The sequence below is a fragment of the Lampris incognitus genome, chromosome 7 (assembly GCF_029633865.1).
Source record: "Lampris incognitus isolate fLamInc1 chromosome 7, fLamInc1.hap2, whole genome shotgun sequence".
In the NCBI taxonomy this organism is placed as follows: domain Eukaryota; kingdom Metazoa; phylum Chordata; class Actinopteri; order Lampriformes; family Lampridae; genus Lampris; species Lampris incognitus.
The window spans coordinates 65510998-65563142 of record NC_079217.1 but is presented as its reverse complement, the minus strand read 5'-3'; the positions used below and the strand labels follow the sequence as shown (position 1 = coordinate 65563142).

Sequence of the window (52145 nt, the reverse complement as noted above, 5' to 3'; positions counted from 1 at the left end):
GTTAACGTTTGGCTGAAAGGTCACGTTGGACGGACTCTTAAGATGAAGGAGTTCCTCAACATTAAAACGGTTAAAGAGATTAGTAGGCAGCGTCTTCATCTGCCATTTTCAAGCACTCCAGTAACTCTGTCACAAGACACTTAACACAATTTACAGGAAGTGGTGGCAGAGGACTGGAGCGGTGTTTGTGGTGTTGTGTGAAAAGTTACTGCATGTTAAGATAATGCTTAAGACCTTGCTTGTGTGAACAACAGAAGCTGCTGCCTTTCATTTAATGTTAATGGATGTAGATGTGAAAGTGCCTTGAGCAACAAGACGACTGGATGTCACCCGTCCAACTTCTTTGTTGGGAGGACTGTAATGAAGTTAGCACAGCTAATCCAGTTAGCAGGGGGAAGTTAATGAAGCTAACTGAAGAAAGTTGGTCTGTGAACAGTTAACTTACACAAAGCCTTTCGCACAGCCAAAGGGCCCAAACGGCAGTTCAGAGGGCAGGCAGAGGGGCCGGCAGACCCCGCTGTAGTTTGAACAGCCCCATGGAAGAGCAACGGCCGCCGCCCCGACAGGAGCACCTGCAGAAACAACACACCCATTATTCTTTCCATATCTGTCTGAAATATTCCTCTTTATTTTGATGAAACCTTTCAGGAGTTTGACTGAGGGGAATGGTGCCTTTTCTCCGAAAGATCCCGTCAGTAGTACCACAAAATCCAGGCAGTCAAAAGAAACCACTGGAAAAGTAGAATTATTCACATGACTAAAAAAGTGTAAACACTGGTTCCTAACCCTAACCCTCTGTGATCCGAGAGATTTGTCCAACCACATCATCACCTTCCTTGATTAAACATGGGCCTAATGACAAACGGTGCTGCTGGGATTTCTGCCGGAAGTCTAGGCTGTGAAGGAAGCGCTTAATTCTCAGGTTATCTTTTAGATTGAAAGTATTCCACCTCAAAACCTCTATTCAGTACAGTTAAAGCACTATAACTAAACTGGGAAAGCGGGCTAGCTGAGGGGTGAGCGCTGGCTGCAGTGGTGGTGAAGTCCTCCGAGCATCTCACGTTGTGACTCTAGCCAGGCGCAGTACACACCCATTCTCATTCCCGCAAAGGGCAAAACGTAAATTACGATCTCTCAGAAACTGTAAAAGATTTCAAAAAGCTGTTTAGAAGTCATAAAGTACAAGGACATGGTTTGAACATTCTGTCCATAGACTTCCATAGTAAAAAAAAATAAAAAATTGCGAAAAATGTGAGAAAAATTAAAATACAAAAAATATATAAAAGGTATGAAAAAGCTGAAAAGTACAAAAAAATGTATGAAGGAAGCTGAACACTTTAAACGTTTCTAGCTGAAAGTGTGAAAGAGTAGAAAAAGTTTAAAAAAATGCTGAAATTCTAAGAATCTGTCCCATCCATTTCAATGGCAAAAAGCTGTAAATAAAGTCGAATATTTTAATAAGTATAAAAGATATCAAAAAGTTGTATCGAAGTAAGTTGTGTAGAAGCAAGTTGTATAGAAGTTGTAAAAGTTGTGTAGGAGGTAAGAAATAGTGGGAAGAACATAAGTGTGCTAGCTGGCTAGCTAGCTTCCAGCTAGCTCACTGATTATATCCGTTAAACAAAATGTTTTGAACAGCAGAATCTCAGTCACTTACATGCAACAGCCAGACAGGCCAGCAGCACCAGCACACACACGAAGGACTTCATCACCCCAACCTTTCTGACCGCCACAAGGAAATGTCTGCCGCTCCAGACACACCCTGCAGATGTAGCTCAATGAGAGGCACAGAGAGGCTGATTAGATTAAAGCAACTATTCCCTCAGTTCTCTCTCTGTCTCTCTCTCTCTCTGTCTCTCTCTCTGTCTCTCTGTCTCTCTCTCTCACATACACACAGCAGTTAATAAAATGCTCCCACATGATTAAAGCACATGCCTTCACTTAGAGAGGGACAAGTCCACAAAAATTATTTGAAAGAATAAAGGCGGACAGGAATCCACAGTAGACCTGGCTACATTATTATTATTATTATTATTATTGTGTCTCTACTGTAACAATTCAATAATTGCAGTAATTCATAGCAATGTGTGTGGGTATGAATTATGTGCACATGTGCCCTGACTGAGAGGAGACTCAGTTTGACTGTGTGGTGAACAGACACGCTGAGGCGAACGGGATGGGCTGAAAATATGAAATATAATCCCTTCTCTGGAGCTGTTTCAACATCTCATCAACGTTTTCTTAACAAGCCAAAATATCAAACTCAGGGTTTCACTTAGGGTGTTCCAATTCAAAAGACCTTCCACACTCCGGTCCACAAGGGGGCAGTAGCATATTCTTAATTGGCCAAGAAGAAAAATCTTTGGCCTAAGAAGAAGGGAATGACTGGTCGCCAGTGTTTTCGTGAGGGAAGGGCCAGGCTGACTGCTGGGATAGGCTCCAGCATCCCCTCGACCCTGAGAGCAGGATAAGCGGTTAGGAAAATGGATGGATGGAAGTCAAGAAGTCAAGCGTGGAATCAGGAATCAGCAGCACTTTATTCGTCATTTCACTTCTTGCACTCACGTACATGAAATGAAACGACATATCGTTTCCCCAGCCCACAGCAGCACAACACAATGACAAAAACACACCCAACAACTACAAGAACACACATCCCCAAACTAACACGCGTATCCACACTAAACAAAAAAATCACTGTCCAAGGGAAGGAAGGCCAGCCAGGAGGACTGTCTGAACCGCCGGTCTGCATGGGCTAGCAGTTAGCTTAGCCTGCCCCGCTTCCGCTTCCTGCCAGACCGCCCTCGGTGTTTCCTCCTCGGGCACAGCTCCAGGCAGGGCCGTGGTCCCACAGCGCAGCCATCAAACAAAGACAAAAACTGAGATGCAGACGCGGTACTGGGTGAGGCCGCCGCAAACGTGAATTCGCGCCGCCATCTTCCCACACCGGAAGCGGAGGAATCGTCATCACTGTTTTTCGTTAGGGACGCGAACTCGTAGCTCCCGCACCGCGGGAGCCATTGCTGATCGCTCGACTAAAGGGCCCGACCCGTTAGCCAAGGGCTGACGTGTCTACTTCTCCATGCACGTGACACTACCCCCCCCCCTCCTTCGGGAAGCGCGTCCGCGCGCGTCCCACTTCTGACACCAAAGTAGCGAATTAGGAGGGCAACCCTGGAACCGCCACAGCCAGGACACGAACCTGTAGGTGCGGGAGCCATCGCTAACCGCTCGACTAAAGGGTCCGACCCCTTAGCCAAGTGCTACCGAGCCCATTCATCCGTGATCATTACATTACCCCCCCCCCTCCTCCTTCGGGAAGCGCTGGTTAACGTTGTCGCCCGTGGTGCGGGAGCCACGGGTTCGTGTCCCGGCTGTGACGGTCCGGCCGGGCTGCCCCCTAAATTCGCTACGTTGGTGTCAGAAGTGGGATGCGCGCGGACGCGCTTCCCGAAGGAGGGGGGTAGTGTAACGTGCATGGAGAAGTATATCCGGGTCGGACCCTTTAGTCGAGCGGTTAGCGATGGGAGCTACGGGTTCGCGTCCCGGCTGCGGCGGCTCCTGCGGTTGCCCCCCCCCCCCCGAATTCGCTACAGTATTTAAGAAGCGGTGGGAAAACAAGTAGTTTAGCAGGGAAGAGTTAATATGCACACACATGAGACTGGATCATACTGGATCTATTGTTAATGATCCACATCCTAATAGGAGTCCCGGAAAAGCTGAATCAGTTCTGGACACGAGATTTACCTGCAGACATCTGACGTCACTCAGAAGCGATGAAACGTTTGATGAGATTTATGAACTTTTTGAGCGGTTCAAGTGAACGAATGAGTTTCAAAGAATGTTTTTAAAAATCATCTGACGAAGTGTGGTTTGAGTTCAGTTTTTAAGTTCAACGGAAGTGATACACAAGATATGACTTTCCTATATTCTATTTTATTTTCTAACTTTTGGAGAATTGTGTTAGGGCTGTGAGTTCTGTTGAGTTAATTCTATGTTGGAGGGTTTGGAGACAGTGGCACTGATGAAAAGACAGGAGGAGGGGCTGGAGGTGGCAGCGATGAAGATGATAAGATTTTCATTGGGAGTGATGAAGAAGGACAGGATTAGGAACGAGTATATCAGAGGGACAGCTCAGGTTGGACGGTTTGGAGACACAGCAAGAGAGACAAGATGGAGATGGTGTGGACATGTGTGGAGGAGAGATGCTGGGTATACTGGGAGAAGGATGCTGAATATGGAGCTGCCAGGGAAGAGGAGAAGAGGAAGGCCAAAGAGGAGGTTTATGGAGGTGGTGAGGGAGGACATGCAGGTGGCTGGTGTGACACAGGAAGATGCAGAGGACAGGAAGAGATGGAAACGGATGATCCGCTGTGGCGCCCCCTAACGGGAGCACCCAAAAGTAGTCGTAGTATTAGTATTAGTAGCAGTAATAGTAGCAGCAGTAGTAGTAGTAGCAGCAATAGTAATAGTAGTAGTAGTAGTAGTAGTTTTAGTAGTAGTAGTAGTAGTAGTAGAGTCTCCTGCTCAGTAGATGGCGATAATGCAACTTCAACTTGTTTAACAAACCGGCATAAAAAAGCCGAAGAAAAAAGAAGTCACGTGTTACCTGTTGCGCTCTGTAATAAATTGTGGCTTTGACTCTGGCTTTAACACCTGCAGGATGTGAGTCCCTGGGGTTACCTTTGACCCCGTCTCCATACAGACATGTTGCGGAGCAGAGCCGCTGTGGAGGTGGTCCATCTCGGCCGGATCTGTTTCGGGACCGCGGAGCGGCTGCAGGAGGTTTTCGTCAGACGTCACCGGGAGCGGAGCGACGCGCCGCAGCACGCGCTGCTTCTGTGCGAGCATCCGCCCGTCTTCACCATCGGCATCCGGCAGACCCCCTACCCGCCCGAGGAGGAGCGGAGACTCCGGCTGCTGGGGGCCGACTTCCGCCGCACCAACCGCGGCGGCCTCATCACCTTCCACGGGCCCGGCCAGCTGGTGGTCTACCCGGTGCTGAACCTGACCTCCTTCAGGAGGAGTGTCCGCTGGTACGTGCAGCAGCTGGAGGAGCTCGTCATCCGGCTCTGCGGCAGGTTCGGGATCCGCGCGTGCACGTCCCCTCACACGGGGGTCTGGGTGGGAGACAACAAGATATGTGCTATAGGTACAGTGGACACGTCTCTGTCCCCTCTGTCCTTTAAAACCTCTGGGCTCCAACCATCAGCCCATCTACTGGTTACCTTTATCACATGTTTAATGTAGCCCATCTACTGGTTACATTTATCACATGTGTAATGTAGCCAATCTACTGGTTACCTTTATCACATGTGTAATGTAGCCAATCTACTGGTTACATTTATCACATGTGTAATGTAGCCAATCTACTGGTTACATTTATCACATGTGTAATGTAGCCAATCTACTGGTTACATTTATCACATGTGTAATGTAGCCAATCTACTGGTTACATTTATCACATGTGTAGTCTGTGAAACGTTGTAATTAATAACAATAATAATATATTGACGTGCTCAGTAATCCAGGTAAGCAAATCCCAGAGAGTTGGATCAGACACAAAGTTTAATGGGAGACTTGGAGTCTCGATGAACTGATTGAACTTTCTGGGAATAATAATAATAGTAATAATATAATAATGGTAATGAAAGTGATAATAAAAGTAATAATAGTAGTAGTCATAATATAATAATGGTAATGATAGTAATATAACAATAATGATAATGGTAATATAATAATAATAATAATGGTAATGATAGTGATAATAATAAACTGATGTCTTGAAACATTTTAGTGTGCCAGCGAGTCATTTTATATTGAATCAGAGGAAGATAAACTGATAGTGGCATTAGTGAAGCTGTAACTAGTAAATATTTGGTATTTTCTTCCGATTTAAATCAGACATGGGCAACTGGTGGCCTGTGGGCCTCATTCGGCCCCTGTCCTCACTCAGTACGGCTCGCGGGTCAATTTCCAAATATCAATAAATTGTTGGTTTCACAGGTGGTGGAACCAAGCGGGCCATTTGACCACATTTGAACCGGACCCCAATTGTAATTATACTGGCCACTGATAGAGGGCGCTCCCTCAAAACACAAGCCGTACTCCATTGGGGCCCCTGCCAAGTACTGCTGAAGTGGGGCATGGGAGCGCTGGGTTGGTCCTTTCTGGGTGGTGCAGGAGTCACAGCAGTGTACGTGCAGCTACATGTCTCATCGACAGCCTGGCCAGTAGAACCACCCCTGGAGGCGGTGGAGGGTCTTGGCGTTCCCGTAGTGCCCCGCCCCCACTAAGCCATGGACCATCTAAAGAACCTGGAGACGGAGCACAAAGAGTACCAATAACTGCAAGAGGTCTCTCCCTCGTCCGGGGACTTGCCACTTCCTGTACGCCAACCCGTCGTGGAGCTCGAAGTTGCCCCATTGAGAGCCTTTACCTCGATCCCCATTGCTGACACCTCCGTCCACTCGGGGCGCCGCCTCGTCTCCAGCCAGCCGCTCACGAGTGCCAGGGTCACTTCTGCCTCCTGTTGCTGCCTCAGTTGCTAAGTGTCGTACAGCCAGAACTACTGCCAGCAGCTCGCATCGAGTGATGCAGTAGTTCTTTCCCACCCGACTCAGGGCGTGACTGAAGTAGGCCATGGCACGCTCCTGTTTCCTTCCTGCTGGGAGAGGACAGCGCCAATCCCCACATTACTGGCATCAGTGTCCATAATGAAGGATGGTTGGGCATCAGGGTAGGCCAAGACTGGGACTTTGGTGAGAGCCGCCTTGAGTCGGCCGAAGGCTGCAGCTCACGCGTCATCCCAGTCGAATGGCTGGCCCTTGTTGATCAAGCGTTGGAGTGGACTGGCGATGGTGGCGAAGTCACGGGCAAAATGGCAGTAGTATGACACCAGGCCCCGAAAACGTCACAGCTCGCCTACATTAGCAGGGGTTGGCCGGTCTCAGACGGCAGCCACCTTAGCTGGGTTGGTGGCTACGCCACACTTACTGACAATGTGGCCCAGGAACTTCGACTCCCTTTTCAGCAGGTGACACTTGACAGGGTTCAGCCGCAGCTCGCCAGATGGATGGCAGCAAGGACCTCACGCAGGTTGGTCAGGGCTCCGTTGAAATTTTTGCCGCGTACCAGCAGGTCGTCGAGGTACACGACGCAACGGTTCCGGGGTACATCCATCAGCACCCTCTCCATCAGCCGCTTGAACTTAGCTGGTGCGTTGCAGAGCCCGAACAGCATGACGTGGAACTGACATAGACCCTGCCCGATGGTGAAGGCGGTCTTCAGTCTCACATCGGCGGCCAGCTCCACCTGCCACTGCCTTTTGCGTGGATCAAGGGCGCTGAACCAGTTTGACCCCGTCATGTGGTCGAGGGCGTTATCATTTCGAAGGAGCAAGCGAGTCCTTTTTTGTGATGGTGTTAAGGCGTCGATCGTCCACACAGAACTGTCCCTCTTCCTCACTAAGATGGCCGAAGCCGCTCATGGACTGTCGGAGGGCTCGATCACCCTGGCAGCAGCCATCTTGCGGATTTTGTCTTCCCCCACCTGTTGCTTAATGAGGTCCCGCCGATGGGGCTGCAGACAGATGGGCTGGGCAGGGCCAGTTCAGTCTGTCTCCAGTCTTCATCTCTAGCAGCGAAGATGTCCGCATAGTGATCAAGGGGCCATTTTAACTGGTGGTGCTGCTGTGGGTCAAGGCCATTACTGCCATAAGTTGCTTATGGCCTCAGTCGTCTCAGCTGAGGATTGGACAGCAAGCTCAGCAGTCAGGGCTGAGGCAGGTTGGGGAGGTGCACTGCTACTCGTGGTGAGTGTGCTGGCAGGCGGCTTGAAGGGTAGTCTGGGCCGCTGGGGCGAAGAAACACAGGGGCTCTGTGCCTGCTGGGGGGCGGCTATTTGGTGACCGGATCGTGGGTCTTTGGGTTTGTTCCTCTCCCAACCAAACTGGAGCACCACAGTCTTTATGCTGAGGGTGATGGTTTCCCCTGACACATTAACATGGGTTCTCCAGTGAGTCAGCAGGTCCAGGCCGATTATGCACGGGTCCTGGATGTTGGTGAGCCAGAACTCATGTGTCAGCTCTTGGTCTCCAGCCTGGACTAGCAGAGACTTCGTCCCTCTCATGCCAGTCTTCTCCCCTGTCACCATCATCAGCTGGGTGTTGGTTGGTGACCATGCCACTGAGAGTGGGCCGGTGGTGCATAGGAGGACGCCAGGTCTTACCAGGGAAATGGTAGACCCCGTTTCTACCAGGGCCCAGCAAGATCAACCGTCGAGTTGGCAGTCTAAATACAGTCCTTTGGTGTGACGTAGGCGGCCAAGCAGCGTACATTGGCCTTGAAGGGGGGCTGACTCGAGTGGCAGTATCCTCACTAGGCCATTCCCCTGTTGTTTCCCGCTGGCCGGGTGACTCTGGCCTTCAGTGCTGGTGGTGGGCAGTTGTGGTGGTCGGAGAGCGGGGGCCTTCTGCTGGGTAAGCCACGTGGAGCCTTGCTGAGGGATTTGGGCATGGCGAGGCGGACATGCTGATGCAACTGCTTCGGCATGAGCCTCTGCAGGAAAGCGTGGAAGGCCAGCTCCTCTTGGGAGGCTGCGTTAAACTGCGGGTAACAATGTCAGGCGTGCAGCTGCACATCTGCGGTGAAGATGCCCAGGCTCTTTCCCTCTTGGCGGTAGTGGCTGGTTATCTACTCCCTGTTCTGGTCAGTGAAGGGTCGCTACCTGAATCGCCTCTTCAGTGCCATGGTCAGCGCTTGGAGGTCCCTCTGCTCCATTGGGGCTAGGTAGAGGAGCACCTGCAAAGCCGTTCCCTCCAACACCAGAGCCAGGTGGATGGCATCTTCCTCGTTGCTCCATCCACTGTGCCATGCCACCAATTGGACTTGCGAGAGGTACAGCTCTAGCTGCGTCATCCTGTTGTACTTGGGCAGCTTGGCTGGTGTTCTATGCGCAGCATCCCTGCTGGCCTCTAGGGGGCGGTCATTGGCGGTGGGCTGCAGGCGTTCCCCGGTGCTGGTCCTCCTGGCCTCGAGGGGGCGATCGGTAGCGGTGGGCAGCAGGCGTTCCCCAATGCGGGTCCTCCTGTCCACTTTTTTCCAGTAACAAAAGCTTACATTCTATATAGGTTTTCCAGAACAGTACAAACAAACAAACATCAAACAAACAAACAAACAAACAAACAAAACAGCTACCCGGATTCGGATAAGCGGCTTGGATAATGAATGAATGGGTGAAAACAAAACAGTAAATCCACTTTCTCTGTAATAAATCTATTTCCAGTCATTAACAAAACAGTTTTTACTCTCAAAACCAATACCGCTCTCCGTGGAAAACTGCTTGCTTCTTCTAAGTCAGCAACACCTGTGTCAAGTAACTCTGCCTAAATGACAGCGGCACTCCTCCCCCTAGTGGTGGGACGTTTACCAAACAAAACAAACATTAACCAAAATGGCTCTTACAATATTTTCAGAAGAAAAAGCTACTGAAAATAAACGTTTTAAGTGATCTCCACGATCACCTTTAATTTTTACACTTTGTTTCACATTTTTAAAATTGACTCGTCTTTTTTTGCATCAGCTGGCCTCTTTTGGATTTTACCTTTATAGTACATTACACATGGACTACACATGACACTGATCCAGCAGTTTACAGGTGTTTCTGTTTTCCATCCATCCATCCGTCATCCAAACCGCTTATCCTGCTTTCAGGGTCGCGGGGATGCTGGATGCTGGAGCCTATCCCAGCAGTCACTGGGCAACAGGCAGGGAGACACCCTGGACAGGCCGCCAGACCATCACAGGGCACACACACACATATTCTCACCTAGGGACATTTAGTACGGCTGATTCACCTGACCGGGCGGCACAGTGGCGCAGTGGTTAGCACGGTCACCTCACAGCAAGAAGGTCCTGGGTTCGAGGCCCGGGGTAGTCCAACCCTGGGGGTCATCCTCTGTGTGGAGTTTGCATGTTCTCCCCATGTCTACATGGGTTTCCTCCAGGTGCTCCGGTTTCCTCCCGCAGTCCAAAGACATGTAGGTCAGGTGAATCGCCCGTACTAAATTGTCCCTAGGTGTGAATATGTGTGTGTGTTTGTGTGTATTTTGGCCCCATGTGATGGCCTGGTAGCCTGTTCAGGGTGTCTCCCCGCCTGCCGTCCAATGACTGCTGGGATAGGCTCCAGCATCCCTGCGACCCTGAGAGCAGGATATAATGGATGGATGGCTGGCTGGCTGGAGTCAACTGACCTACAGGTCTTTGGACTGTGGGAAGAAATCAGAGCAACCGGAGGAAACCCACGCAGACACGGGGAGAACATGCAAACTCCACACAGGGGACGACCCCCAAGGTTGGACTACCCCGGGGCTCGAACCCAGGATCTTCTTGCTGTGAGGTGACCGTGCTAACTACTGCGCCACCGTGCCGCCCGTGTTTCTGTTCTCTTCTTGTGAAGATGTTTACCCCAGTGACTCCATATGAGCGCCCCCAGCTCCTGTAGACAGGTTTCTTTTTAAAGGTGATTCTGTGTGAGAAACAGTTTTGATTTGGTTTTGTTTCTGTGTTGCAGGAATCCATTGCGGGAGGTACATCACGTCTCACGGTCTGGCTCTGAACTGCAATACAGAACTGGACTGGTTTAAGCACATCGTTCCTTGTGGGATCGAAGGGAAAGGGGTGACGTCGCTCAGTTTGGAGCTTGGCAGGAACGTCACCACAGAGGAAACTATTCCCTACCTGCTGGAATCCTTCAGAGACCAGTTTGACTGTGACCTGTGGAGTGGAGATTAGTGGGCTGTGTATTTGGCGGGTATTTATTTGTTAAACCACTTCCAGACTGATGTTTGTGTCTCTTTGAGTCACGGCGGCCTTGGGTGGTCTTGTTTGGACGCCTAGTGAGGATCAGGAACCTGATGAAGATGTTTTCAGTTGTGTGCAATGAATTACAAAATGTGGCGGTTCAGGTTCCAAATAAAAGTATTCATTGAAATTTCCTGCAGCAGCTTTGTCCCGTCTAGAAAACGTTCCTATGGGTCAGTCATTCCATTCCATCATCCAACCCACTTATCCTGCTCTCAGGCTCACGAGGATGCTGGAGCCTATCCCAGCAGTCGCTGGGCGGCAGATGGGGAGACATTCTGGACAGGCCGCCAGGCCATCACAGCACTGGCACGCACACACACACACACACCTAGGGACAATTTAGTACGGTGATTCACCCGACCTCCATGTCTTTGGACTGTGGGAGGAAACCCACACAGACACGGGGAGAACATGCTAACTTCACACAGAGGACGACCCGGGACGACCCCCAAGGTTGGACTACCCCGGGGCTCGAACCCAGGACCTTCTTGCTGTGAGGTGACCATGCTAACCACTGTGCCGCCCTGGGTCAGTCATTTCCTGTTGGCTGGAGGAAGTCAGGAAGGTGACCTGAGAGAGCCGCAGATTTAATCAGACATTTCTCCACAAGTCTTTAACAGACTACAGACTAACATAGTACCACAGTACATACTGATACACGTGGTACACAGACAACAGTACCTCTAACAGTACTGTTGGTGCTAACAGCCTGCGAGTCCAGGCTGGAGACCAGGAACTGACACATGAGTTCTGGCTCGCCAACACCCAGAACCCCTGCATCATCAGCCTGGACCTGCTGACCCACTGGGGAGCCCATGTTAACATGTCGGAGGCAATTATCACCTTTGGCACGAAGACTGTGACACTCTGGTCTGGCCAAAGGAGGGGCGGACTCAGGGGCCGGCGAGCCAGTCGATGAGCTGCCACCGCTCAGCAGGCTTGGAGCCCCGGCGTGGCATCGGAGTGCTGCTGCTGACAACGGCAGGAGGAGCGAGGCCAGATGATGCCGACGGTGGCAGCCGTCCAGACCGCCAGCAACGAGGAGAGGTGGCTCACATTGACCACGCAGCAACTGAGGCAGCAGCAGGAGGCAGACATGGCACTTGCACTGGTGAGGGGCTGGCTGAAAACGGGGGGCCACTCCGAGTGGGCAGAAGTGTCAGCGTTGTGGCCCCAGGTAAAGACCTACCACTCTCAATGGGGCAACTTTGAGCTCTCCGACGAGTTAGCGTACTGGAGGTGGCAAGCTCCCGGATGAGGGAGCGGCCTCCTGCAGCTATTGGTGCCCCATGTGCTGCGTCCCCATTTTCTCCAGGTGGTCCGTGGCTAGGTGGGGGTGGGGCACTATGGGAAAGCCAAGACCCTCCACCACCTCCAGGAGCGGTTCTACTGGCCTGGCTGTTGACGAGACGTTGAGCTGCACGTTCACTGCTGCCACTCCTGCAGCCGCCGGGCCCGGGCCGGCTCCGGAGTGCGGCAGAAGAAGGCCTATGACACACGGTGCTTTGGGCTGTCTGTTCGCCAGCGGCAACACCCTGCCAGGGGTGGGCAATCTTATCCAGAAAGGGCCAGTGTGGGTGCAGGTTTTTGCTCCACCCAAGCAATTACACACCTGATCCCACTAATCAACCAGTAGGGACTCGATTAGGAGACACAGGTGTGTAATTGCTTGGTTGCAACAAAAACCTTCACCCACACTGGCCCTTTCTGGATAAGATTGCCCACCCCTGGGGCACTATGTGTTGGGTGATGGGGTCGGACGACTGACTCATCAGGTGGAGGCTATGTAGTGACCGGGGGAGGGGGTCGCTCCGACTTGCGTTTTAATGATGATGTTTTCATGTTGCAGTTATTGCTGTGTTGTTTGTTTGGGGGTTCGACTCGGACTAAGTAGACCACCGTTTACTGACTGACTGACTGTAGGACCGTGACTCACTGGTGTTGCCAGTTATGACATTGGGGGGAGGGGGGGGACACCCGGGGGGGACACCGTTGTATGTAGTCAGTTCTGCTCTGTTCTGGTCTGTGTGAAAATAAAAGCGCCCTCCCGGGGTCGTGCGGTGTACGGGGCAGGGACACGGGATCTGCCACTACTCTTTTGCCTCTCGACTCATTCTTCCACGCCGGATCGCCACAACGCCAGCCAGTCTACAAGTTAAAGCTTCTGGAGATTTGACTTGAAATAGTAACGGTGCATATATGACCTCAAAGCTGGGTGTCCCATTAAACATCCGCAAAAACCTGAGTGAAAATAAACGTTAACAGTATCAGAAAACCTGGTTCAAAAAACGGCTCCTTTCCGCTGTTTAGACCGTTTCTCAAAACGGCGTAGGCGTAGCAGATCGCGTTTTGATTGACACCGCCGTCGTTTTGATTGACGTATCCGTCGTTTTGATTGACATCTCCCTCTGCACGGGTCCCAAGATGGTGCATGTAAACAATCTCTTCTAGTCTGGACTACGATCCCGACCGGGCTCATGCGCCCCCCCCCTTCGGCGGCGCTACTAACGGCATCCGTTGTCGTGCGCTCCGAGGGCTAACGGAAAGCCGGGGGGGGGCTTCCGGGGGAGGGCTTCCGGGGGGGGCTTCCGGAGCTTTGTCTCAAACAAAATTCTCGGAATCATAAACATAAGTGCGTCGCGGGTCGCCTCGCACCGGCGTCCCCGCCCCGACTACCCGACGCGCCCGTCTCGTCTGGGAAGGCGGTGGCGGCGGGGGGAGGGGGGGGGTTGTGTTTAACACCACCACCTCCTCCTCCTCCTTCTGCTGCTGCTGCTTCCTCTAAGGTTCATACCGCCACCCACACCCCCACAGGAGTGCGTAACGTCACCCGTTTCTTAAACTCTACCCATCAACCTTGTGTCGCTCAGGAAAGTAAGGAGAGCCTTCCTGGTGGTTTAGTCCCCCGTCTCCCTCCTCTCCCAGTGTCCCCATCAGGGTCCGCTCCCGTCCCGCCTCTCGGCCTTTATGCTGCAACCTTTCTCTCCGCACACACGCTGCAGTGCAATAGCACGTGTCCAGCGGTTCCCGTTAACGCCGCCGTTCTCTCGCGTCTCTCCGCCCGTCCCCCGGTATATACTCCACCCAGCCGGTCTGGAGGCTGGGTGGAGACGACCGATGCTGAGTTGTTTTGACTGCTTCGCGGGATTTTTGTCATAAGTGTCCGAGCGTTGACAAACACTTAAATGACGATATTGCGAGTTTGGATGGACAGGAACTTATGACGCGTTTTAGAGGCGCACTGCCATGCACGTCAGATCTTACGCGACGCCGTTGAATCGCTGTTGCGGGTTTCCGACGTCTCCAAGTGCGCTGACAAGCTGCGCATGCGTACACCGTGCCGCTTGCACATTCGAGAGCGAGAGCGGTTTGGCAACGACGCCGGCGTGAAGTTTCTCATAGTCTTCCTCACTGGCTCGCGAGCTGCGGCGGTTGAGTGACGTGGTCGCCGCGCCAGGGCGGTTGAGTGACGTGGTCGCCGCGCCAGGGCGTTTAAATGGCGTCGCTTGCCGGCTGCCTCGCTCGCTGAAAGGCTGTTTCTGGCGTCGGCATGGCGGACGACATCGCGGTGAGCGGAGACCTGAACGCCAACGTGCGGTGCCCGACCAGCGGCGACCCGCAGGTGGACAAGGCGGCGCACCAGTGGCTGACATGGGACAGGGTGAGTCCCTCGCCTCTTATCGGACTCCAGAGGGAGCCGGGCGGTTCTGCGCCGGGCGGCGGGAGACCAAAACATCCGCCCGCCCGCCCGCCGCCCGCCCGCCCGCCGCCCGCCGCGTTACGTCCGGAGGGGAGGCGTCGTGCTCTGCGGGGCCGTCGGTCTGGCTGGCCGGACCCGGGAGGCCTCAGCCCGGCCGTCTTGCCTCAGACAGACCGGGGTCTGGAGCACGGAGGGTCGGGGTCGTCTCCGTTAATGAGTGATTATAATACCGGTAATGAGTGATTATAATACCGTTAATGAGCGATTATAGTACCGTAATGAGTGATTATAATACTGTTAATGAGTGATTAAAATACCGTAATGCGTGATTATAATACCGTAATGCGTGATTATAATACCGTAATGAGTGATTATAATACCGTAATGAGCGATTATAGTACCGTAATGCGTGATTATAATACCGTAATGAGTGATTATAATATTGTAATGAGTGATTATAATACCGTAACGAGTGATTGTAATACCATAATGAGTGATTATAATACCATAATGAGTGATTATAGTACCGTAATGCGTGATTATAATACCGTAAAGAGTGATTATAATACTGTAATGAGTGATTATAATACCGTAATGAGTGATTATAATACTGTTAATGAGTGATTATAATACCGTTAATGAGTGATTATAATACCGTAATGCGTGATTATAATACCGTAATGAGTGATTATAATACAGTAATGGGTGATTATAATACGGTAATGAGTGATTATAATACCGTAATGCGTGATTATAATACCGTAATGAGTGATTATAATACTGTTAATGAGTGATTATAATACCGTTAATGCGTGATTATAATACCGTAATGCGTGATTATAATACCGTAATGAGTGATTATAATACAGTAATGCGTGATTATAATACCGTAATGAGTGATTATAATACCGTAATGCGCGATTATAATACCGTAATGAGTGATTATAATACTGTTAATGAGTGATTATAATACCGTATTGAGTGATTATAATACCGTAATGCGTGATTATAATACCGTAATGAGTGATTATAATACCGTAATGAGTGATTATAGTACCGTAATGAGTGATTATAATACCCTAATGAGTGATTATAATACCGTAATGAGTGATTATAATACCATAATGAGTGATTCTGATACCTAACTGACCGGCCTTCCGGTGTTGGTGGCTAGTGGAGCCTTGCTGTGGGAGGACCCAGCTGCTGTCCTCTGCTGGGAAAGGAGGAGACCCTTTTTATTATTAATACAAGAAAAAATGTACACAGCAAGCCTGGGGATAAACACAAAATGAAGGATGGAAATAAACCAACAGTGGTGGAAATGATGGCACAGTGATCATAATACAAATAGACGTCAGAATAATGAAAACTAAAACAGACTAAATACAGTATTTTACAAACAAATCAAAAAGCACAAAACAAAACAAGTAAGGTAACGTGAAAGGAGCAGAAGAGAGCCGGGAAGGAGGCTTTATCACAGCAGGGGCTGAGCTGGGATGTTCGGCCTTCAGCAAGGCCGTGCCAGGAAAAGGCGAAAGAGGGCAAGAAGGTACAGTGGTGTGAAAAAGTGTTTGCCCCCTTCCTGATTTCTTATTTTTTTGCATGTTTGTCACACTTAAATGTTTCAGATCATCAAACAAATTTAAATATTAGACAAAGATAACACAAGTAAACACAAAATGCAGTTTTTAAATGAAGGTTTTTATTATTAAGGGAAAAAAAAATCCAAAGCTACATGGTCCTGTGTGAAAAAGTGATTGCCCCATAAACCTAATAACTGGTTGGGCCACCCTTAGCAGCAACAACTGCAGTCAAGCGTTTGCGATAACTGGCAATGAGTCTTTTGCAGCGCTGTGGAGGAGTTTTGGCCCACTCATCTTTGCAGAATTGTTGTAATTCAGCCACATTGGAGGGTTTTCGAGCATGAACCGCCTTTTTAAGGTCATGCCACAGCATCTCAATCGGATTCAGGTCAGGACTTTGACTAGGCCACTCCAGAGTCTTCATTTTGTTTTTCTTAAGCCATTCAGAGGTGGACTTGCTGGTGTGTTTTGGATCATTGTCCTGCTGCAGAACCCAAGTGCGCTTCAGCTTGAGGTCACGAACAGATGGCCAGACATTCTCCTTCAGGATTTTTTGGTAGACAGCAGAATTCATGGTTCCATTTACCACAGCAAGTCTTCCAGGTCCTGAAGCAGCAAAACAGCCCCAGACCATCACACCACCACCACCACCACCATATTTTACTGTTGGTATGATGTTCCTTTTCTGAAATGTTGTGTTACTTTTACGCCAGATGTAATGAGACACACGCCTTCCAAAAAGTTCAACTTTTGTCTCGTTAGTCCACAGAGTATTTTCCCAAAAGTCTTGGGGATCATCAAGATGTTTTCTGGTAAAACTGAGACGAGCCTTTATGTTCTTTTTGCTCAGCAGTGGTTTTCGTCTTGGGACTCTGCCATGCAGGCCATTTTCCCCCAGTCTCTTTCTTATGGTGGAGTCATGGACACTGACCTTAACTAAGGCAAGTGAGGCCTGCAGTTCTTTGGATGTTGTTGTGGGGTCTTTTGTGGCCTCTTGGATGAGTCGTCACTGCGCTCTTGGGGTAATTTTGGCCGGCCGGCCACTCCTGGGAAGGTTCACCACTGTTCCATGTTTTCGCCATTTGTGGATAATGGCTCTCACTGTGGTTCGCTGGAGTCCCAAAGCTTTAGAAATGGCTTTATAACCTTTTCCAGACTGATAGATTTCAGTTGCTTTGTTTCTCATTTGTTCCTGAATTTCTTTGGATCGCAGCATGATGTCTAGCTTTTTGAAGATCTTTTGGTCTACTTCACTTTGTCAGGCAGGTCCTATTTAAGTGATTTCTTGATTGAGAAGAGGCGTGGCAGTAATCTGGCCTGGGTATGGCTAGAGAAATTGAACTCAGCTTTCCAAAGATGTGATAAACCACACTTAATTTATGTTTTAACGGGGGGGGGGGGGGCAATCACTTTTTCACACAGGGCCATGTAGGTTTGGATTTTTCTTTCCCCTTAATAATAAAAACCTTGATTTAAAAACTGCATTTTGTGTTTACTTGTGTTATCTTTGTCTAATATTTAAATTTGTTTGATGATCTGAAACATTTAAGTGTGACAAAAATAAGAAATCAGTAAGGGGGCAAACACTTTCTCACACCACTGTATATGATATTTACCCCAAATAATTACGAGATTAACAAGGTCTGAGATTTTTGCATCGAGGTTGCCCATAAAAGGAATAATGTCACTATACGCAGAAGAAGGTGTGTTATCCAGCTTCAGAGACCGTGCACATCAGACCAGAACAAGTCAGCAGAGCAGCGTTCAGGACTAGGTGGCCGACCGTCCAGCCCGCGAAGAACCAAACTGCAGGCATCCACTTCACATTTCAGTCTTGTGTGAAGATAATCGCCAACAGGGTGTGTTGCTGATATTATTTTAAAATGGGTTTCTTCCACCAGACATGGAGGTCATAACAACACCACAAAGACCCGTCACTCGTAATACAGCTGTGTTAAAAGCATATGGGGGGCGGGTCTTCAGTTACGGGGGTTTTCTGTCCCCAGGGCAGATGTTTTTTCTCACTTAGGCTTTTATTAGGTTTTCAAAAAGATGTAAACGGAACAGTACAACATCATCAACATAAAGAAGAACACAGTAAGATATACAAACAGGTAAAAATAATAATAAAAAAAAACAATAAATAGTTGTCTGGAAATATTTCATTAATAACACAAATATTTTGATTAGGCATTCCTTTAGTCAGCGTCATCTTCCATTTTCCAGTTCTTTTTAAATATGTTTTCTTGGACTCTCAAAATGTATGTCGCTTTTCCAAAACCAGAAACATCCTGGGCAGTTTCCATCCACTCGTCCTGTTCTGGAGGGTTAACATTGAGCCAGTTTGTGGTAACGGCTTTCTTACTTGCTGCAAATACAACTTTAGTCAAGTAGAGATCTCCTCTCAGCACGTCAGCATCCGTGTTACCAAGGCACACCACAGGGAGGCGTCCCAAAATACTGTTGATACATTCTGCCAGTACAACCTTATCTTTGTGCAGTTCCAGAAAATATGCCAGTGCTCAGCCTCCATGCTCCCACACAGCCTCCATGCCCCCACACAGCCTCCATGCCCCCACACAGCCTCCATGCTCCCACACAGCCTCCATGCTCCCACACAGCCTCCATGCCCCCACACAGCCTCCATGCTCCCACACAGCCACCATGCCCCCACACAGCCACCATGCCCCCACACAGCCTCCATGCTCCCACACAGCCACCATGCTCCCACACAGCCACCATGCTCCCACACAGCCACCATGCTCCCACACAGCCTCCATGCTCCCACACAGCCTCCATGCTCCCACACAGCCTCCATGCCCCCACACAGCCTCCATGCTCCCACACAGCCTCCATGCTCCCACACAGCCTCCATGCTCCCACACAGCCTCCATGCTCCCACACAGCCACCATGCTCCCACACAGCCACCATGCTCCCACACAGCCACCATGCTCCCACACAGCCTCCATGCTCCCACACAGCCTCCATGCCCCCACACAGCCTCCATGCTCCCACACAGCCACCATGCCCCCACACAGCCACCATGCCCCCACACAGCCTCCATGCTCCCACACAGCCTCCATGCCCCCACACAGCCTCCATGCTCCCACACAGCCACCATGCTCCCACACAGCCACCATGCCCCCACACAGCCTCCATGCTCCCACACAGCCTCCATGCTCCCACACAGCCTCCATGCTCCCACACAGCCTCCATGCTCCCACACAGCCACCATGCTCCCACACAGCCTCCATGCTCCCACATAGCCTCCATGCCCCCACACACCCTCCATGCCCCCACACAGCCTCCATGCCCCCACACAGCCTCCATGCTCCCACATAGCCTCCATGCTCCCACACAGCCACCATGCTCCCACACAGCCTCCATGCTCTCACACAGCCACCATGCTCCCACACAGCCTCCATGCCCCCACACAGCCACCATGCTCCCACACAGCCTCCATGCCCCCACACAGCCTCCATGCTCCCACACAGCCTCCATGCTCCCACACAGCCTCCATGCTCCCACACAGCCACCATGTCCCCACACAGCCTCCATGCCCCCACACAGCCTCCATGCTCCCACACAGCCTCCCTGCTCCCACACAGCCTCCATGCTCCCACACAGCCTCCATGCCCCCACACTCTCACCATGCTCCCACACAGCCACCATGCTTCCACACAGCCACCATGCCCCCACACACCCTCCATGCTCCCACACAGTCTCCATGCCCCCACACAGCCACCATGCTCCCACACAGCCACCATGCTCCCACACAGCCTCCATGCTCCAACACAGCCTCCATGCTCCCACACAGCCTCCATGCCCCCACACAGCCTCCATGCCCCCACACAGCCTCCATGCTCCCACACAGCCTCCATGCTCCCACACAGCCTCCATGCTCCCACACAGCCACCATGCCCCCACACAGCCTCCATGCCCCCACACAGCCTCCATGCTCCCACACAGTCTCCATGCCCCCACACAGCCACCATGCCCCCACACAGCCTCCATGCTCCCACACAGCCTCCATGCTCCCACACAGTGTCCATGCCCCCACACAGCCACCATGCTCCCACACAGCCTCCATGCTCCCACACAGTGTCCATGCCCCCACACAGCCACCATGCTCCCACACAGCCACCATGCTCCCACACAGCCTCCATGCTCCCACATAGCCTCCATGCTCCCACACAGCCACCATGCTCCCACACAGCCACCATGCCCCCACACAGCCTCCATGCTCCCACACAGCCTCCATGCTCCCACACAGCCACCATGCCCCCACACAGCCACCATGCCCCCATACAGCCACCATGCCCCCACACAGCCACCATGCCCCCATACAGCCACCATGCTCCCACACAGTCTCCATGCCCCCACACAGCCACCATGCCCCCACACAGCCTCCATGCCCCCACACAGCCTCCATGCTCCCACACAGTGTCCATGCTCCCACACAGCCACCATGCCCCCACACAGCCTCCATGCCCCCACACAGCCTCCATGCTCCCACACAGCCTCCATGCTCCCACACAGCCTCCATGCTCCCACACAGCCACCATGCCCCCACACAGCCACCATGCCCCCACACAGCCACCATGCCCCCACACAGCCACCATGCCCCCATACAGCCACCATGCGCCCACACAGCCACCATGCTCCCACACAGCCTCCAACACTGTTGTTGTGCAGTAAGATGCCTCCTTTTTATTTTGGATGTTATGAAAAAAGGGTAGATTTTCAAGAAAAAAAACCAATTACTGTATTTGTTAGTTAGGTTGTGTTAGCTATGACAATATGAAAAACAGATTTGTGTCTGAGTGATGACATTTTAATACTTTTGCAGTATGACGAAAACTCACGTGCCAGAATTTCACTGTTGTGGGCTTGTCCCCAACCCAGACTTTTTAACTCCCCCTCTGTAATAAAGTAAAATTAAAGGTTAAATTCATTAAAGCTTTGCTTTGCATTTTATCATAATCATTTAAAAAGACATATTTCACATTCATATGGTTTATATATATATGCAACTTGCACATTTTTATAGTTAAATATCGCTGTCCCTCATACATCTGTCATTACATCACACCCAACATTTTAGACCAACAACGTTTTTCAACCAACAACAATGTGGTTGCCATGGAAACGAGAAGTACCAGAGGCACGTGAGCAGTCATGGCAGCAGTGTGACTTGTTCATGTCACAAATGTCATGTGAAGGTTTATTTATATCCTGAGCTGACAGGATGGTTATTACACATGTAAGTCATGTGAAGGTTTATATGTCCTGATCTGACAGGATGGTTATTACACATGTAAGTCATGTGAAGGTTTATATGTCCTGATCTGACAGGATGGTTATTACACATGTAAGTCATGTGAAGGTTTATATGTCCTGATCTGACAGGGTGGTTATTACAGATGTAAGTCATGTGAAGGTTTATATGTCCTGACCTGACAGGATGGTTATTACACATGTAAGTCATGTGAAAGTTTATATGGCCTGATCTGACAGGATGGTTATTACACATGTAAGTCATGTGAAGTTTTATATGTCCTGATCTGACAGGGTGGTTATTACACATGTAGTAATGTGAAGGTTTATATGTCCTGATCTGACAGGATGGTTATTACCGATGTAAGTCATGTGAAGGTTTATATGGCCTAATCTGACAGGATGGTTATTACACATGTAAGTCATGTGAAGTTTTATATGTCCTGATCTGACAGGGTGGTTATTACACATGTAGTAATGTGAAGGTTTATATGTCCTGATCTGACAGGATGGTTATTACACATGTAAGTCATGTGAAGGTTTATATGGCCTGATCTGACAGGATGGTTATTACACATGTAAGTCATGTGAAGGTTTATATGGCCTGATCTGACAGGATGGTTATTACACATGTAAGTCATGTGAAGGTTTATATGTCCTGATCTGACAGGATGGTTATTACACATGTAAGTCATGTGAAGGTTTATATGTCCTGATCTGACAGGATGGTTATTACACATGTAAGTCATGTGAAGGTTTATATGTACTGACCTGACAGGATGGTTATTACACATGTAAGTCATGTGAAGGTTTATATGGCCTGATCTGACAGGATGGTTATTACAGATGTAAGTCATGTGAAGGTTTATATGTCCTGATCTGACAGGATGGTTATTACACATGTAAGTCATGTGAAGGTTTATATGTCCTGATCTGACAGGATGGTTATTACACATGTAAGTCATGTGAAGTTTTATGTGTCCTGATCTGGCAGGGTGGTTATTACACATGTAAGTCATGTGAAGCTTTATATGTCCTGATCTGACAGGGTGGTTATTACACATGTAGTAATGTGAAGGTTTATTTGTCCTGATCTGACAGGATGGTTATTACAGATGTAAGTCATGTGAAGGTTTATATGGCCTGATCTGACAGGATGGTTATTACACATGTAAGTCATGTGAAGGTTTATATGTCCTGATCTGACAGGATGGTTATTACACATGTAAGTCATGTGAAGGTTTATATGTCCTGATCTGACAGGATGGTTAGTAAGTTATGTGAAGGTTTATATGTCCTGATCTGACAGGATGGTTATTACAGATGTAAGTCATGTGAAGGTTTATATGTCCTGATCTGACAGGATGGTTATTACACATGTAATGTGAAGGTTTATATGTCCTGATCTGACAGGATGGTTATTACACATGTAAGTCATGTGAAGGTTTACATTGCCTGATCTGACAGGATGGTTATTACACATGTAAGTCATGTGAAGGTTTATATGTCCTGATCTGACAGGATGGTTATTACACATGTAAGTCATGTGAAGGTTTATGTGTCCTGATCTGACAGGATGGTTATTACAAGTCATTACCAAACAAGTTACTAGCTGAGTATTTTAGTTCAGAAATAAGAAACTTCACTTTATTCACGTATAGTCATTGTACATTGTATGCTAGCTAACAAGTTAGCTTAGCAAGTCTAAGACTGAGCCAACTTTTTCTCCAAAAGGTGAAAGTTGTCATGACCATCACGTGTCATTACATCACATTTTGCTGTTACAAGTTTGAAAAAGCATCATGACGTCACACTTATTTTGTAGGACGATCAAAGCTGTGCTGAGATATTTGTTCCAGACCACTTAATGGAGCTTTTGAAAAAGACAAAAAAAAACATTTTCAAGCAATTTTTTCTTTTTTTTCAAAATTGCCCCAAATTGAAGAGTCAGCCGTATCTCATAGTGCTGCAGTCCAGCTGCAAAATAAAAAACAAACCAAATGCATAAACTGACAAGAAGTTGAGGAAGGTCTGTAAAAACCAGACGTTTTACAAGCATGAAAAACACAAAAATCCTGTGCAAACACGAGCTTAAGTAAAGGCCGCCTGTTCGAGTAGGATTTTACTGCCTCTTTACGGGGTAGAAATCTCCCCCGTTGCAGCTGTTGATGGGTGTATGTTTCCGGGCCGTGTTGGCCGGGACGCCCAGCCGCAGTTGCCGGGTTTAGAAAGGGCATGGATTTCATGATATGAACCTGACCTCACTATAAAGGTCAGCCCTCCTGCAAGTCACCAAATCCCCCAGGAGCATGCTCAGGGACACCTGTATCCCCTCAACAGGGTTATTATACGGCTCCCTGATCTCAAACCTGTACTGGCACACAGGAAACCTGAACTACTAACCACGAACCTGAACTACTAACCACGAACCTGGACTACTAACCATGAACCTGAACTACTAACCATGAACCTGAACTACTAACCATGAACCTGAACTACTAACCATGAACCTGAACTACTAACCATGAACACTAAGGCCAATGGTACGTTCTCTTCACCTAGACAGTACACTGTACATATTAATATTACTACATGTGGATGGTACTGTACATATTACTAAATATAGACAGTACACTGCACATATTGTTACATATAGACAGTACACTACATATTACTACATATAGACAGTACACTGTACATATTACTTCATATACTAGACACAGCACACTGTACATATTACTACATATAGATAGTACACTATACATATCACTACATATAGGCAGTACACTATACATTTTACTAGATATGGATAGTACACTAGGCACATTACTACATATGGACATGCATAAGTTTGTCTATTGTCTATATGTGGTTATGTGTTGTCTATATGTATATGGTTGTTGTAGTATAAAGCGTGTACTATGTTGTATTTGTAGTAGCTGGTTGTGATTAATTTCTGGATGTTTGTTGCAGAATGAGTTGGATCACTAACCACTACTGTATTTTACTGCTTTTAAATATTCTTATTTTGCACCAGATCTTACATCCACGGATGTACATCATGTCTCATCGGGTGGGGCTTGTGTGTTATTTGTTTTTATTATGTGTTGTGCTGTAGGGCCGGACCCCAGTATCTGACAATTTTGGTATTCGTTTGCTGGGTAGGTTTTCAGTTTTCAATTTTGGTATTCGTTTTTTTTTTGGGCTAAATATAGGCTATCAGTAAAGGCGAACTGCAAAACTACATTTTGTTGGCACAGTCTTGTAGTTTATATATATATATATATATATATATATATATATATATATATATATTTTTTTTACAATATTTTATTAGAACTAGGGTATAACACAAAAACGCAACCACAAAAGAATAAGTATTTTTGTGTTTTTATAATTTTAAACCCACTTTCCCTCAAACCAGGGGCCTCATGTATCAGTCTATGGACAAATTTGTTCGTACACACCCATGGAATTTTTCAGTCCTCAAGATTGTCTGACAGTCAGCAGCAAAGCATGGTGGTTATTTTTAATTCCTTCCTCCTAACATCTATTGTCTACCTCTTGCAATGAGCAATCCCCCAGGCCTGCAAAGACATCAGTGTTAGCAAGTCAGTGTCTAAATTCAGGGGTCACCAAGGTTCTACGCTGGTCTCTGAGACAAACTTCAGGGCTAAAAAATCCCATGGGTGTGTAAGAACACATTTGCCCGGAGTAACGACTGATACATGAGGCCGCAGGGCCCCAATGAGCCCACTGGATGTTTCCCAGCCCACAGTCCAGGGCCCCAATGAGCCCACTAGATGTTTCCCAGCCCACAGTCCAGGGCCCCAATGAGCCCACTGGATGTTTCCCAGCCCACAGTCCAGGGCCCCAATGAGCCCACTAGAGGTTTCCCAGCCCACAGTCCTCCCTGATGAGGTTGAAACAGCGTGTGAAGCACGAAATCAAACTGAGCACTCAAATACACAGCGACACAAGCAAAGAAAAATTAAAAATCATAATAATACAGACATATAAACAAACACTAAAAAGAATAGTCTGTAGTTGCTGACATTCAGGCCATTACGCTGGACTGGACTATTGAAGATCTGAAGCTAAGGAGGTAAAACTGATAAGACACGGCGGGCGCACTACTCAGGGTTGCCACTCTTTGAAGGAAATCATTTTCCAGGACATTTTCCAAGACTATTGCTTGGATATGACAGGTGTTGCTGACAGAAGCTCATATTATTCAGTATTATGTATCAGTGGAAGTCTCAACAGTCTCTAAATGGACTGTATGACTGAACATACCACCCAGACTTCACACACTGATGTCACATCTCAGCTGCTAATAACAGCTTAAGTATGGCTAAAAATACGACACCACAGCAGGTAAAAAGATGATCATAAAAACTAATTTTGCAATTTTCCATGACCTCAATAATATTTCCAAGACGTTTGATCAATTTGATCATTTTTAAGGCGTTTTCCATGACTCTGCACATGCAGAGCCTTCATATACACCTAGATACGGGGTTCTAGATCCAGGGATCCAGGTAGAGGGATCTAGATATGGGGATCTTATACGGGGATCTAGGTACTGGAATCTAGATACGGGGATCTTACAGAGGGATCGAGATAGGGGGATCTTAAAGAGGGATCTAGATACGCGGATCTTATACAGGGATGTAGATGCATGGATCGTATACAGGGATCTTATATGGGGCCCGTGTGGCAGGCAGGCAGCGAGACCCATGCCCGATGCAGGCAGGCACAAGGCATACCATTATGCGAAGGCCTACCAGGGAAGCTGGTTGTTGTGGCACTTATTTAATTCCACTCTGACAGAAATGAGGAACGAGACAAAAATCTTTTACAGTATTGTCACACGATTTTAATATATATTCATGAACAGACTGGGCTTGGATGCGCCCTGATCAATACAGCACAGTCTCTCTTATAGTAGGGCAGTTGTCTGTTCTTCCTCTCCTTATCTCATGTCTTCCAGCTCTCATCCACCAAGGTCACTTCTCCAATTACTGTGTACAGACTTGCTACAGTCAGTGAGTCTCCCATACAGCCAACAATTAACAATAGGCCCTTATTTGTGCACCTGGAGAAGACACTTTATAAGACCACCTTTGTTCTACTACACATGGACTTCAAGCATCTGTCTAAGCAAAGTAAGGTCATGGTGAAAGATTAAAAGTAAGCAAACATCAAATATGAATTGCCCTCACACTGGTCAACATAATTGATCAATGGTCTGTAGTGAGAGTAAAATCTATCGGAGGAACCTCTCAGTGTAAATTTAATTTTCTCCAGTTTTAGGAGAGACAGAATATCAAGCAGCCAGGATTTAAATGAAGGTGGCAGGGCGGACTTGCATAAAAGGAACATTTTCCTACGGGCGATCAAGGAGGTAAACATGATAACGTTGGTTTGGATGGTTGTTGTAGTGATTTGGTCTGTAGGTCTACCGAAAATAGCAACATGAGGAGAGAGAGGGATTTCCATTTTCAAAATTTCCGAGAGCGCATCAAAAATTGATTGCCAGAATCGACTCAATTTGGGGCACGACCAGAACATGAGTCAGATCACAAGGGGCATGTGTGCCTCTATTACATCTATCATCTAGTCTATCTGGGTAGAATCTGGAAAGTTTAGTCTTGCTATAATGGAGTCTATGAAGCACCTTGAACTGTATAAGGCTAAGCCTGGCGCAGCTGGAGGATGACTTGACAGCTCTTAGGGCTTCTTCCCAGAAATTATCAGAGAAGGTAATCTGCAGTTCATTCTCCCAGTCAGTTCTGATCTTGTTAATGATATACTCATCTATGGGGGGATAAGAGGCCTATTTATACTTTTTAATTGCACTGTTAAAATGTGGAAATCTATACTGTCTCAGCTTGGGTGCGGGACATCCCTCTCACTCTCAGCAGTGACATCACACTTCAGTTCACCTTAGCTGTTAAAGGGAAGACAAAATGCCAGAAGAGCTCAGCTGTGCTGCTGTTGTTATAAATGCGCTACCTTGTTCTGTTTATTACAGTTCATTCTTTACTTTGTTGGTATATATATCATTAAAAGTACTGCTGCTATAACAGAAATAAGCTTGTTTTGTATCCGTGTTTGACTCTTGTTGGGTTCAGCTTGTAAAACGTTATAGACTTAGGCTAACAGCTGATGGAATGTGGAACTGGAGTTGGCCCCACCCACTGCTCCTAGTGTATAGGGTTAAGTGGAATGTGGAACCGGAGTTGGCCCCGCCCACTGCTCCTAGTGTATAGGGTTAAGTGGAATGTGGAACCGGAGTTAGCCCCACCCACTGCTCCTAGTGTATAGGGTTAAGTGGAATGTGGAACTGGAGTTAGCCTCACCCACTGCTCCTAGTGTATAGGGTTAAGTGGAATGTGGAACTGGAGTTGGCCCCGCCCATTGCTGCTAGTGTATAGGGTTAAATGGAATGTGGAACTGGAGTTGGCCCCGCCCACTGCTCCTAGTGTATAGGGTTAAATGGAATGTGGAACTGGAGTTTGCCCCGCCCACTGCTCCTAGTGTATAGGGTTAAATGGAATGTGGAAATGGAGTTGGCCCCGCCCACTGCTCCTAGTGTATAGGGTTAAGTGGAATGTGGAACTGGAGTTGGCCCCGCCCATTGCTGCTAGTGTATAGGGTTAAATGGAATGTGGAACTGGAGTTGGCCCCGCCCACTGCTCCTAGTGTATAGGGTTAAATGGAATGTGGAACTGGAGTTTGCCCCGCCCACTGCTCCTAGTGTATAGGGTTAAATGGAATGTGGAAATGGAGTTGGCCCCGCCCACTGCTGCTAGTGTATAGGGTTAAATGGAATATGGAAATGGAGTTGGTCCCGCCCACTGCCCCTAGTGTATAGGGTTAAATGGAATGTGGAAGTGGAGTTCGCCCACTGCTGCTAGTGTATAGGGTTAAATGGAATGTGGAAATGGAGTTGGCCCCGCCCACTCCTCCTAGTGTATAGGGTTAAATGGAATGTGGAACTGGAGTTGGCCCCGCCCACTGCTCGTAGTGTATAGGGTTAAATGGAATGTGGAAATGGAGTTGGCCCCGCCCACTGCTCCTAGTGTATAGGGTTAAATGGAATGTGGAAATGGAGTTGGCCCCGCCCACTGCTGCTAGTGTATAGGGTTAAATGGAATGTGGAACTGGAGTTGGCCCCGCCCACTGCTCCTAGTGTATAGGATTAAATGGAATGTGGAAATGGAGTTGGCCCCGCCCACTGCTGTTAGTGTATAGGGTTAAATGGAATATGGAAATGGAGTCGGTCCCGCCCACTGCCCCTAGTGTATAGGGTTAAATGGAATGTGGAAGTGGAGTTCGCCCACTGCTGCTAGTGTATAGGGTTAAATGGAATGTGGAAATGGAGTTGGCCCCGCCCACTCCTCCTAGTGTATAGGGTTAAATGGAATGTGGAACTGGAGTTGGCCCCGCCCACTGCTCCTAGTGTATAGGGTTAAATGGAATGTGGAAATGGAGTTGGCCCCGCCCACTGCTCCTAGTGTATAGGGTTAAATGGAATGTGGAAATGGAGTTGGCCCCGCCCACTGCTGCTAGTGTATAGGGTTAAATGGAATGTGGAACTGGAGTTGGCCCCGCCCACTGCTGCTAGTGTATAGAAAGGGTTAAATGTAGAGGAAAGATTTCATTTCAATGTATGCGAGTACTGAGAAATGACAATAAAGAAATTATAAATAAATATAAATCTTATAAAGCCCTGTGATGGCCTGGCGGCCTGTCCAGGGTCTTATAAATCTCAAATATTGAATTTGTCGGAGCTAGTATGCTGTTTCTGTGCTTTTGTTTCACAGTGCTTTCTTGGGCATTGTCTCGGGTTCGGAGCCTATTATAATGAGCATTTATGTAGATCTATAATTTATCCATGATAAAAAAAATTGTCACAAGCTGTTATGTAACAAAAAGTGCATAGATAGGACCTCGTTCAACCAAATCCCTCGGGATTACAAACGTGCATAAACACACCAAATCTTTTAGAAAATTGTTTTTATTAACAAATAACAACACAAACAGCAGTAATGTAGAATAACAGAATCTTTAACAGCTAATGCCTTTAATTAAACTGAAAGACATGTGTTGCACCACTATGCTGTCCATCTCAGCCGAGAACGGAGAAATGTCTGGCTGACTCCTTCCCGAGTCATGTGGACCTCCAACCCCGGCTGAAGCTCCCAATATTCGCTGCTGATTACTACTGAAGTTTCAGAGCCCAGAGATGGTATTCGGGGCGGCCCTATTATGCTGTGACTGTTTGTTGTTCTGTCATGAACACACTGAGGCAGGCGTCCGGGTAGCATAGCGGTCTATTCCATTGCCTACCAACATGGGGATTGTCGGTTCGAATCCCTGTGTTGCCTCCGGCTTGGTCGGGTGTCCCTACCGATGCCGTTGGCCTGTGGGTGGGAAGCTGGATGTGGGTATGTGTCCTGGTCGCTGCACTGGCGCCTCCTCTGGTGGGTCGGGACGCCTGTTCCAGGGGGAGGTGGAACTGGGGGAATAGCGTGATCCTCCCACACGCTACGTCCCCCTGGTGAAACTCCTCACTGTCAGGTGAAAAGAAGCGGCTGGTGACTCCACATGTTTTGGAGGAGGAATGTGTTAGTCTGCAGCCCCCCCCCCCCAAATCGGTAGAGGGGGTGGAGCAGCGACCGGGGTGGCTTGGAAGAGTGGGGTAATTGGCCAAGTACAATTGGGGAGAAAAAATACCCCCCAAAAAATTAACACACTGAGGCAACTTCCTAACAACTAAGTTGTATGACAAAGTATCGAGACTTGACTCTGGTTCTGAATGGAGTATGTGTTTGTTGGCAGAACCCGCAGACCCGGGCCCAGGTGGAGGCGCTGCTGGCGGGCGGTCGGGTGGAGGAGCTGAAGAAGAGGATGTGTTCTAGGATGAGTTTTGGGACGGCGGGACTACGTGCGGCCATGGGAGCTGGCTTCTCCCGTATCAACGACCTGACAGTCATCCAGTCCACACAGGTTAGCGTCGGCACGTTTCCTACATCCCATCACCATCTGGCGTTGATTTTTGGATGTGGCTTACAAAGACCAGACATGGTGAAATGTCTTTCTCTCCATTCTTTTGGCCTTGTTCTGGGCTGGTCTCACTTCATTTCTGTCTGTTGATTTTGTTAGCATGGCGGCACCACGCGGTCACCTCACAGCAAGAAAGTCCTGGGTTCGAGTCCCGGGGTAGTCCAGCCTTGGGGGTGGTCCCGGGTCGTCCTCTGTGTGGAGTTTGCATGTTCTCCCCGTGTCTGTGTGGGTTTCCTCCGGGTGCTCCGGTTTCCTCCCACAGTCCAAACACATGTAGGTCAGGTGAATCGGCCATACTAAATTGTCCCTAAGTGTGAATGTGTGTGTGTGTGTGTGTGTGTGTCGGCCCTGTGATGGCCTGGTGGCCTGTCCAGGGTGTCTCCCCGCCTGCCGCCCAATGACTGCTGGGATAGGCTCCAGCATCCCCGCCTCCCTGAGAGCAGGATAAGCGGGTTGGATAATGGATGGATGGGTGGATTTTGTTAGCAGATGGCAGTTGGTCCAGTTTGGCTTCTTGCTAGTACGTTTAGCAAGTGTTCTTTCTCTAAATTTCATTTTACTGATTTGTCAGATTTCCTGAAAGTTGTTGACTCAGTTCTTTAATTTATCAGATGTATTTTCAGGTTATACTAGACCTTATCTGGAAGTAATAAAGTTAGGTTCTTATGAGACCTAATTCTCTCCGTCTCTCTCCAGGGTTTGTACAGATACCTGTCCAAGTGTTTTCCAGACCTGTCTAGCAGGGGGATTGTGGTTGGGTTTGATACCAGAGGCCAAGAGGAGAGCGGCTGCTCCAGTCAACGGTACTGAACTCATACTGGGTTTAACCGGTCTCACTAGACTCATTCTGCAATGTACTGGGTTCACTAAATCAGCCATTCTCAGTCAGGTCCTTGGGAACCACTGGTAGTATTGGTTTGCTATAGAACCAATCATGATGTTTGTTCACAAGAGCAAATGGGGGCGAGGAACAACTGAGATATACTCTCAGCTGAAGAGAAAACGGTTAAGTCTTGTTGCGTATGGGGGTGCCAGCTAACAACAAAGAGTGGAGAAGGGTTCAGGTCTTTCAGATATCCATCTGCTCAGAGCAGACATGCTCATAGACAGCTCTGGATTCAGCATCGGAAAAGGGCTGAATCTGTCTCACTTTTCCTCACAGCCTTTCGTGCACTGTTGAACGAAGTGACACTGATTTGTAACTGATGAAATTAATTCAACATCTGGCAGCCACATGTTGAATGATATTTTAAAGTGTGTACATCTCGACTAACAAAAATGGAAGGAATCTGTCTGTCTGTCTGTCTGTCCTTCGATCTTCTCGAAAACCGTTCATCCGATCGACTTCACACTCAGCAGGTGTGTTGCTGAGGACCCAAGGAAGTGCAATGTCAATCGTGTTTTTTGGGGGGATTTTTCCCCCCTTTTAATCCCCAGTTGTACATGGCCAACTACCGCACTCTTCTTAGTCGTCCCGGTCTCTGCTCCACCCACCCCCTCTGCCGAGCTGGGGAGGGCTGCAGGCTACTACATGCCTCCTCCAATACATGTGGAGTTGCCAGCCAATTCTTTTCACCTGATAGTGAGGAGTTTCACCAGGGGGACATAGCACGTGGGAGGATCACGCTATTCCCCCTGGTTCCACCCCCCCCCCCACCGAACAGGCGCCCCGACTGACCAGAGGAGGCGTTAGTGGCGCGACCAGGATATATACCCACATCCGGCTTCCCACCCGCAGACATGCTCCCCTTTGGTAATATCGTACATCATCATGGTCTGCACTTACACTGCTATGCAGATGATGTCCAGAGCTACATCTCCATTACATCACCACTACAGCTTACTCCAGTCTGACCAACTGCCTCACTGAAATTAAATCATGGATGCAAGCCAACTTCCTTACACTAAATTATGATAAATCTGACATGGTCATCATTGGTCCCAAATCCCTTACCAAAACCACTCATAACTTCTGCTTCACCATCAATAACCCCACTCTGTCCCCCTCACCCCCCCTTTTGATCACCACGTCAATCAAATCACCAGAACTACCTTTTCCACCTAAAAAACATAGCTAGTCTCCGCCTATCACTCTCCCTCTCTACTGCCAAGACTTTGATCCATGCCTTCATCACATCCAGAACTGACTACTGCAACAGCATGGCTCATCATCCAAAGTGCTAAACTTTACTCCAGTACATCCAGATCTCTGCTGCTCACCTGCTCACCCACTCCCACTCCCGTAACCACATCACCACCCCTGTCCTCCAGAGTTTCCAATGGTTCCCTGTCCCACAACGGGTCCAATTCAAAGTCCTTCTCCTCACTCACAAAGCCCTCCATAACTAGGCCCCCTCCTACCTCACCGACCTGCTCCACTACCATACTCTTTCCCACAGCCTTCGTTCATCTGATGTCAACCTCCTGTGTGCGCCACACAGGACCAAGCACCGGACTTGGGGTGACAGAGCCTCCTCCATCTCTTCCCCCTCCTTCAGGAACTCACTCCTCAAAACACATCCGAGACTGCACCGAACTGTCCACATTCAAATCATAACCAAAGCTCATCTTTCCAGAATTGTTTTTTAATGTGCCATTAATGGTGTGTGTGTTATGGTTTTGGTGTTTATTTTTATGTTTATTTTAACTCATGTAAATCATGTTTGAGTACATTGAAAAGCGCTCTATAAATAAAATGTATTATTGTTTAAATTACATGCTATGTAGACTGCTTTGACTGTACAAAAGGAGCCAGTCCATCAGTACTACTGTACGCCCGCAATTGCAACATCAAAACGAACTGAAATTTTAATTCTGCGAGTGCCAACTTATTTTTCTGTATTAAAAATTCTCCCACAATCTGGAACAGGCGAATATAATGAACTGCCTGCTAGAATAGAAAACCAGATGCATTGGTTGTACCTGAGGATCTGATTGGGAACCACTGGTCTAAATTCATAATGAGATTATCTGTCTGGGACTTGGTATTTTGGTTTTGGTCATTTCCCTTTAATGGCTTGTTTACCTCTCTAGTTTTCCTTAGCTAGCCTCAGCTAACCATCGCTCAATTCAGTGAACCTTAGTTAGCATAAGCAAGCAGCGGCTAGCCTCACGCTGTACCATAGCAGTATTTAACATGGTGATTGATTCCTGTGTCTGCAGGCTGGGGAGGCTGACGGCTGCTGTGATGCTCAGCAAAAGCATCCCTGTCTATCTGTTCTCCACATACGTCCCAACACCGTTTGTAGTAAGTTAACATTCAGTCAGGTTCTTATGGATCAGGCACAATTATAGGTGACTTTATAATGGGTGTTTTAAGGTCAGCACATACGTCCGCAGAAACACAGCGGTGAGCCAAATGGCTTGGGCCAAGTGCCACCTGCAACACAAACAGGAAGTACCAGGTGATGCTTGTCAAATAAGTCGCAGTATTTAGCACTGCTTTGCAAAACCAGTCTGTGGGAGTGCTGGCACCAGTGAATAGAGCAGTGTTCTGAGGATTCGCAGCTTGTCGAGTAGACGAGTGTCGATTCAAGGCTGGACACTGGTGTGGCCAAGGTTTATATTGAAATTGATAGGATTGTTCTTCTTGACTTTCATCAGCCGGGTCTGATGTTTAGTGGCCTTGAGTCCTGCTCATGTGCTTTGTCATTAAAAATGTCTTTCTCGTGGAAGAATTCAGATACTGATTTATTTAAGCTACAGCCTATTGCCAAAGTTTTATTGATCCTATTAGCGAAGATTTACGTAATTTCAGTTCTGTTTACTGGTTGCTTGTCACTGATTAGTATTTAAACCTACAATACTTAAGGTTTAAAATCAAGCAAATGTCCTTTTTGATAGTTTCTATTATGTGTCTATTTAAGGCAGTTGTAAATCCACGAGTGTCTTATGTCTTCACCATAGCAGCCAGATGAGGAAGAAGGCAGGAAGTGATAGTAATACCCTATACTTTTCACTATATCCTGTCTATCTACTAAATACTTTCTTATTCAGATGCCCAAATTGAATAAATGTAGTCTCTCCCCTGGGAAAATATACTTGTACTTTGATTTGATTCAAATAAAAGCAATGATCTAACACTGCATTGCAGAACGTCATCCTGTGACAAAAGGGGGCGTGTCCTTAGTGGTGGGTTAAACTGAGCATGCTCTGTCTGTGTTTTCCAGCCCTACGCAGTCAGGAAGTTTGGTGCAGCAGCTGGAGTGATGGTCACAGCCTCCCACAACCGCAAAGAGGACAATGGATACAAGGTCAATTAGAGCTCATTGGCTGAGAATGTCCCTAAGTAGATGCCAAGCCTGTTCACGGTGCTTTGAACACCTCTTCGGTCAAGGATATCCCATGATTCAGTGCTTCTCTAACTGTATGCAGTGCCTGATCAATTTAAAGTTCAGTGAGTCCTTCGTGTAAGGGGAAAGGCTGGGTTAAAAATCACTCTGTGATTCAGACAAAGCTAACATGATACTACAGCAGTCTATCATACTGAATGTTGTCATTTCAAGAAATAATCCCCACCGCCCACTCCACGCTATTTATCAGCAACAACAGTTTTATTCTTTCTGATGTTGATCTACAGGAAGTGATGTCACTGTACAGCATGGCTCCCCTCTGCAGGTCTACTGGTGTAATGGTGCCCAGATCTCCTCTCCTCATGACAAGGCGATCCTCCGCTGTATAGAGGAGAACACGGAGCCCTGGAGCGTCTCCTGCTGGGAGGAGGACTTGGCAGACAGCTGCCCCCTGAGAAAAGACCCTCTACAGGAGGTCTGCAGCAGCTACATGGAAGAGCTAAAATCCCTCTGTTTCCACAGGTAGGAGAGCGAGAGAGATGGATAGACAGATGGATGGGGAGATCGATAGACGGATGTATATTTGCAGGGATGGGTGGACTGATGGGCAGATGGATTAATTGGTGGATGGATTTATGGAAGGGTGAATGAACAGACAGATGGATATATGAATGGCTAGATATGTATATTTTACATTTGTATATATATATATATATATATATATATATATATATATATATATATCAGGAATCAGGAACAATTTATTGTCATTTCATCTTATGTAGTAGTATGTACACAAAAGAAACAAAATTCCACTTCCCCCAGCCCACAGCAGTGCAACACAAAAGACAACAATATATCCAAAAACCAAAGAAATATCCAAAAGCAACACCACCAAAAACATACAAAAACAGAGAGAACAAAGAAAAACAGCCAACAACACAATCCACCCAGTACAACACAGTCCAAAAACTCCACCGTCCAGCGAACAAATGCCAGCCAGGATGACTGTTGGACCTGCTGGTCTGCATGGGCTAGCAGTTAGCTTAGCCTTCCGCATCCCATCAGACTGCCCTCAGTGTTTCCTCTTCAGGCGCAGCTCCAAGCAGGGCCGTGGTTCTTGGGCCCATTGGACGTAACAGTCAGCCAATCCAATGCCAGCTCTCCAGCCAGACACCCTCGACACACCTGCCCCGCACTCCACACAACGACACAAACGCAGACAAAAACACTGCACAGTCGAAGCTAGGCGAGGCCACCGCCAGACCACCTTGGTGTTTCCTCTCAGGCAGGGGTGTGGGCTAGCAGTTAGCTTAGCTTGCCCCGCTTGTCTCCTCCTTCGTCTATCTATATACGTATGCAGACTAGAATGAATTGCAGACCACACTGCGCATCATAATTCTAAAAATGGTATAAACACTTTATACACACTTAAATAATATTTATGCACACTTATTACATTAAACACTTTAGACAGTCTAAAAACATTCTACAGGGCACTTGACAGACATGAGCTCCACCTTGACCTGTCATATTCTACCAAGCCTTCCATAGAAAAATCTTTCACTCTCCCATTCTCTCTCCCTCTCTTTGCCTCTCTCTCTTTCAGAGATCTTAACTCCAGCTCTCCGTTGAAGTTTGTACATTCTTCTTTCCACGGTGTCGGTCACACCTTCGTCCAGCAGGCCTTCCACGCCTTTGGCTTCCCTTCTCCAATCCCAGTCCCGGAGCAGATGTACCCAGACCCAAACTTCTCCACCGTCCACTGCCCCAACCCGGAGGAGGGCGAGTCCGTCCTGGTAGGAAAGACATCTCTGTCCCAGCGAGTCCTTTCTACAGTTTTGTGGTTGTTGACCAACTTGTAAAAGAAGCGGTATATTCTTTCCCCTCCCTAGAAATTTTTTTTTTGTGTCTCTTTGACATCTCTTTGGTATTCTCATACTCATACAAATTGTGTCTTGAGTTCTGCCTGCCATTTAAATTGTCAGACGGCTGTCTATCCAGTGAGATCTGAGGAAGCAGGTGAGTGATTCACTCATGGTTATGCTCCCTTTTCCCTCTTCCTACGATCTCCTGGTCACGTCTAATTGCCCCCCCCCACATGCGCCGCGAGTCACAACCACTGTGGTAATTTTCCAGTTTGTCCCTACATTGTCTTTCCTTAAGTTATACCTTGATTTTTTTTCTTAGTGTTCCTTGTCCACCGATTAAAAAGCAGTGGTAGGCTCCCTCAACCTCAGGTGAATGTCGCTGTTAAATCCCGGGGTTCTGGTTGGCGTAGGAATGAATAGTTCATACTGGGATACAGTTATCCACACGGAGTCTAACATAGCCAGTGACTGACTCGGCATACTCATCCAAACTCAAGGCTGAATCCTTAAAGATTGATCAGTCTGTTTATTCAAAACATCCCTGAAGTTTTGATTCGTGTTCTGTAGTCCAGCACTGTACTGTCCTCACAGTGGGCTGTGCACACTTCACTTTCTGCTTGTTGGAAGGAAGGTAAGAGCACTGATAGGTGTTTGGGTTTCCCAAAGGGAGATCGTGGGATAGACCTGTAAGCTGCCTTGTTCCTGGAGTAACAGTGGTTGAGAGTCTTTTTGCCTCAGGTTGGGCAGGTGACATGTTGGTAAAATGTTGGTAGCAAAGATTTCAGTTTACAGTGGTTAAAGGAAATGGGCAGGCAACATCACTACAGACCCATCACACCCTGGTCACAACCTTTTCAAACTCTGGTGGGCGCTACAGAGCACTGTACACCAAAACAACCAGATATAAAACAGTTTCCTTCCACGGGCTGTCATTCAAATGAACACTTAACACTGTTGAATAGATCCAACCATGTTGTATATACTGTACTGTACATGTTGTATATACTGTACTGTACATGTTGTATATAGTGTACCGTACTGTACATTGTACGTATACTGGTATGCTCTGTTTTGTCCATCTACCTCCGACATGTATGTAAGTAACCTGCTAACATGTATTTCAGCATCTCTGATATATTCTCTGCACCACTGCACTTTATCACCTCTTATGTCTCCTGTATAAGTCAGTCCTTGTGTATATATGTGAAGATTGTTGTGTTGTAGTGTTATTATTCTATGTTAAGTACACTGAGAGAGCCACGAAACTGGAGTCACATTCCATGTAGTGCAAACCTACATGGCCAATAAACATGATTCTGATTAAAGTCCCCTGCCACATTTGAAATGGCCTCATGGTGCAAGTTCTCCTGCCTGCTAATGGCTCCATACAGTTCGTCCAGCGCCGCTGTGGTAGTATGTAGACAGCAGTTAACAAGATGCAGGGAATTCCCTTGGGAGACAGAATGGTCTGCATCTTATTGTTAGGGCCCTGACACACCAGGCCGGCGGTCGGCTGTCGGGCCATCGGTGAGCGTCTGTGACCCTAGTTTTTGCAGTGTGTCCTGCACCGTTGGCACTAGTCGGACCCCTATTGGCAGCTTTTCAGCCGATTCTGCATGTTGAATCGGCGGAGCTCGTCGGTGAGAGAGATCACTCTGATTGGCGGTTCAGCTTAGCGAATCAGTGCAGAACGTACATGCTAGTTGACTGTCGGCTGTAGTCTGCGGTGTGTTCAAGTGCTACTTTTTGGCCCAGACGGCAGGCGACTTGAGGCGACGCAACAGTCAGCCTTCGTCGCCGCTAGTCGGTTTGGTGTGTCAGGGCCCTTAGTTGTTCCAACACTGGCGAACAGAACTGAGAGACTATTTTCCATGTCAGTGCACCATGAATTGTTAACAAAGAAGCATACACCAGCTCTCTTTACTTTGCCAGTAGTCATCATGGAAAGGTCCATGCAGTGCACAGAAACCCCCCCCCCCCCGGTTGTATAGCCCTATCAGGTGTATCAGGGCCTAGCCAAGTCTCTGTAAAGCAGAGCACACATGTCCCTTTGAGAGATTATTTGGTAATGAAGTTTGTCCAGCTTGTTATCGAGGGACTGGACGTTAGACAGCAGTATGCTGTGAATCAGGGGCCAGGTAGGATGCTGTCGTAGCCTCACCAGAGCACTACCTAGTTTACCTCACCTCTGACAGTGCTGTCTGCAACCATTACTCCATGGTGGTACCTGTTTGTTGTCAGTAATCTTTCTTGGCAAGTCCCACGGCTTCCAGCTGTTGGGAAGGTCTGATCTGATGTCCAGTAGAGTCGGGCGATCATAGGTGATTGGGCAAGACACGTTTTGTGCAACAAAAGTGACGTTTAACCCGAAAACCAACAACAGAGCAAGAGCAGCTTGTAGCAAGTCGCCATAGTACGGCGCCATCTTTCATCTCCTCACCTGGTGGTTGCAACAGTGTCTATATATGACTCTGGTCTTCCCTGGGCTACCTCTGTCTATATATGATTCTGGTCTTACCTTGACTACCTCTGTATATATATATATATATATATATATATATATATATATATATATATGACTCGGGTCTTAGCTGGACTACCTCTGTATATATATGACTCTGGTCTAACTGCTATCTGAGTGTTTCTGAGCAGGGGACTTCGTCTTGTTTTCAGGGGCTGTCTATGCGTCTGGCAGAGAGAGAGAATGCCAGGATTGTTTTGGCCACAGATCCTGATGCAGATCGCCTGGCTGTCGCCGAACGGACCAACGGGTAACCATGTAGCTCTGTATGTAGTGACCCAGTCCACACACGACAAATACACAACTAGACAAGGCAAGTTTATTTGTATAGCACATTTGATACTCAAATGCAATTCAATGTGCTGTACATAAGGCTTAAACAGACATTCAATAAGAAATACAGACTAAGATAAGAAGATGAAAAAAATGATAAAGGTAATCATGTCGATGAATGAATTTGTCAAGACTGTTTAATCAAAGGCTAATCTGATGACGGCAGAAATTCAATCCACAAATTCAACTTTTTTAACCAGAGAAGACTCACTGAAATAGTAGTTGTAGAAGTAAGATTAAGTAAAATTTAAATTGCTGGAGATTATGGGTGTGAATAACACAGTGTAGTGTTAAGTTAATGTTATGCCCCTTTTCCACTGCATGGTACCGGCTCAACTGGACTCAACTCTATTTGACTCTTACTTGCTTTATGTGTTGGGATGTGGTTTTGCACTGCAGATAGTGCCCCCTCACGGTGAAGCCCCGCTGGTCATTTGTGGGCGTGTTGACTAGTTTGTCCTCCCTTGTCTACTAGCGCCTCCTCACACCAGTGTTTTATTTTCAAACAAATCAGCAAGACCAACTACAAATGTGTGATCACATGAACAATATTAGTGTAACTAAGAGATTCACTGACACACATCATGTTTTACATGGATAGATGCTCAACTATACTACAAGTTTCATAAGACTCACTTTAGCATTTCCTGTTATAAACGCAGCTGTTCAATTTCTCTCTGACCAATCAGTGGTCAGATTTTATTTATATTTAAATAAATATAAATAATTTTTATTTATATTTTTGTTTATATTTTATTTATATTTATATTTCAATGTAAATATTTTATTTATTTATTTTATAAGTTTTAATTTATATTTAAATAAATAGACATATTTATATTTATTTATATTTTATTTAGTTATTTATTTATAGTGGTGTTTTCATATCACCTTTTAGTATCGGCTCAGCTCACTTGGAACCTCGATGGAGGTGGTACCAAAAAAGGTACCTGGTACCAGGTACTATCCCAAACTTTTGGCCAATGCAAAACCAAACAGAGCGAGTAGAGTAGAGTCGAGCCAGTACCATGCAGTGGAGAAGGGGCATTAGTGTCAGTGGCCTGTGAGTGTGTGCACAGGTCGATAAAGGAGTGGTGGACTAAAGAGTCATTAGTTGAACAGGGCGGTAGCCATGGCTTCACCAGTGTTGTATAACATCTTCTGACATTGTGTTGTTGTGTATCCCTGTGTGGTTGTGTGTTGTGTGTGTTAAAGGTGTAGTTGGAAGGTGTTCACAGGGAATGAGCTGGCTGCCTTATTGGGTTGGTGGATGTTCTTTAACTGGAAGGAGAAACACCCGGATCCCGCGGACACCCAGAAGGTCTACATGTTTGCCACAACAGTCTCCTCTAAGATCCTGCAGGCCTTGGCCAGAGTGGAGGGTTTCCACTTCCAGGTCAGCGGGGCATTTCTGCTTCCATAAAGGTTAAAGATACCGTGATGAAATAATAATAAAAGTAAACAGGGTTTATCGTCATTATATAAAGACTTTCAAACCATTCATATACCTTATTTTAATTTTTTCATTCATTATCACAATGAAAAATGTGTAGACTGTTGCGTAGACAAATGTAGACCAGTGTAGACTGGCGCAGACCTATGTAGACTGGTGTAGACCAGCGTAGACCTGTATAGACCAGTGTAGACTGCAGACCTTGAGTCAGAAAGTATGGAGTTATGGAAGGGGACTTGTGATTGTCTTCCTGTGCTGTCGTGTACTGACCTTTAACCTCCTGTCTGTCCCACAGGAAACCTTACCGGGCTTCAAATGGATCGGAAACAGAATCCATGAATTGTCTAAAACTGGCAACCACGTGATTTTCTCCTTTGAGGAGTCGATTGGTAAGAATGACTCAGTGCTTCGTTCTGCCTTGATTTAAGCCAAATGTTCTGTTTCAGCTCCATGAGCCACATTCAATCCGGCCAGTCTATTACTGTTGACTACTGGGAGCTGACCAGTACAACCACAATCTTCTATTGTTGGTTACTGGGCGCTGACCAGTACAACCACAATCTTCTATTGTTGGTTACTGGGCATTGACCAGTACAACCACATCTTATACTGTTCATTACTGGGCACTGACCAGTACAACCACAGTCTTGCATATTACTGTGTTGCAAGGAGTCAATTGGACAAATGATCATTAAAAACTGGATGAGAATCTAGATTTTAGTGCTTTGCTCTATCATTTTGTGTGTGTGTGTGTGTGTGTGTGTGTGTACAGGTTTCCTGTGTGGCAGTCTTCTCCCTGATAAGGATGGTGTCAGTGCAGCGGTGGTGGTTGCAGAGTTGAGCGTTTACCTTTACAAGAAGAACCTGAGTCTCACCCGGCAGCTCCACAACATCTACAGGACGTAAGATACCCACACTCACTGATCCCTCAGCTTTCATCGTGTGATCTGATCATGTGACCTCATCATGTGATCTGATCATGTGATCTATATCTGGTTAATGAACAATCCCGTCATGTTCTTTTGTGGTTACACACATCAGAAACAGGAAGTAGTTTTACTGTGGATATAAATGATGGGTGAGACGCAGTACTGTCTACCACTGTAGTCTGGCAGACCGGTTCTGGTTCTGATCACATTGTGTGTTTATACCGGCCATTATTCTGGTTTTTCCTGATCCAGATGAAGTATCCAGATACAGATCGCATGATAATGTCTACTTTCCCCCTCTGCCGGTCCGGGGAGGGCTGCAGACTACCACATGCTTCCTCCGATACATGTGGAGTCGCCAGCCTCTTCTTTTCATCTGACAGTGAGGAGTTTCACCAGGGGGACGTAGCACGTGAGAGGATCACGCTATTCCCCCCAGTTCCCCCCCCAAACAGGCGCCCGACTGACCAGGGGAGGCGCTAGCGCAGCAACCAGGACACATACCCACATCCAGCTTCCCACACTCAGACACGGCCAATTGTGTCTGTAGGGACGCCTGACCAAGCCAGAGGTAATACGGGGACTCGAACCGGCGATCCCCGTGTTGGTAGGCAACAGAATAGGTCGCCACGCCACCTGGACGCCTGACGGTGCCTACTTTCACGCTGAAGATTTTAACTCCAAATTTCTGTTTGGGTCTGATCTTTTAGTGTCACTGTTCACATTCTTTTAAGGGACTGGTGTCTGGTGTCAGAAACGCACACCAGCAGAAGAGGTCCTCTGAGGACGTTTGACGGCGGCAGCGGTCGAGGGTGATAAATGTGTTCAGGTTTGGTAGAAAACGAGTTTCTCTCCAGTCAAGTGTGGAATCAGCTGCTTTGTTTACATCCAGTTGGCAAGCAAGTTTTAAACAGCTTTTCTGAAGTCACAAAAAGGGAAATGTGAATTAGTTGTCTCCATCAGATCGGTTTAAGTGAGTAAAGCCCTGGAGGTACTTTGACGTGTCCTCCATCATGTGTCGGTACTTCAACAGCACCAGAAAGATGGAACGATGAAGACGAACAGATGATCACGTGATTCAGTTCTGTTACCGTTTCAGTTTTTATTTGACAAATGATTCCATCAACCATTTAGCTCATAAACTCTGTATGGACAAAAGCAAAAACCATCAGGTGCTGTAAAAAGGTTTTGGTATTGAGAAGGTTTTATTTTGCAGTTTCCATCTGGCATTTTTGATGCAGTACTTCATGATGAATATTAAAATGCTTTGATGGAAGCTTGGCTAGTGTCGTTCTTCTTATTTCCATCAGTGTCTCTTGTTTTTCTCCACATCTTCCTCACCATGTCTCCATTGCTGGACCTTATTTGGATGCTGTCTGGACCTGCTGTCTCCCTGCTTGTGTTCAACCAGTCTTTCTCTGTTGTGTTTGTATCTCCTTGTATCTTCAGATACGGTTACCACATCTCCAAAACCTCCTACGTTACCTGCAACGACCCTCCGACCGTCCAGAAGATCTTCGGCCGAATTCGTAACTTTGAAGGTGAAGGTTGCTACCCAAAGACGTGTGCCGGTTCCAGCATCCTCCATGTGCGAGACGTAACCACAGGATATGACAGCAGCCAGCCGGACCAGCGCTGCGTAAGAAACCACTTCCCTCTGATCCACTTCGGTTAGGTTTAGCTGAGTCTGGAGCTGAGCTATGAAGGAGAGGTCAGATGTGCATGAAGGCTTCTAACAGGCCCTCTTCAGAAAGACAAGCAAATGGAGTAGATGTAATAAACATAGCGGTAAGCGAGGATAAAGCAATATCACTACCTTTACATGATGTTAGAAAAAAGTCGATTTATTGTGTTAGTCCGACTAAAACTGGACTTTTACAATACATGTAAGCGTGTTAGTCTGACTAAAACTGGACTTTTACAATACATGTAAACGTGTTAGTCCGACTAAAACTGGACTTTTACAATACATGTAAACGTGTTAGTCCTACTAAAACTGGACTTTTACAATACATGTAAACGTGTTAGTCCGACTAAAACTGGACTTTTACAATACATGTAAACGTGTTAGTCCGACTAAAACTGGACTTTTACAATACATGTAAACGTGTTAGTCTGACTAAAACTGGACTTTTACAATACATGTAAACGTGTTAGTCCTACTAAAACTGGACTTTTACAATACATGTAAGCATGTTAGTCCTACTAAAACTGGACTTTTACAATACATGTAAACGTGTTAGTCTGACTAAAACTGGACTTTTACAATACATGTAAACGTGTTAGTCCGACTAAAACTGGACTTTTACAATACATGTAAACGTGTTAGTCCTACTAAAACTGGACTTTTACAATACATGTAAACGTGTTAGTCTGGCTAAAACTGGACTTTTACAATACATGTAAAAGTGTTAGTCTGACTAAAACTGGACTTTTACAATACATGTAAACTTGTTAGTCCTACTAAAACTGGACTTTTACAATACATGTAAACGTGTTAGTCCGACTAAAACTGGACTTTTACAATACATGTAGGCGTTCTGCACATGATCCATAGTTCCCGCGGCGGTCTTCACCCGGAAGTGGAACAGCATAGATCAACAGTATCAACATGGCGAGCGCTAGAGCGAGAACCACGAACTTCTGGACAGACAAGGGGGCAAACTTCATGTTGTGTCAGCTGAAGGAGCTGAATATCCTGAAGTAATGTACAGAAATGTACAGTGCTGTAAAGTTGTCCATGTTGTCACCGCTCAACATGGAACCCGCCGCTTGTTAACTTGTTTGTGGCTTGTTTGGTATGTGACGCAATAGGCCAACCAGAAGAAGGTCCAATAGGAACCAGCTGAAAGGGGGCATGTCGCCACCTACCGTACCAGGGTGGGACATGCTTCCGTCAATAAATGGATTCTCCCCTGGTTCTTGTGTACTGGGACAACGACAGTAGTCCAGTTACATGTCCTAGTCGAGCTGTAACCGTAGCTCCACTTACCTGTGCACATACACACTGCAGCTAAACCCAGTTGTCGTTCCTCATCTGAGTTGTCATCACGTCACACACACTTCAGTTAGGAAGGACAGTGACAGCTGCATTTCCTGTGAGGTCACACACACCTGGGATGGATGTTTACCTCAATACTGATTTGCATTAAAAGCACATTATATGACCAGTCTGATACAATAGTGACCAGACGGATGTCATGTAGATAGATGTAAGGTGTTTTGGGCGGTTGTCCAGCGCTCCGTCCTGGGTACGATGTTAAACTGAAACCCAGCAGGACTAAAAACAAAACCTGTCAAAGGGCGGATGAGTTCCTCTGTGAACCAACGGCCATCCATACCTGGAGAGGTGATAGAGACCACCGGGTACGCCCCCTACTGACACACAATGATGACTCAACCAAACTCAACCACCATGCCGGATTGGGGAACGGTGGAAGAGACTTGTTGAGTCATCAGCTGTGCTCCTACGACCTCCATAGGTTACGGAGCTGATGGTGATGATGTCAGCGCTCCAGTCTGTCTGTCTCCTCTGACGCTCAAAGGAAAAAACAAACATGAACTCTGACATGGTGATTCTCTATAAAATGATAACTGGACTAAGACATCAACAGCACCAATGTATGTAAATGGTAAATAATGATATTCATGCAGAACTGCAGACTGTTTTACATTCCTTATCAACAAGGTCCTGTATACAAATTCAAAGCCGACACACGTGAGGAGAGGCATTATGCAGAATGAATAGCGTGTATTTAATCGTTTTGCTTTGATATTCAGCTTAAAAGAGAATAAATGAGACAGTTAATTATTCTACTGTCGCTTGAAGGACCATTACAGACACATAACTGAGGTTTTGCTGCTCTTAGCGTAGCATGTCGTAAAGCTAACGTGTCCACTGGTGATGTTATATATGATATACATTCGTATATGTGTATATATAACTTTGTTAAAAGAAACTCAGCGGTAGGTAAAGTGCTCAACAGATAAGGAGCAAAATAATCCAGTGAGTGAAGGGAATTCTTTATGAGGCAGAACCATAAGCCATAAGCAATCATATATATGTACACATATATGTATAGCATACATACATATATACACATATATATGTCTATATAACAACATCATATATAACATATGTGTATATATGTACACACACACACACACACATATATATATATACATATATATAATGTTTGAACCCATGGCTGACTCACCACAATCTGTTTAAACCTGCTGCTCACATGGTTTTCTTTTGACACCATTTAGCCCGTTTCTAAATGGGTAAAGGACTAGTTAGTTAACACCACCGTCTCTACTACCCTCTTGTCTTTGTTCATTTAGAAAATGGTGGTTGGTAGAGTTCCTGCATGGTCTGTCAGACAAAATCTGGCCGACTGAGTTTATCACTTCATGTATCACATGTTTGACTCTACGATCCTGAAACCAGCTTCCAGTCTCTGGTATACTTAAGACAAGAGCTAACCCTTGAATATCACACCCTGCAGACCAGCAGTGTGTGGTGTGGATGGTTGTTGTCTGGTAGGACTTTGCCAGGAAAAATGACAGGTTGCATAGTGTTTTCATCTTCATCATAGCAGCCAGGCGCGGGAGAGGAAGGCAGTAAAGGTTTTGACTCTTATTTCTTCAGGTTCTCCCGGTGACTAAGAGCAGCCAGATGGTGACCTTCACACTGCAGAATGGAGTCGTGGCCACGCTCAGAACCAGTGGCACCGAACCCAAAATTAAATTCTACACCGAAATCTGTGCTCCGCCCGGGGAAAGGTCCGCACCACGTCTGTACACTTACAGCACACAACTGCATGTGTGTGTGTGTTTGTGTGTGATGGTGGGGGTCATGTGTGCTAGTGAGCGTCCTGCTTTGTGTTTCAGTGACGTCATCAGTCTGGAGGCGGAACTAGGCAAAGTGACTGACTCTCTAGTTGAAGACTTCCTGGAGCCTGACAGGAACCACCTGATTCGCCGCTCCCTCTAGCCCTGCTGTCCATATGTGGTATATGGCCCGCCTCCGCTCTTGTGTTTTCTGCAAACGATCAACAGAACAGAAGGTTGGTTGCCTCTATGGCGTGATAGTGAGTTCACCTCAGTGTGTTTCTGCTCCGTTTATCTCGGCATATGAATCCCATCACCACGTCAGGCGTTCACATCCTGCCGACTCTTTTCTTTTCATTCAATGTGAGTTAGAAGCAACAGATATAAACATGCATGTTTTTTATCAAAGGCAAATAATCATATGGACATATGATGGACACGAATTTAGGATGTCTCGCACAGCCTCATGAGGATGGAAACTAAATGCTGTCATTATGAAGACGTTTTCCGTCAGTTCCTGGGTCAGACGTTGGTCCTCGTTGTAAAGAAAGCAAGAGGTTTGAACCAATCAGCAGCAGGGCACCCAAAGGAGACAGCTGACGCTGGCCAATCAGACGACAGTAAAGGTTGTAAATGTCTGATTGTTGTTGAGAAAAAATGTTTACCCCCGCCCAAAAAAAAGGCCAAGTCACGATTCTCCTCGACGCACCAGTAGATTCTCTATAGTGTGCTGCCATAGTGTCAACTGGATTCTATTAGTAGTGTAGTTATACCAGTACTACTGCCAAAATACTAACTAGTCCTGTGCTGTTAAGGCTAGACAGTAATGTGGTGCCGTGACCACTAGAGGGGGCATTGCGCTGGAGAATGAATCAAATGTCAAAGCTAGCATGTAATGCAGGGCTGTGACCACGAGAGAGGGGCAAATGAGCTGGAGAATGAATCGTGTCAAAGCTAGACTGTAGTGCAGTGATGTGACCACCAGAGGGGGGCATTGAGCTGGAGAATGAATCAAATGTCAAAGCTAGACTGTAGTGCAGTGCTGTGACCACCAGAGGGGGGCATTGAGCTGGAGAATGAATCAAAGAGGGCAGCGTAGTTGTAAAGCTGTGTTCTACCACCCAAAAAGACCTGGCAGGAAATAAAATAAAGGTTGTGAAAGACACAGACTGGGCTTTTCATCTGAAATCTATTTCACAAATGGACTGGAGTGTGTAGAAAAATCTGTCCAAATGTTGAATCGCTGTCCACTTGGTGTGTGGCAGTCTGTGTTTTGTGTTCAGTAACGTCGTCAAACGGTGCAAAACCAAAACCAAACGTGTCGACTCAGAACCTGCTGGACCTCATGTGCCGTCTGTCGTCATGAAGAACCAGCCACGTCTGCAGATGTTCGCCACACCTGCAGCAGGTCTGGTTGTTATGTTTTCCTCTGTTCATCCTTATTTATTTCCAGTCTGTTGTGTGAAGTGTTTTGTGTTGTTGCTGTTGTAAGTGTGCTTCACAAAGACCAAGGTGGTTTATGAGACATCATACCTTTAATAAGACTTTCATGCCATTTCTGTTGTTCTGGGCTTGAAACAGCAGCATACTTGTGGGTTTTTTGTTGTTGTTTTTTTTAAAAATTGTGTTCGAAGTGCCGTGTCCCTTAGAAGACATGATGTGAGATCCAGCTGTTTCATTCGTCTGTGAAAAATCCAGCTGTTTCATTCATCTCTGCACAAGGAGGAAGACTGCTGCTTTCTGACTGCTGTTGGACAAAGAATTTGAATGTAATGCTTCTATTTTGGATGAGAGATGAAGGTGTGTGAACAGAACACATCAGATGTGTACATGTATTTTTCTATGTTTTGCTGTGGTTGCATGTGTCAGCAGGTGGAGCAGTGTTGGTGGAGATGTGCTGTCCTGGCTGTTCCACCAATAAAACCATGAAGCTTACAGTCCTTCAAGTCTCCTGTTCTTCATTCAGAGCTGCCAGCGTGTCCACCACCCTAAACTATATCCACACACTTCTACACAAGACATATATCCACACACTTCTACACAAGACATATATCCACACACTTCTACACAAGATATATATCCACACACTTCTACACAAGACATATATCCACACACTTCTACACAAATCATATATCCACACACTTCTACACAAATCATATATCCACACACTTCTGCACAAGACATATATCCACACACTTCTACACAAGACATATATCCACACACTTCTACACAAGACATATATCCACACACTTCTACACAAGACATATATCCACACACTTCCACACAAGACATATATCCACACACTTCCACACAAGACATATATCCACACACTTCTACACAAGGCATATGTCCACACACTTCTACACAAGACATATATCCACACACTTCTACACAAATCATATATCCACACACTTCTACGCAAGACATATATCCACACACTTCTACACAAGACATATATCCACACACTTCTACACAAGACATATATCCACACACTTCTACACAAGACATATATCCACACACTTCTACACAAGACATATATCCACACACTTCTACACAAGACATATATCCACACACTTCTACACAAATCATATATCCACACACTTCTACACAAGACATATATCCACACACTTCTACACAAGACATATATCCACACACTTCTACACAAGACATATATCCACACACTTCTTTTTCAAATGTATTTCTGATTTCTCCCAATTTAGTGGCCAATCGCTCCCTATTTCAGTTCCAACACCACCCTCGTACTGCATCATGCGTTCCCCAACTGCATCTCTCCGGCCGGCAGTCTGGAAGGAGACGCCTCCCCACTTCCGTGACAAGGCGACTCCAGGCCGAACCACTGCTTTTCCCCCACACACCCAGAGACGCATTCATGTGATAAACACAAGCCGACTCCGCCCCCCTCCCCAAGACAGCGTTGCTAATTATTGCTGCTTCATGGAGTCCGGCCATAGTCGGATCTGACAAGACCAAGGCGTGAACCCCAGTCCCCAGTGGGCAACTGCATCCACACAAAGCCGATGCTCAGACCGCCACACCACCGCGGACCCCCTATCCACACACTTGTACACAAAACATATATCCATACTTCTAAAACAAAAATATGTAAAGCATACACGTGGTCCAGAAGACAAACCTTGATCCAGAGCCTTGATAATGCTGGCTAGCACCGTCTTTAAAATCTGAACATGAATCAGGAGAATTTAAAACCTGACACTTCACCAGTGGTGAAGCAATAAGGGAAACAGAAAAATGAAGGTGTTAAAAAGGCCTTAGTGAATGAATGTGTTTTCAGAAGATGTTGGTCCTTGCGGTCTGTGGTGTTGCTGCAAAGCATTGTGGGAAACGAAGCCGTCGGTGATGTCTGTATGACAAACCTTGGTTCTCTTTACAATAATTACAACACGAGTTTCCTTTATTCTGCATGGACACCTTTAACTGCAGCTCATTTCTTCAGCAGAACAAGCATCACCACATTAATTCAAACCACTGTGACGTCATGTCAGAACATATACTGTACACTGTGACGTCATGTCAGAACATCACTGAGTTGATTGTTAAAATGTGTTCAGACAGGATCCAGTCCACTGAAGTGTCCTTTTAACTGAAACCTCTGCAGTCCTCATGGACCAGCTCTTCATGTCTCTTCATGTCATCATGAGCCACCTGTAAAGATTCTGTTTGAGCAGGGACCCACCCAGATAGGAAAGACTCTTTGGCCCAAATATGGCCCACATCTGCAGTTATCTTACCACCCACATTTGGCCTTGAATGATGGTGTTGACTCAGGGTGAGTGTGGCTGCCTCAACTCAGTCACACGTGGCCACATCTGGCCCACATAATATGTGCTGTAACCCAAGTCAGGCCCCGGTTCATTACATTTGGGCCATGTCTGGCCCACACAACACTTGCCGTAACCCAAGTCAGGCCCGGCTTATGACATTTGGGCCACGTCTGGCCCACACCACAGTTGCCAGTGCTGTAACTGAGCCGTAAGTACCAAAAGTGCCCCAGATTAGGCCCAAATGTGTCTGCTGTCTGGGCAGCAAATATTTTATTCACTAGAATGATCATTAACCTTCCTACTCAGTGTTAATCAATGCATTGATCCCATTAATGAATCCCGTAGTCTTCAGTCAAGTCCTACTAATGATCAGATGAAACAGACAAGGCTTGTCGACATTAAACCTTTTACAGCCCAGGACAATTAAAATCACTGCATTGTTTGCATTGAATCAAAGTATAAAAATAAATGTTTTCGTTCATTCTTTTAAATGAGAAGCGGCTATCTAATGCCATTTCTTTCTGTGTCCAGACAAAGTGTGTTATTGTGGACATCTTATGAGCCACTGCGGGTCTCGACCCGTGGTTCTATAACCGCCGCTCCGGACAGCGGCCCTACAGGCTGTTCTGTGAGTGAGGTCTGTGTCCAGATGTTCAGCCGAAGGCACTGACCTTGGGGGTGAACATCTGGGCAAGGCGGGTCCGGATGAGCTGCAGCTTCATGCCGTATACGACCGGGTTGAGAAGGGGGGGAACCACCAGGAACTGGGCCGCCAGGATGTTGCGCAGCGCCCGCAGGCTGCTGCTGTTGCCGTAGCGGGAGTACATGGCGTCGAAGACCAGGGACGTGGTGAAGTTCCCCAGCGTGACCAGGTGGGGCAGACACGTCTGCATGAACTTCCTCCTGCTGTCCCTGGACCTCAGCGACGCCCGCACGATGTAGCCGTAGGAGACGGCAATGAGCGCGGCCTGCGACACGTGCGACACCGTCAGCAGGAAGCCGTAGATGTTGTTGAGCATGGTGTCGCTGCAGGCCAGCTTCACCACCTCCCAGTTGGTGCAGAAGATCTTGTGGATGTGGACGCCACAGATGGGCAGCCGGCCGGTCAGCCCGACGCCCACCGCTGTCTCCAGCAGCGTGAAGGCCCAGGTGAGGAAGAGGAGCTGGCCCACCCGCTGAGGGCCGACCAGCGCCTGGTACTGCAGCGGCTTGCAGATGGCCACGTACCGGTCGTAGGCCATCAGCGTCAGGTTGGTGAACTCGCAGAAGACGTAGCAGTAGACCGCGAAGATCTGCGCGATGCAGCTGCCGTAGGTGATGACGTGGGCGTCAGCCAGAAGGTCGTGGAGCAGCTTGGGATAAAAACTAGAGGCGCCCAGTATGCCATTGACGCAGAGGTTGCAGAGGAATATGTACATGGGCTCGTGCAGCATCCTCTCCAGGACGATGGTCAGGATGAGGGCCAGGTTGACCAGGATGGTCAACAGGTAGAGGAGGAGGGCGAGGGTGAAGTAGACCTGCCTGTTGCTCAGAGTCTCATTCAAACCCTGAAGAACAAACACGATCTCGGAGTTGTTCCCCATTTCCCACCTGCGTCGGACAGCGTGTC

At 47.1% G+C, this 52145-nt stretch overlaps 3 protein-coding genes across 4 annotated transcripts; 2 read left to right on the top strand and 1 right to left on the bottom strand.

The window, feature by feature from the left end:
- The first annotated feature begins 4614 nt into the window (after positions 1–4614).
- On the top strand, positions 4615–11136 carry lipt2 (lipoyl(octanoyl) transferase 2). The gene is made up of 2 exons (XM_056283618.1): positions 4615–5152; positions 10573–11136. The coding sequence occupies exons 1-2, from the start codon at positions 4708–4710 to the stop codon at positions 10791–10793; spliced, it is 666 nt and encodes a 221-aa protein (XP_056139593.1). The 5' UTR covers positions 4615–4707; the 3' UTR covers positions 10794–11136.
- A 3078-nt stretch (positions 11137–14214) lies between these two features.
- Positions 14215–48665, top strand: pgm2l1 (phosphoglucomutase 2-like 1). Of its 2 annotated transcripts, XR_008810503.1 has the most exons (15): positions 14215–14526; positions 30277–30444; positions 31198–31304; positions 33664–33748; positions 34671–34754; positions 35119–35315; positions 36403–36592; positions 39338–39435; positions 40734–40914; positions 41267–41360; positions 41744–41873; positions 43350–43539; positions 46552–46685; positions 46794–46969; positions 47143–48665. XR_008810503.1 is itself a non-coding variant. In XM_056283208.1 (14 exons), the coding sequence occupies exons 1-14, from the start codon at positions 14416–14418 to the stop codon at positions 46894–46896; spliced, it is 1872 nt and encodes a 623-aa protein (XP_056139183.1). In that variant the 5' UTR covers positions 14215–14415; the 3' UTR covers positions 46897–48665. The 2 variants fall into 2 exon arrangements, 1 of the variants encoding a protein (XP_056139183.1); XM_056283208.1 differs by having other exon boundaries at positions 46794–48665.
- A 2524-nt stretch (positions 48666–51189) lies between these two features.
- LOC130115319 (olfactory receptor 52D1-like) lies at positions 51190–52119 on the bottom strand. Its single transcript, XM_056282927.1, has one exon. The coding sequence runs from the start codon at positions 52117–52119 to the stop codon at positions 51190–51192; it is 930 nt and encodes a 309-aa protein (XP_056138902.1).
- Between the last annotated feature and the right edge of the window lie 26 nt (positions 52120–52145).

Excerpts from the sequence above, each read along its gene's own strand:
- lipt2 (XM_056283618.1), top strand. The coding sequence starts at position 4,708 with ATGTTGCGGAGCAGAGCCGCTGTGGAGGTGGTCCATCTCGGCCGGATC. Across the intron at positions 5,153-10,572 it reads CAACAAGATATGTGCTATAG|GAATCCATTGCGGGAGGTAC; the intron begins GTACAGTGGACA and ends TCTGTGTTGCAG.
- pgm2l1 (XM_056283208.1), top strand. The coding sequence starts at position 14,416 with ATGGCGGACGACATCGCGGTGAGCGGAGACCTGAACGCCAACGTGCGG. Across the intron at positions 39,436-40,733 it reads GTCGCCGAACGGACCAACGG|GTGTAGTTGGAAGGTGTTCA; the intron begins GTAACCATGTAG and ends TGTGTGTTAAAG. Across the intron at positions 41,361-41,743 it reads CTCCTTTGAGGAGTCGATTG|GTTTCCTGTGTGGCAGTCTT; the intron begins GTAAGAATGACT and ends GTGTGTGTACAG.
- LOC130115319 (XM_056282927.1), bottom strand. The coding sequence starts at position 52,119 with ATGGGGAACAACTCCGAGATCGTGTTTGTTCTTCAGGGTTTGAATGAG.